Genomic DNA, 69,460 nt, shown 5'->3' on the forward strand with positions numbered 1-69,460 from the left:
CTGTAGGCAAACTGCAGGGGGTCCAGGAGGGGGTCGGTGATGGACTTCAGGTGGGATAAAACCAGGCGTTCGAAGGTCTTCATGACTACAGACGTGAGAGCCACAGGCCTGTAGTCATTAAGTCCAGTCATGCATGGTTTCTTGGGGAGTGGAACTATGATTGAGGACTTGAAACAGACTGGAACATGGCATGACTCCAGGGAGGTGTTGAAGATCCCCGTGAAGACTGGGGCCAGCTCATCAGCGCAGTGTCTCAGGGTGGCAGGAGAGACACAGTCTGGGCCCGGGGCCTTACGTGGATTCAGCCTTTTGAAATGTCTCCTCACGGCCTCCTCTTGGACCGAGAGGGCAACAGGGGGAGTGGGGAGGGCAGCAGTGAGAGGGGGGAGGTACAGACTGTTTGAATATCCAGTTGTGTGGGGGGTGGGGAGGTGTGAGTCCTTGTCTTCAAACCCTGAATAGAAGACGTTCAGGTCGTTGGCCAGCTTGAGGTCGTCAATAGAACGAGGTGCTTTGGGCTTGTAGTTGGTGATCTCTTTCAGCCCCCTCCACACAGAGGCCGAGTCGTTGGCAGAGAACCTTTGCTGCAGACGTGAACTGTACATGGATTTAGCCTTTGCCACCTCCTTGTTAAATCTGTACTTTGCACCTCTATAGCTGTCTCTGTCTCCTTCTCTGAAAGCCACCTCTTTCTGCTGACGGAGCTGCTGGAGTTTAGGTGTGAACCAGGGCTTGTCATTGTTATATCTCACCCTGGTACGCTGTGGGATGATGCTGTCTTCACAGAAATGAATATATGACATCACAGTGTCCGTGTAGTCATCTAGACTGTCTGTTGAAGCCTCAAACATATCCCAATCCGTGGTGGCCAAGCACACGCGTAGCTCCTCTACAGCTTCATTGCTCCACACTTTAGATGTCCTCACAACAGGTTTAGAGAGTTTAAGTCTCTGTCTGTACGTGGGGATCAAGTGGACCATCACGTGATCTGAGAGTCCCAAAGCTGCACGGGCCACCGCTCGGTACGCACCAGTCACTGTCGTGTAACAATTATCTAACGTGCTCCCTTCTCTGGTCGGGCATTTAACGAACTGTTTGTATTTTGGTAATTCCTGACTGAGATTCCCTTTGTTAAAATCACCGAGAATTATAACAAGAGAGTCCGGAAAGTCTCTCTCCACGCTCATAATCTGATCCGCGAGCGCGCGCCCTCGGCCTCATGCACGTCCGCGCTCGGTGGAATATACACAGAGCAAAGTATGAAAGAGTTAAACTCACGTGGAGAGTAGAACGGTCTGCAGTTTATGAGGAGATATTCCAGAGAGGGACAGCAGTTTTGGGAGATCACAGTCACATCGGAGCACCAGGCGTTGTTGATATAGAAGCAGAGTCCACCCCCTCTAGTTTCTCCACCAGAGAGTGCTCGGTCTCTGTCTGCATGGAGGAGTTGGAATCCCTCTAGTTGGAGCGTGCAGTCCGGTGTCTGTGCATTTAACCACGTCTCCGTGAAGCACAGTACACAAGATGAGGAGAAATCTCTATTCTTACACTCAAAACATGCACATTTGATGAGTCTGGTCTGCTTGAGGTTTCTTCCTCCAGCTCAAAACAACTGAGGAAGTTCTGAAAAGTTTACATAAGTGGTTTTTCTAATTTCCAAATATTTAACACTTGCATGATATTTATGTTGATGCATGAAAATACTGAGCTAATAATTTAATTACTAACTAACTCATCTTCAAATGCTTACTCCAATTAAGGGTCAAGTGGGCTGGAGCATATCCCAGGAGTCATAGGGCTTGAGGCGGGGCACACCCTGGACAGGACGTCAGTCTGTCGCAGGGCCACATATAAACAAATACGAGGTCTGTTAGAAAAGTATCCAACCTTTTTATTTTTTTCAAAAACTATATGGATTTGAATCATGTGTGCTTGCATCAGACAAGCTTGAACCTTCGTGCGCATGCGTGAGTTTTTTCACGCCTGTCGGTTGCGTCATTCGCCTGTTTGCAGGCTTTGAGTGAGCACTGGTCCACCCCCCTTGTCGGAATTTTATTGTTTAGGAATGGTGGAGTGACTGCTGCTTTGTTCCATGAAAATTTTTTCAGAAACTCTGCCAGAAAGCCAGATGGAAACCATTTGGAAGATTCAGATGGCTTTCGGTGAAGATTCTATTGGTATCACACGGATGAAGGACCATTAAAACTGGATTAAAACAACTGGACAAACAACACCTCCGTGTTGGAAGTCTCACAGGACAACTCTTACAGGGTTCTTACACAGACAGAAAAGGATGTGCTCACCAAAGGACTAAATTTCTCAGTGACCCCTAAACATATACCGACAGTAGATTACATCACTGCAGTAGAGTCAGCCATTAAACATAACAGTTTGTCAGAGTCAGAAGCTGGGGACCTCTGACTAAGAGTCACAGCAGTGCTTAACAGTGCTAAGCCTCCTCCGTCCAACATCACAGGAGAAGAACAGAAAGCTTTGGCAGCACTGCAGAAGGACCAAAGCATCCTTATCCTTCCAGCAGATAAAGGCAGATGCACAGTGGTCCTGAACACATCGGACTACGAGGCCAAGATCAACACCTTGCTCAGTGACTCCAGTACATACGAATGTCTGAAGACAGACCCCATGAGTGGCTATAAGAAGAAAATCATTAGCTACCTCCAAAACCTGGAGAAAGAGGGACTCATCAAGAAAAAAAAAACAGAAAAGCAGAAATAAAGCATCTCCATTACCAGAATGAAAAGGAGCAGAGAGAAGAACAAGTCTTATATTTTCTGCCCCTTTTCACAATACAATCTTTCAATATCCAGCGTCATTTTTCAACATTATTTAACAGATTGTATTTCTTTAAACTTGTCACATACCACTGACTTATTTCATAATTATGACCATTATTAAATAGATTACATCTCTGACAGGTTACATTTTTAAACTTAAAACATTTTATACATTATTAACAAATTACATTTTTTTTTTTTTACTTCCTTACAGCCCACTAACTTATTTTATAGTTTCATACTTACTTAATACATCTAGTTTAATACATTTTTTAAATAATTTAAGCGACCTTAATTCTTTAATTTCTTTGCTGAGATTGTTCCATAATTTTACACCATTTACTGCAATACTCCGTTCTTTTACTCTGGTTCTGTATCTTGGTTTTCTAAAGACTTCTATTCCTTTCAGTTTATAACTACTTACTCTTTTCTCAAACATATTTTGAATGTTTGTTGGTAAAGCATTTTTATTAGCTTGGTACATTGTTTGTAATATTTTCAAATCGACCAAATCACAAAATTTAAGTACCCTGTACTTAATGAACAATGGATTAGATGGATCTCTAAAACCACTGTTGCTAATCACCCTTAAAGCCCTTTTCTGCAGAATAAACAAAGGTTGTATATAAGTTGTATATGTTGATCCCCAGATTTCTACACAAGTTAAATATGGGAAAATCAATGGATTGTACAATGTTAATAAACCATAACTATTTAATGAATATTTTACTTTATGCAAAAACAGCAATGGCTTTCGCTATTTTTCCTTTTATGTAATTTATGTATGACTTCCATGTAAGATCTTCATCAATTATGACTCCTAAAAATTTCATTTCTTTTACCCTTTGTATATCCATTCCATCTATTTGTAATGACACGTTATTTTTTTTTGCTCTGTCATTAAACAATATGAAATTTGTCTTATTAATATTTAGTGACAGTCTGTTTATATCAAACCAATGCTTAACCTTTTCCAATTCTGTTTTTATCACTTGTGCTACTTCCTGTATATCTGATCCAGAGTAAAACAGCGTTGTATCATCAGCAAATAAAATGCTACCAAGCACATTAGATACATTCACAAAATCATTGATATACAAAATAAACAGTTTGGGTCCAAGTACTGATCCTTGTGGTACTCCATAAGCAATATTACACAATTCTGATTTGATATTATTTATCTGAACAAACTGTTTTCTGTTTTCTAAGTAGCTTTTTACCCACTGATGTGCAATACCTCTTATTCCATATTGTTGTAACTTGTGAAGCAATCTTGAGTGGTCAATAACATCAAAAGCTTTTTTCAAGTCAATAAAAATACTTACAAAATAATCCTTATTTTCTATTGTTGTTGATATTTTCTCTATTAATTCCATAATTGCCATAGCTGTCAAATGTTTTGTTCTGAATCCATACTGAGCATTATTTAAAATATGTTTCTCAGTGAATTTATCCAACCTTGTCACAAAAACTTTTTCCATAATTTTAGAAAACTGTGGAAGCAATGATACTGGCCTGTAATTAGAGAATTTATGTTTGTCTCCATTTTTATATAATGGGACTACCTTGGCAATTTTCATTTCATCTGGAAAAATCCCTGTTGACAGAGACAGATTGCAAATATAAGTAAATGGTTCAATAACAGTTTCTATTATACTTTTTACAGTCATCATGTCTAAATCTTCATGTTCAGTTGATCTTTTGCTTACACAGTTTTTTACAATATTTCTTATTTCATCTTTTTCCACATTGTCCAGGAAAATACTATTGACCGTATTTACAAGTGTATGTAATGTATCTTCTACTATTGGTTTATTTCCCACCAGACTTGATCCTACATTTGAAAAATAATCATTAAACCCATTTGCCACTTCTTTTATGTCATATATCTCTTTATTTTCTTTGACAAAGTAATTTGGAAAAGTTGCTTTCATTCCATCACTTTCAATCACACTTTTTATAATTCCCCATGTTGCCCTCATATTATCTTTACTCTTATTTAATTGTTCACTATGATAATCTTTTTTTTGTTTCCTAATTATTGTCAATAGTTTATTTTTTATATTTTTTGTATCTGTGTTCTGTTTCCTTTGTTTGCATTTTTAAAAAGCACCTGTATAAATAGTTTTTCTTTGCACAAGCATTTTTTATTCCCTTTGTCAGCCATGCTTTATTTACTCTTTTCTTACTAATTTCTATTAATTTACAGTTTTTATTATATGATTTCATTAATATTTTCATAAATGAGTTATATGCTACATTAACATCACTGACATAAACTTCTTCCCAATTTAGATTTTTAAGATCATATTTTAATGCCTCTAAGGCTTTTACTGACTTGTCTCTTTTAAAGTTTATAACAGTTTTTTTCTTGTACCTATTTTTATATTTAAATATTGAAAAGACTGGTAAATGATCACTAACATCTGTCATCAAGATCCCATTCCTGATAATTTCATCTGTTCTATTTGTAAATATATTGTCGATTACCGTTGCACTTTGCGATGTGATTCTGGTTGGTTTTGTTATCAAGTGGAATAACCCCAAACTATACATTGAATTCACAAAATCACTTATTCTTTGGCAACTGGAGCTCTCTATGTTAATGTTAAAGTCTCCACATATAAAAAGCGTTTTGTTTTTAAACACAAGTGTCTGGTGCTCTGTATACACAACTGATTAAAATATTTTTAGATGTTTCATGTACAAGTTCCACTGTTACAATTTCTATGATGTCATCCACAGTTGTCATTTCTTCTACAATTGTACATATCAGATCTGCCTTTATGTACAGAGCAACACCACCACCCCTTTTATCTCTTCTGTTCACAAAATACAGCTCATATCCCTCTATTTGAACATCAGCCATGAGATCATCATTAAGCCAAGATTCAGTGATTGCAACAATACTAAATCTATTTTTAAACTGATTTAAATAATCTTTTATTTGCGACATTTTACAATACAAGCTTCGACTGTTTATATGTAAGAGTGACAGGGTATCTTCTGCAATTTTTTCACTATTTAGCTGTTCTACCATATAATACTCACAACCAATCCTTTTTAAGTCAAATATACTTTCATCAATATTAGTGTCTATGTCATATATTTTATCATCTATTTCCATGTTTGATCAGATTTTTTTGTTGTTGGTCCAATTACCAACAGACGTCATATTTGATTGTCTATTCAGGTCTGTATTTCGTAAGGTCCTCCATGTTTTTGATTTGTATACCGTTTGTTCCTTCTTTTACTCTAATCCACACTCTACAATTCCAGACCCATGTAGCAACAATGTGCTTCTGTTTTTTTAAGTCTTGCTTCCCTAGCAATATCTGCATTTTTTTTTTGTTAAATGCTCATTTATATAGACACTTGTTCCTTTCAAATTCTTTGCCTGTCTTAATACTTCATTTTTATATTTTCTGCTTGTAAATCGTATAACAATGTTAGACAGTTTATTTTTTCTACCTTTAGTTGGAACAGTATAGCAGTCTGATATTGTGTCTTGATGGATGTCAACACCATTTTGATATAAAAAGTTTGTAACTTGCTGTTCCAATGATTGTTGTTCTTCAGGTGGTGCATTCTCCCCACTGGTTCCACCAGAATCCACCACCCTTGCATATGTCCGATGCCTTGTTTCTAGTCCAGATATTATAACATCATCTTTTCTAGTGAATTGTTCAAGTTCATCTACACGTTGTTCAAGTTTCTTAATGATCTTGTCCTTCTCTTTAACCAGTTTTTGGAGTTCTTTAATCTCCACCGTCAGCTTCTCTAAATTAGACATGTCTTTTAATATCTGGTTTATTGAGGTCTTTATCTCCTCTATATTTTCCTCAAGTTTCTCCGTTTTCTTGGGTGGTGCCATGTTAACTATCGTGGCTTAGTATGGCCACTGTTAATTGCAAAAAACAATTTTCACCCGTAACCTCCACCACCACAGGTCCGGTCACCGCACACCAACCCTCCCCGTTGCTAACCTCGTTCACAGGCGCCCCCAGCCTCGGTCGTCGACGCTGCTAGCCACGGATGTAGCCGCCATCAGCCAGGAATGTAGCCGTAGGCGGCCTCAGATGTTACCGCCACCAGCCTCGGTTGCCGCCGCCGCCAGCCCCGGATGTAGCCGCTGTTAGCCTCGGATGTAGCCAACGCCTCGGGCCTGGATGTATCGCCGCCACCGATGCCTCGGGCCTGGATGAACTGCCGCCACCGATGCCTTGGGCCTGGATGAACTGCCGCCACTGATGCCTCGGGCCTGGATGAACTGCCGCCACCGATGCCTTGGGCCTGGATGAACCGCCTCCACCGATGCCTCTGCCGCCAGCCCCGGATGTAGCCGCTGCTAGCCGCGGATGTAGCCGCTGTTAGCCTCGGATGTAGCCGACGCCTCGGGCCTAGATGTATCGCTGCCACCGATGCCTCGGCCTGGATGAAACACCTCCACCGATGCCTCCGCCGCCAGCCCCGGATGTAGCCGCTGCCAGCCGCGGACGTAGCCGCTGTTAGCCTCGGATGTAGCCGACGCCTCGGGCCTGGATGTATCGCCGCCACCGATGCCTCGTGCCTGGATGAACTGCCGCCACCGATATCACACACAGTCCAAACAAGTGGAGTGACAAGGAGTATGAAGGTTATATTTCCTCTAAGTAATAAATCAAGGAACAGGAGGTCGAGGACTTTACAGAACACATCAATTTGGTGGATTCCAATATCAAGTTCACACGTGAGGATGCCAGAAACAACCATTTAGCCTTCTTGGACTGTGATGTTACGATTGGAGAGAACAGGCAGCTCCAGACAGAGGTTTACAGAAAACCCACTCACACTGACCAATATCTGCTCTTTGGCTCAAACCACCCCCTTGAACACAAGCTCGGGGTGATCAGGACTCTTCAACACAGAGCCCTACAGGTGCCCACAACTGCAGAGGGAAGGGCTAAAGAACAAAAACTTGTACGGAAAGCCCTCACAGTATGTGGGTACCCACGATGGTCCCTGGACAAGGTGCAGAAGTCCCAGAAAACAAAGAGACCAGATAGACAAGAGATGGAGACACGAAGAAGAGGAGTCTCTCTCCCTTATTTAGCAGGAGTAGGGGAAAAACTACAGAGGATCTTCAGACAGCACAAAATCCCAGTTTACTTTAAACCGGTTAACACCTTGAGACAGAAATTAGTTCACCCTAAGGACAGGATCCCTAGTTACAAACAGAGCAATGTAGTGTATTATATCAGATGTCAGGAAAACTGTAATGAACACTACATAGGTGAGACTAAGCAACCTTTAAACAAGAGGCTATACCAGCACTGCAGAGAGGTCGCCAGTGGACCTCAGTCTGCAGTTCATCTCCTCCTGAAAGACACTAACCACACGTTTGAGGACAAGGAAGTTAAAGTCTTAGCCAGAGAGAAGAAATGGTTTGAGAGAGGTGTCAAGGAAGCATTCTTTGTAAAACAGTTGAAACCCAGCCTTAACCGGGGGACGGGTCTCAGACACACTTTGTCCTCTGTTTACAATGGGGTACTCAGGTCAAAGCAGTTTCAGTCTTTTGTTCATGGTAATGAGTCATTCACGTCATCAGGAGAGTCGTCAAGGGAGCCATCAGGGGAGGCTTCCATCCCATCATTAGGAGAGTGCTAACTAGAGCACAATAAGTGTTAATTAGAGCTATTGTTTAGTCACTAGCCTATAGCAGTCGGCCTCTCGGTAGGAGGGGTCTGGTCAGGTTAAAAACTCCAGCTTTGTTGGCTTCTGGTTTATTCTTCTCTACAAGAGTCAAGACAGAAGTCAGACTACCAGAGCAAGAATTTTAGCTGAGGAAGCTTCTGTGATTTGAAGCAAAACGTCCTCACGTCAAGCAACCCAGTCCAGTCGAAGATTCAAGCTTCTCTACTATCTCACAGGACAAGTTGGAACATGCCCAGCTGTTAAACAATTTCTGGGATACTCACTCGACTGAAAAGCCACAGAAAGCCGTCTGAATCTTATGAATGGTTTCCAACACGGAGGTGTTTTTTTGTTGAGCATCGGCTCCTTGCCGACGCGCGAAATCCTCCGCACGTCTTTCATTACAAAATCTCCTGTAACAGTGGAATGTGCCGCAAAAGTGCTATGTCCAGCTCTCTTGCCATTTCTGTGGTAGTCACATAATGTCCCGGATCAACACAGCGTTCAGTTTAGAAATGATCTGGTTGTTCCAGCCTGTCGATGGCCGCTCGGTGCGCCACCCGCCCTCCGCCGCTGTAGGCCATCTTTAAAAAGGTTTTAACACTCCTTAATCCGTGTGACGCCGACAGAATCTTCACCGAAATCCATCTGAATCTTTCGAATGGTTTCCAACTGGCTGTCTCTAACAGTTTCTGAAAAAATATTCATGGAGCAAAGCGGCAGCCTCTCAGCCATTTCCCTGACAATAAAAATCCGACGAGGGGGGTGGACCAGTGCTCACTCAAAGCCTGCCCACAGGCGAATGACGCAACCGACAGGTGTGAAAAAAACTCACGCATTCGCACGAAGGTTCAAGCTTGTCTGATGCAAGCGCACATGATTCAAATCCATATAGTTTTTGAAAAAAATAAAAAGGTTGCACAGTTTTCTCACAGTCCTCGTACATTCACAATTTAAAGTTTTCAATCCACCTAACCTGCATGCTTTTGGATGTTTGAGGAAGCTGGAGCACTTGGAGAAAACTCACACAAACATGGGGGAACATGAAAACTCCACATAGAAAGGACATAGGCAGGAATCGATCCCATAGCCTTCTTGCTGTGAGGCAACAATACACAACATAACAGAGGTGGGACGAAGTCACTGTCTAGTCATCAATCTGCAAGTCCCAAGTCAAGTCTCAAGTCAAGTCAGCTTGCAAACCATTGGTGGTCATTATGATTTGAGACTTCACTTCAATGGTGACTTTCTCCCACCTCTGTAGCATAATGTGGTGTCCTTTTTTACTTGTTCAATAACTGAATGGTTTATTCTTCAATGTACAAAAAAAAAAAAAAAAAAATCTAAACTGAATCAAAATAGGGCTGCAATATGTTTCTTTTCCCATTAAAATGAATCCAGTAAAATGTATCTTTGCAGATAAATTAAATCTCAAAAAGTAGTGAAAATGCCCATCTTACCCTAAGGTGGTGCCTTATTGCTTCTTGAAAGCCATTACACAGCAGACATAAACAGTCTGAGATTATTTTGTGCTTCAGTAATAGTTTTCAAAGTCATACTAATGTTACAAACTCATGTTAATGGAGCCTTTCATGTCAGCAATGACATTTTGCTGAATGGAACTGGAATTTTTTCAGGTAAAGCAATTTATTTTATTTTACTTTTTTCCCCCCAAAATTTAATTCACCACACTTATGACACCCCAAATGGTGAAATGAACTCTGTGTTAGTTGGGTTGTGGAAATGAACTCTGTTAGTAGAGTTGTGGAAATAAGTGGTTTAGGTGCTTTTGTTGGTCAATAAACATTTACTGATCCTGATTTCATGGATGATGCTGTGATCTGATATATCTATATTATATTAGCCAAGTGGCCTCTGTGTGCATGCATGCGTGCATACGTGTATTTGGCTTCAATCACAGAGAAACTGGGGAAAGCTGACATTTGCCGTTTGTATAATTATGTCTATTGGGTCAAGGATGAACACTGCAAAAACGGAAAGTTGATAGGACTAAAAGTTTTGAGAAATTATCGATATTAGCTAACATTGGTGAACAATGGACGTTGTGCTGCAGAGGACAAGTTGGGACATGCCTATCTCGGCTTTCAGTGCTTACCAGTCGAGTGAGTATAAGAGAAATTGTGGAGAGCTGGGCATGTCCCAACTTCTCCTCTAACACTCCGAAACGGAGGTGTTCCTTTGTCTCGCTTCATCAGGGAATCGGTCGTGACGCGCAAAGCCTCCGCGCAGCTTTCCATGACAAAATCTCTTGTTAAAAGTGAAATCTGCCGGAAAATGGCTGATGTCCAGCTCTTGTGATAACCAGAGAAATTGCACACGACAGTCCCGGCTCCACACAGCCATCCGTTTAGAAATGATGTGGTGGTTTCTGCCTCTCGATGGCGGCTCGGTGCGTGGCGCACCGTGCGCCATTGTGGGCCATCCTTAAAGCTGTAGTAACACTCCTTATTCTCTGTGAAGCCCGTAAAATTTTCACCGAAAGCCAGATAAATTTTGTGAATGGTTTCCAGCTGCCTCTCTCTAACAGTTTCTGAAAAAATTCTGATGGAAAAAAAGCCCAAATCATTCCGCCATTTCCTCGCAATGAAACAATGACGAGAGGTGTGGACCAGTGCTCACTCAAAGCCTGCCCACAGGCGAATGACGCAACCGACAGGCGTGGAAAAACTCACGCATGCGTACGAAGGTTCAAGCTTGGCTGACGTAAAAACATATGAATCAAATCCATATATTTTTTGCATAAAATAAAAAGGACGGATACTTTTCTCACAGACCTTGTATATATATATATATATATATATATATATATAGGAGTAAACTGACCTCTGGAAAGTTTGTGTGTTCAAGTAATCAGTTTGTGTTTTTCTTCATGTTTCTAATCCTTTAATTTAACAAGCAACCCTTAAACATTATCTATTAAAAAGCGTCTAATAAATACATTATAAAATCTGTTTTTGAGAAGATGGGACCAAACCAAAAAGTGAGATTAATCACATCAGTATTTCATTATTTTTGAAATTGCTGCTTAATGGATTCACAGGTTAACTCAGTGAGTTCTGACCCTGTGAACTGAATTTAAGTTTAATGGTGCAGGAAAGTGTGGAAAGCAAGTCCAAGGGATCTAATTGTTTTTCAGAACATTATGTTTGACTAAAAGAGACTCAGAATGTGAATCAAATGTATGTAATTTAGACTGAACAGCTTTCATAAGTGGTAGCAGCGTTTGGATGATCAGCGCTGCACCATCTCCTTTCTGGATTCGGAAATTTGCTCTCTGCGCTACAATCTGATTCCTAGTGAGTGCGCCTGCTCCAGGTACAGTAGGAAGTCGTCGGCAGCCAAACAGGCCATGTGTGTCTGCTGTCTGACAGCGGCGCTGATCCGGGCCCTATGAGTGAGATTGATAGGGCCTGTGATCAGGGACGCCGCGCTCCCTCCATCGCCGGCGAGATGGATCACATCACACCGCCGTCTCCTCCGCTTCCAGGATAAATGAACTGAGGGGGAATCTATCACTCCCCGAGAGGGAAAGAGATAGAGCGAGAGGACAGAATACCTTGCAGAAATGCTTAGAGGATACAGAGGGGAAAAAAGAAGGGAGCCAGAACAGGAAACAAAAAGAAGGTAGAGGCAGAGAGCAGTGGAGAAAAAGTGAATTGGACAGGGCGAAAGAGAAAGACGAGTGTACGAGGATGGAAAAGGAAGGTGTGGTATAGGTGAGAGCCTTGTCTCTCTCACACGTTAGGTGTTAGGGTGTGGGCTTTTTTGTGTCGGGCTGTCAGCCACCTATTTGTCACAGTGAGCAATCTGATGCTCTGCTCAATCAGTCACATAAAAGTGTGGAGGGTTCTGTGTACTGTATGCACAGACCTCAGCGCAAGACTGTGTCTATTCATGTGAAGAAAAGAAGCACCCTCACACTTCATCTTCTGCAGGGAACTGTGTTTTTGTTTCTTTTTCGGGGCACTGATTTTTGGGTTGCAGCAAAACTGAGCTTTGACTTTGTTTTCAGTCCAGGTTATCCCCATGAAAAATTTGCCATAAAACATATGAAAATGAATGCACACTAATTTGTAAATATCCCACGTATTCATCAGCTGGGTGGATGTCGTCACATGACCCCCACTCCCCTCCCAAAAAAAGGTGAAAAATGGATACTTTTTATTGTAGATATTCTAACCTTATTCCAGCCTGAAGAACCAAACCCGTAAGACACTTTGTGAATAAATTCGATTTGACCAGGGTCCAGTCCCCTTCCCATTGACAGCCATTTCCACTCAGCTAAAAACTGATTGGCCAAATCTCAAGCTGCTTATCTCTTATGGGGGGAGTTTTGTGTGACTCATTGAGAGACTCATTGAAGACCTACCAGTCTTGTATAAAGTACCTCAAAGTGATACTTGAGTGAAAGTACACGTATCTTACCATAAAATTACTTTGTTAAAGTCTCCTTTTAAAAATATTACTTAAGTAAAAGTCTTAACGTGTCTGACATTTACTGTACTTTATCAAAAGTAAATTTCTCATATAAAATATACAATTGGATAGTGAAATGGCAACACGAAAAGAAAGTCAGTGTGGTGTCTGGAGAAACCAGGAGGGGACCTCAGCCCCCATAAAAGGCTGGATCCACCTCTAGCAGAACAGCTGGTGTTGTTGACTGGATGAGTGAACAACAGGTGGATGTATATAGCTGTAAATAAAGCTGCCATTGTTTTTCCTGGAAGACCCACACACACTTTTCTGTTAAACAATTCAATTCATTCATTTCTTGTATGTTCATTTTGTGAATTGTTTTGTAATTTGTTTCTGTAGCATAGCACTTTAAGCATTTTTTTTAATGTAGATGTAAATTAATATTCAATGTTTTCAGATAGTTGACAGTTGGGCTGTACAATATGGCCAAATTATCGTATCTCAGTTCTGTCATATCAGTTGTCATGCAAATGTCACTTATATACATGCTGTCCATATTCTTGAGCCACTGGGGTGTCGTAGGGAGAGTTCCCATGGGATAAAAAATATTTAACTTACCATCCCTGGTTCTCAAGACCAGGCACCTAAGTGGCTCTACTCTCTTTTTTCCCTTTAAAGATATTTAGGTGTACCTTAGTAAACACTAGTAGAGTTCCACCTTAGATTTGGAATGTATAATAGAAGATATACCTCACTGAATTTTCATATCAATATGATATACGATATGACTATGATTTGACACAAAGTGCAGCAACAGCGAAAATTAAACATTCTTAACTGTCATCATAAGGTTAGGATACACTGCCCTCCAAAAGTATTGGAACATTTGGAATTTCACACATTTTAATTTGTTTATGCCATTTTAAATTCAAGAAATACAAAAAATAAAGAATAAACATTTCTAAACTTATCTTCCTCAAACTCAAACTGAAAGCAAATCTCTAAAACTTGATAAAACCTTTAAATAATAATCAGTTTTATTGCCAGTTTTCTTTAGACAAGTCAGGGGATGGAAACACGAACATTTCAAAGTCACTGAATATGTCTTGGACTTTATTTACATCAATTATGAAGAAATACAAACATTTCTTATACCAAAACATCAAATCTAGGCTTTCATCTCAAATGTACTTTCTGTCAAATTGTAGCTGAACTTTTAGGTCTTCTTTTTAAGAAAATTCTCCTCTACACCACTTTATCATGAAACTGGATTTTATATTTTTAATTAATTTCTATCAAGTTGTAGAGATTTGCTTTCAGTTTGACTTAAGGAATATAATTTTAGAAAAAAAAATGTATTTGAAATGGAATAAACAAATTAAAATGTGTGAAATACCAAGTGTTCCAATACTTTTGAGGGCAACTGAGAAACACTGAGGAGCAGCATCTTACATCTCATATACAGTGCAGCAGATAAGAGAATATTTACAGTGGAATCCTGCAAATGGTGACACAAGCATCAAATTTGGCACAAATAATACATAGACGTGAACTCTGAAAAAAACTGATTGGCCACTTGAATTTAGGGGTCAACTGAAGAATTACACAGGGTTCAAAATTAAAAGATGCTCCAATCATATAGAAAACTACACCACATTATTTGCCTGATCCCAAAAGATCCCAAAAAGTTATAGTTTGGACAATCTGTGACTGAATGAGGTAAGGTAATGAGGCGTTATGAGGTAAAAGCAGCAAGAATGGTGACAAAGGTCAGTTTCAGTTCTTACAGGGGTCAAAAGTTAAAGTTGCTCCATTAATTTTGCTTCAGTTGTATTTGTGCTGAATTTGATACTTGTATCACCATTTCAAGGATTGTTTCAGTTATCTGCTGCACTAATAGATGATGGGGTGTATAAGTAATCAGCCCATTTGCTATAATACCTGCAAATAATCAGTTTTATGGCCACTTTTCTTCAGACAAGTCAGAGGATTGATACATGAACATTTTCAAGTCACTGAATGTCTTGAACTTTATTTCCATCGGTTATGAAGAAATATAAACAGTATGGCACTCTATGGTAAATCCTTGTGGAGTAGACAGTTCTCAAAAACTGACTGTGCAAGAAGAAGACCGAGGAAAGCCACCAAGCCACCCAGACAACCCAGAAGAAGTTATAGGCTTCTGTGGCTGTGACTGGAGAAATTGTGCATAGTGAATGTTTTGCATTTTGTATCCCCAGTTATACAGCTTCATGATGAAGAGATATAGAGGAGGATTTTCTTTCACCAAAACATCAAAAGTAGGCTTTGAAGGAATATATCCTAAATGTGCTTAAATATGCATTAACCAATTGTGCTTTTCCCCCATTCAGAATCATTATTATTCTTTATCTTTTATTGAGCCAAGAATATACTGTCACATTTATGAGTGTGTTCTAATGTTTGGAAATGATCATTTATATATTAATAGAGCTTGTTGCTGTTGAAGAATATACAAGTATTACTCATATGCTCATAGTGATCAATATTTATCAATGCTTATTAAACATGTAATCAATAGCTAAGGTTAATTACATGATATCTATATATTCAAATACTTTTAAAATATATGTTTGTATGCATTTAAACTGTGTATTGTGTTTACCAAATTAAATGTATGTTATGTTTCTGATTATATTTGCTTTTGTTCCAAGATTTGCTTTTGTTTTATTAGTTCAGTTTCTTAGCATGCTGTTATAATTGATGATTTATTTATATAATCATTTTCAAAGTGTTATAAATGTGATGTGTCCCTGTTTCGGTGAGGCCCCGAAAGATACATTGAGAAACAGTCATATGTTGCAAACAGCATATGGAACAGGATGCCAGTACTGACCACAAACCGTCAGAGAAGGAGACTAAACTTGATACACGGGTATGATTAGACTTGTTTGTCAGAAGGTTGTACAATTTTGAAATATGCAAACATTCTTGTGGTATAACTGTGTGATGAGACTTGCTGACAGTCCTTCAGTTAGCAGTTGTTGCCCCAAAACAATTTCTTATCAGTTTAGACATAGGTGTCACTTCAGGAGAAGGAGGAAGTAAGAAGACTGCACAGCACGAGTAGGCAGGACCAATGCCATGAAGTAGAGGGATGAAGACCATTCAGATGAAGGATAACACCCAAGTTTAGCATAAAAACATTGTATTAGCATAGAGCATAAAAACAGAGCCCAGCCCACTGTTCAGGGTTCCTCTTTACTGAGAGCTTGCTGGAACACCAGACGCCTGGTTGGAAGCTCTCAGCTCCTGGGACCCTCAGAACTTCTGAGTATGATCTCACTCATTGTGTAAAACTTGCATTCTGTTAAATTCTGTTTAATAAATCTCTGAGTGGTGGTCTAGCCCTCAGAGTAATTATGTTCAAACTTAAATAACTGGTCAAAACCTTCTTTCAAATCAACGGATGTGCGAGATAAGAGAGACATTGGAGAGCGAGGTCAGTGGAGGCCCCTGACTTATCCCAAGTGCTTGTATCTCAGATGTACTTTCTGGCAAATTGTAGCTGAACTTTCAGGTCTTCTTTTTAAGAAATTCCTCCTCTTCTCTATTTTGCTTAACTTTTTTGTATGTCACATGAAATGTTTCATGGGAATACTTTGCTCAATCAACAGTCCAAATCATTACTTGGCCCTCAGCCGCTTCTCTTCTTGATCATTTGGACTGGTATAAATTAGACTTTGTCATGGCTGATTAGGAATCGGCATCTTATTGCATTTGGCCACGGCTTATTAAGCAAATGTTCTTAAGACAAGCCTTGCTTAACGGGGTGACAGCTTTGCAATTATGCCGTCTGTGAAATATGCGCTAGATAATTACCCCTAACAGAAGCCAGACAACTGGGTTAGAAAACATTCCCTTTCACTTATATAGGTCAGGTTTAGGTTGAATTTGACAGGTGTCATACAGATCAAAGTGTGCATGAACGATCACGAGGCATTCGTAGGTATTTAAGCACTTTTTTGATATCATCTGTGCATGAGCCCACATAAGCCACTGCACTCCTGAGTGCACTCTACTTTGACAGGATATCTGAAATCCCTTTCTTCTCTCTCAGAATGACAGCTTCAAAACACTCACCCAATGATTATAATTGACTGATTGGTGAGTCCTTAACTTCCTCTGCCCCCTTCAATAATCCCAACATGGCTCTCAAGTGGCCCTAGGCTGTCTTTATGAGAGCCTGCTTGCATACTTTATGACTGCCTGATGTGAAAATGGCAACGCTAGTAAGAGGGGGTAATTTATTGGAACCCAACAAAGAAATGTTGTAACAATTAATCATGGGGTGAGCGCCGAAGAATGTGGTAATTATGTTCATTAATTGGTGAGCATGAGGACAATTATGTGGCTTCAGCTTGAGTCGTCACAAGCATGGCGGGCCAAGATGTTTTTATAACACCACTTTAAAGGGCTATCTCTGTTGCACAACACAGTCTGACGGTTGCTGAGTGAACAAGGGTAAAGTAACATAGCTGATATGCTGTTCAATGGCTTCACTGTGTGCTGAAGGTCCATCACATGTTCAGTCATCAGAAGAGTGAAGGCCGCAACCACTGTTTCCCCAACTTCATTTACAGGCCACCAAACACCTATTTCTGATTTATTGTCAGGTCCTTAAGTATTTGGACAGTGACATAATTTTTGCGATGTTGCCTCTGTAGGCAATCAACTGGAGTTGAAATGACAAAATCAAGATGAATTTGTCATGTACATTTTTAGGTTTAAAACAAGGGGATGAAGAAAAATATTGCAGCAAGCACTTGGGAATTACATACATTTTCTTTTACAAACTTACAAACTAAATATAACAATATTTGTTCATCCAAATTTTCACTTTTACAGCAATTTATATACACTCAACAAAAATATAAACGCAACACTTTTGGTTTTGCTCTCATTTTGTATGAGATGAACTCAAAGATCTAAATCTTTTTCCACATACACAATATCACCATTTCTCTCAAATATTGTTCACAAACCAGTCTAAATCTGTGATAGTGAGCACTTCTCCTTTGCTGAGATAATCCATCCCACCTCACAGGTGTGCCATACCAAGATGCTGATTAGACACCATGATTTGTGCACAGGTGTGCCTTAGACTGCCCACAATAAAAGGCCACTCTGAAAGGTGCAGTTTTGTTTTATTGGGGGGGATACCAGTCAGTATCTGGTGTGACCACCATTTGCCTCATGCAGTGCAACACATCTCCTTCGCATCATCCGTGAAGAGAACACCTCTCCAACGTGTCAAACGCCAGCGAATATGAGCATTTGCCCACTCAAGTCGGTTACGACGAGGAACTGGAGTCAGGTCGAGACCCCGATGAGGATGACGAGCATGCAGATGAGCTTCCCTGAGACGGTTTCTGACAGTTTGTGCAGAAATTCTTTGGTTATGCAAACTGACTGTTTCAGCAGCTGTCCGAGTGGCTGGTCTCAGACGATCTTGGAGGTGAACATGCTGGATGTGGAGGTCCTGGGCTGGTGTGGTTACACGTGGTCTGCGGTTGTGAGGCTGGTTGGCTGTACTGCCAAATTCTCTGAAACGACTTTGGAGACGGCTTATGGTAGAGACATGAACATTCAATACACGAGCAACAGCTCTGGTTGACATTCCTGCTGTCAGCATGCCAACTGCACGCTCCCTCAAATCTTGTGACATCTGTGGCATTGTGCTGTGTGATAAAACTGCACCTTTCAGAGTGGCCTTTTATTGTGGGCAGTCTAAGGCACACCTGTGCACAAATCATGGTGTCTAATCAGCATCTTGGTATGGCACACCTGTGAGGTGGGATGGATTATCTCAGCAAAGGAGAAGTGCTCACTATCACAGATTTCGACTGGTTTGTGAACAATATTTGAGGGAAATGGTGATATTGTGTATATGGAAAAAGTTTTAGATCTTTGAGTTCATCTCATACAAAATGGGAGCAAAACCAAAAGTATTGCGTTTATATTTTTGTTGAGTATATATATATATATATATATATATATAGTGGACAGTATGGTACTGCATGGTGAATTTTTTTGAGTTGGCACTTCTAAAATAAATAAGTCATCACAAGACACCAGTAACAACTCAGATGGAATTATAAGAAGGCACATGGGTGATTCAAAACAAGATTTGATCCATTTTCTTGAATGCAAATCCTTTTCCGTTCCACTCTGCTGCTACAAAAGTTACACAATGCACCGTTTCTCCAATCAAAGCCACAGAATCCTGTAAGTCCTTTAAAGTGCTCATGCCACACAAATGGTGCAAATCCATTTGGGGTATACCCTATATAAGAACTATGCTCTGCTTCTGAGGTTAGTTGTTGCAGATACCTATTTCTAGATTCCATAAGACAAAGAGGATGAGAGTCTACAACTCCCTGGAGTGGATGTCAGTTCAATGCGGTTGTCCCACTGCAAATTGCTATTTAAATAGCAGGAAATATCAGTGTAAATGAGGGCACAAAAGGGGCTGCTTTACTGCTCCACAGTCATGTCATAAAATCAGCCATATCATAAAATCATCCAATCAGAGTGTCATCTGTTTCCCCGACAGCAGCCGATATGCAACTAAACTTGAAGATACTGAGATTTTCTTAGGAAGTGATAAGGATGGACAGGATTAGGAATGAAAAGATTAGAGGGATAGCACAGGTAGGACAGACTGGAGACAAAATCAGAGAAGAGAGTTTGAGATAACTTTGACATGTAAATAACTGAGTGTCAGACTGTGTGGGCTTTTTCCCCTGTTCACTGCCTGGAGAACAGTGCATCAGACCCTTTTCTCTCTCCACATGGAGGAGACACCATGATATTTTTTCCAAGATGAGCCCAGCCAAGCCACATGAAGAGGACTTGGCCAAAGTTAGGGATGTGTGGAGTGAGCTGCATGTGCAGCGGCTCGTACTCTCTCTCTCGTCTGTGTTGAGTTGTTGACTCCTCCCACTCGCTCCTCTAGGGATGCAAGTCCCCAATCTCCAGCATGGGAGGTTGGGACAATGATCTTGAGGTTGTTCTGATCCTCGAAACACGGCGAGTGGAGCTGATACCAAAAAGCTCTATTTTGGTCTCATCTGAGCACATGACCTTCTCCCATGCCTCCTCTGGATCATCCAGATGGTCACTGGTGAACTACGAACAGGCCCGGACATGTGCTGGCTTGAGCAGGGGGACCTTGTGTTCCCTGCAGGATTTTTAAACCATGACAGTGTACTGTGTTACTCGTGTAATCTTTGTGACTGTGGTCTCAGCTCTCTTCAGATCATTGACCAGGTCCTCCCATGTAGTTCTGGGCTTTCTTAGAATCATCCTTACCCCACGAGTTGAGATCTTGTATGGAACCCCAGACCACGGAAGACTAACATCTTGTCATCTTGTGTTTCTTCCATTTTCTAATAATTCTGCCAACAGTTGTTGCCTTCTTACCAAACTGCATGCCTATTGTTCTGTAGCCCATCCCAGCCTTGTGCAGGTCCACAAGTTTGTTCCTGGTGTTCTTAGACAGGTCCTTGGTCCTGGCCATGGCGTTGGAGTGTGATGGATTGAGTGTGTGGACAGGTGTCTTTTATACAGGTAACAAGTTCAGGTGCAAATAATACAGGTAAAGGGGGCAGAATAGGAGGGCTTCTTAAAGAAATACTGAGAGAGCCAGAATTACTGCTGGTTGGTAGGTGATCAGATACTTATTTCATGCAATAAAATGCAAATTAATTATTTAAAAATCATACAATGTGATTTTCTGTTTTTTTTATTGTTAGATTCTTTTCTCACAGTTGAACTATACCTACAATAAAAACTACAGACCTCTCCATTCTTTGGAGGTTGATTTGCCAGCAAGATAGCTTATGTAATAAACCTGCTTCGCGGTGAGGCACGCGCTTGGGCTACAGCGCTCTGGGAGCAGAATTCACGGCTCCTTCAGACATATGATGGGTTTGTGAGGGAGTTCAGAACAGTGTTCGATCACCCAAATAGAGGAGAGACCGCTTCAGCCGTGCTGCTGTCAATGAGACAGGGGCGCCGGAGCGCAGCTGCCTATGCAGTCGACTTCCGCATCGTGGCTGCGAGGTCCGGCTGGAATAGCACTGCCCTCCGCGCCGCCTTTGTAAACGGACTGTCATTGGTTCTAAAGGAGCACCTGGTGGCTAAGGACGAACCGCGGGATTTAGATGGGCTTATTGATCTCGTCATACGATTAGACAATCGGTTAGAAGAACGCCGTCGGGAACGAGACGAAGGGCGTGGCCGGTCACGCACCGTCCCTCTCCCTTCTGGTTCCGACCGCGTTCCGCCCTCCCCACGCTCCACGGCCCCTGCGCTCTGTGTGGTTACAGCTCCCCCTGCTGACGAAGCTATGGACACGAGCAGGGCCACATTTAGGGCACCAGATAGACAGAGGAGGCTGGCCCGCGGAGCGTGTTTTGTTTGTGGCTCGATAGAGCATCAGGTAAGAGACTGCCCCGAGCGGTTAAACACCAACGCCCGCCCCTAGAAACTGGGCTAGGGGTGGGCCGAGACATTCACATGGGACACACCCACATTGCCACACGACTCCCAGTTACAATCCTTTATGAGGATTTAACCCTGAAGGCCCCAGCACTGGTGGACACGGGCTCTGAAGGGAATCTGTTAGACAGCAGATGGGCCAGGGAGATAGGGCTCCCTCTGGTGGCGCTTACCTCGCCTGTGCAGGTGCGGGCACTAGATGGCTCTCTACTCCCACCAATCACACATAAGACACCACCTGTAAGTCTGGTGGTGTCAGGAAATCACCGGGAGGAGATCGAGTTTTTTGTGACTCCTGCTACCTCCCGTGTGATTTTAGGGTTCCCCTGGATGTTAAAACACAATCCCCGGATCGATTGGCCGTCTGGGGTAGTGGTTCAGTGGAGCGAGACCTGCCATCGGGTATGTTTAGGTTCCTCGGTTCCTCCCGGTTCCCAGGCTAAGGAGGAGGTCAGAGTCCCGCCCAATCTAGGGACGGTGCCGGTGGAGTACCACGACCTTGTAGATGTGTTCAGTAAGGATCTGGCGCTCACCCTTCCCCCCCCACCATCCGTATGATTGTGCCATTGATTTGGTTCCAGGCGGTGAGTTCCCGTCCAGCAGGCTGTACAACCTCTCACAACCTGAGCGCGAATCAATGGAGACCTACATCCGGGACTCTTTAGCCGCCGGGTTGATCCGGAATTCCACCTCCCCGATGGGTGCAGGTTTCTTTTTTGTGGGTAAAAAAGACGGCGGACTTCGTCCATGCATTGATTATAGGGGACTGAACGAAATCACGGTTCGTAATCGATACCTGTTGCCCCTGTTGGATTCAGTGTTCACGCCCCTGCATGGAGCCCGAATATTCACTAAGCTAGATCTTAGAAATGCGTATCACCTGGTTCGGATCCGGAAGGGAGACGAGTGGAAGACGGCATTTAACACCCCCTTAGGTCACTTTGAGTACCTGGTCATGCCGTTCGGCCTCACAAACGCCCCCGCGATGTTCCAAGCTTTGGTTAATGATGTTTTGCGGGATTTCCTGCACCGATTCGTCTTCGTATATCTAGACGATATACTCATCTTTTCTCCGGATCCTATGACTCATGTCCGGCATGTACGTCAGGTCCTGCAGCGGTTGTTGGAGAACCGGCTGTTTGTGAAGGGCGAGAAGTGTGAGTTCCACCGCACATCTTTGTCCTTCCTGGGGTTTATCATCTCCCCCAACTCCGTCGCTCCTGATCCGGCCAAGGTTGCGGCGGTGAGAGACTGGCCCCAACCCACTAGCCGTAGGAAGCTGCAACAGTTCCTCGGCTTTGCTAATTTCTACAGGAGGTTCATTAAGGGCTACAGTCAGGTAGTTAGCCCCCTGACAGCCCTGACCTCACCAAAAGTCCCCTTCACCTGGTCGGATCGTTGCGATGCCGCGTTCAAGGAGTTGAAACAGCGCTTCTCGTCTGCACCCGTTCTGGTGCAGCCCGACCCTAGTCGCCAGTTAGTGGTTGAAGTGGACGCCTCGGACTCAGGGATAGGAGCTGTGCTTTCCCAGAGCGGGAAGACCGATAAGGTCCTTCACCCGTGTGCCTATTTTTCCCGCAGGTTGACCCCGGCCGAACGGAACTATGACGTCGGCAATCGAGAACTCCTTACGGTGAAAGAGGCTCTTGAAGAGTGGAGACATCTGTTGGAGGGAACGTCGGTGCCATTCACGGTTTTCACTGACCACCGGAACCTGGAGTATATCAGGACCGCCAAGCGGCTGAACCCCAGGCAAGCCCGCTGGTCACTGTTCTTCGGCCGTTTTGACTTCCGGATCACCTACCGTCCCGGGACCAAAAACCAGAGATCAGATGCCTTGTCCCGGGTACATGAAGATGAAGTCAAAACGGAGTTGTCGGATCCACCGGAACCCATCATCCCGGAGTCCACTATCGTGGCCACCCTCACCTGGGACGTAGAGAGAACCGTCCGGGAGGCCCTGGCACGAAGCCCGGACCTCGGAACTGGGCCGAAGAACAGGCTCTACGTCCCACCAGAAGCTAGGGCTGCAGTCCTGGACTTCTGTCACGGCTCTAAGCTCTCCTGTCATCCAGGGGTGCGAAGAACCGTGGCAGTTGTCCGGCAACGCTTCTGGTGGGCGTCCCTAGAGGCCGACGTCCGGGATTATATCCAGGCCTGCACCACCTGCGCCAGGGGCAAGACTGACCATCGCAGGGCTTCGGGACTGCTCCAGCCGCTGCCCATGCCCCATCGCCCCTGGTCCCACATCGGCCTGGATTTTGTCACGGGCCTCCCGCCGTCCCAGGGCAACACCACCATCCTCACGATAGTGGACCGATTCTCCAAGGCGGCCCACTTCGTGGCCCTCTCGAAGCTCCCGACGGCCCAGGAGACAGCGGACCTCCTGGTCCACCACGTCGTCCGGCTGCATGGGATCCCAACAGACATCGTCTCCGATCGCGGTCCCCAGTTCTCCTCGCACGTCTGGAGGAGCTTCTGCCGGGAACTGGGGGCCACGGTGAGTCTCTCATCCGGGTATCATCCCCAGACCAACGGGCAAGCAGAACGGGCCAATCAGGAGATGGAGCAGGCCCTGCGTTGCATGACAGCCACGCACCCGGCGGCCTGGAGTACCCATCTGGCCTGGATCGAGTATGCCCATAACAGCCAGGTGTCGTCAGCCACCGGCCTCTCCCCTTTCGAGGTATGTCTGAGGTACCAACCTCCTTTGTTTCCGGTGGTTGAAGGAGAGGTCGGTGTGCCCTCGGTCCAGGCCCACCTACGGAAGTGCCGTCGGGTGTGGCGTGCCACCCGTTCTGCCTTGCTGAGGGCCCGGATGAGGACGAAGGCCCATGCAGACCGTCGGCGGACCCCGGCCCCTACGTACCGGCCAGGGCAGGCAGTGTGGTTGTCTACTAAGGACATACCCCTTCAAGTGGACTCCCCTAAGCTGCAGGACCGGTATATCGGTCCGTTTGAGGCTTCAGCTTCCGGCCTCACTGCGGATCCATCCCATTTTCCACGTGTCCCGGATCAAGCCCCATCACACCTCACCCCTCTGTACTCCGGGTCCGGCACCACCTCCTGCCCGGATCATCGATGGTGAGCCGGCTTGGACTGTGCGCCAGCTCTTAGACGTCCGTAGGATGGGCCGGGGCTTCCAGTATTTGGTGGACTGGGAGGGGTACGGACCTGAAGAACGCTCCTGGGTGAAGAGGAGCTTCATCCTGGACCCGGCCCTCCTGGCCGATTTCTACCGCCGCCACCCGGACAAGCCTGGTCGGGCGCCAGGAGGCGCCCGTTGAGGGGGGGGTCCTGTTGTGTGGGCCGCTGAAGAGGAGGTACTGCTGGCCCACCACCACCAGAGGGCACCCTGCCTGGAGTGCGGGCTCCAGGCACCAGAGGGCGCTGCCGCCTAACAGGAGTAGCCGGGGTGACAGCTGACACTCATCACCTATGACAGCTGTCACCACTCATCTGATCAGCATCAGTATATCAGCAAGACGTCATCTCCACCTCTTTGCTGAGATATCGCTTTACCAGGAAGGTAACGTTCTCAGCTGGCTGTGAGATTTATTCGACAGTAACCTTTTGTGACTTTTTGTGTATCGTATAACAGACTCTTTTTCCAACAAGAGGTGGAGTTGGTTTTCCTGCCGTGTGAATTGCTGGGTGCATACGCGCCCACATTGAATTGTTTTTTGTTCCTTGCCAGCAGTACCAGGTCCGACACGCGGAGGCAGTGGCCACCTGGGAGTTCGGGACTTGGCGGCTCCAGTATTCCCGGGGTCTGGTGGCGGAGGAAATTGTGTGGTTCCGGTTCTACTTTGGACAGACGTCTTCTATCTTCGAGCCTGCCCACATGACACCTTTTGTAATTTGACCTTTTGTCTATTGTTGCAATCTGTTGTGTTTGTTGTGCCCTTTCACAACAGTAAAGTGTTGTATTTGACTTCCTCCATTGTCCGTTCATTTGCGCCCCCTGTTGTGGGTCCGTGTACCTACACTTTCCCAACAATGAAGGTCACATCCAAAAATTTGGAATTGTCCAGAATCCCTCATCGCTGATGTGCAGCGGTCCAAGGAGGATGAAAAACATCCTCTAAATTTTTAGGTTCCACAAATCGACCACAAATAAAGCCGAATGCAACTTACGCGAACGTGAGTTAACAAGTTTTACCTGTAAAAAGATTTTTGGCTCAATGTGTGTGTGTGTTTGTGTGTGTGTATGTATGTGTAGGCATTTTTCCAGGTGGGCCGGTGGACGGTTCTCAGCCTTTCTTAGACACAAATACGGGGGTCTCCAAGGAAAAAAGGTTGAGAACCACTGATTTACAGGATTCCTGTGCTGGGCATAAAAATGACAACTGCATCAGTTGGAAACGAACAATGACAGTTGCTGTACTCTTTGCATTGTTTCATGTTGGGTGTAAAATAAGAGCTAAGAGACTTATTTGAAAGTCTTAAAGAGAATGACGCATAACCACAGTCATACTGCTTTGAGAACACCTGATCCTTTCAGACCTCAGAAGGAAGCAGTTGATTAGCACTTAGCAAGGAGAATGTTTGGGAACACCAGGAGCGGTGGGCATGTTTTTCCAAGTAGAACTAGAGTTGAATCAGGAAGGGCATCCTGCATAAAAAGCAGATCCGCTGTGGAGACCTTGACCAACCATGATTCTTCACTGCAGCTCTATGACCCCACCCAACATCTTTGCACCCTGAGCACTAGTTTGTGCTCAGACTTTGCAACATGTAGATGGCGATGTTGTCGGACACATCAACAGAAACAGCATTAGTGAAGGTTACAAATGATCTTCTTATGGCCTCGGACAGTGGACTCATCTCTGTGCTTGTTCTGTTAGACCTCAGTGCTGCTTTTGATACTGTTGACCATAAAATTTTATTACAGAGATTAGAGCATGCCATAGGTATTGCACTGTTTCTTTCTCTTTTTGCTCTGTATGCATCACTCTGCATTTAATCATTAGTGATCGATCTCTGCTCCCCTCCACAGCATGTCTTTTTCCTGGTTCTCTCCCTCAGCCCCAACCAGTCCCAGCAGAAGACTGCCCCTCCCTGAGCCTGGTTCTGCTGGAGGTTTCTTCCTGTTAAAAGGGAGTTTTTCCTTCCCACTGTAGCCAAGTGCTTGCTCACAGGGGGTCGTTTTGACCGTTGGGGTTTTACATAATTATTGTATGGCCTTGCCTTACAATACAAAGCACCTTGGGGCAACTGTTTGTTGTGATTTGGCGCTATATAAAAAAAAATTGATTGATTGATTGATCACAAACGCAACTGTGATTTGCATTTCACTCCGTGTGTCGTAAACTGTCTTGACAATCAATTCAGTTTATTTCATTTATATAGTGTCAAATCACAACAAAGCTGCCTCAAGGCACTTCACACACAAGTAAGTGTGACAACCAAGCCCTGTGTGACGTCAGGGCTTGGTTGTCACAGAATTTTTTGAAACTTAATGAGGGCAAGACAGAGGTTATGTTGTTTTGAAGTGCCCTCGTTGACTTGGGACCTCTTAAGGATTTTGTACGTCCCAAGGTCACCAGCCTTGGCATCACGATAGACAGCAATTTTAAATTTGATAAACAAATCAATGGTATTTTGAAATCGTGCTTGTATCATCTTCGTCTTTTATCAAAGGTAAAACTGTTTTTATCTTTCAACCTTTTTGAACAAGTTGTGCACTCTTTTATTTCAAGTCGTCTGGACTACTGTAATGCACTTTATTTCGGCATTAGCCAACGGGCTGTTTCCCATTTGCAGTTAGTCCAGAACACTGCAGCGCAACTTTTAACAGGAGCCTGGAAGTGTTATCACATAACCGCAATTCTTGCATCTTTGCACTGGCTTCCTATTCATTTTAGAATTGATTTTAAGATTTTATTGTTTGTTTTTAAAGCTTTGAATGGAATGGCCCCTCAATACATCACTGACCTCCTACAAATTTACTCTCCGGCGCATGCTCTGAGGTCTGAGGGCCATTTCCAGCTTGTGGTACCCAAGACGAGACTTAAAACCAGGGGGGACAGGGCTTTCTGTGTGGCTGGCCGCAGACTTTGGAACGCTCTGCCCCTCCATGTCCGAACAGCCCCCACAGTGGAGTGTTTTAAGTCTCGTCTGAAGACCCACTTTTATTCTCTGGTTTTTAACACTGAGTTGTGTGGTCCTCTGTTTTATTGGTTTTGTTTTTATTTTGGTAGATTTTATTGGTTTTATATTTTGTATGCTGTATGTATTTATTTATTTATCTTGCACATTTTAGTTAATTTTATTGTTAATTTTTTTATTTTTAATTTTTGACTACTGGGGTTTTATCTATCGTGATTCTGTTGTATGTGCAGCACTTTGGAACATTTTTGTTGTTAAATGTGCTATATAAATAAAGTGGATTGGATTGGATTAACCTTACCAACCCCAAGAGCAAGCACATGGGTGACAGTGGTAAGGACAAACTCCCTCTGATGATTTAAGGAAGAAACCTCAAGCAAACCAGACTCAAAGCGGAGACCCTCTGCTTGGGCCATGCTACCGAAACAACTGACAACACAAATATACAGGAAATTCCATCAGTCCATGCTGGTGAACAGGACGGGAGGCTTGCAGAAGAAGACACCCACTCCCACCTCTGAATGGAGCCGCACCTCAAACAGAGAGAGAGAAAAAAAAAACAGAATTAGGCAGTGGGAAAGATGACAAATACAGTATAATTTGTCAGCATTAAGCAACAAGAAAGACAAGAAATACTAAGGTGATCGCCGGCCACTAGCCCTAAGCTTCACTAAAAGACCCAGACTTTAGATAAAGTTGAGGCTACGACTCACTGTGTTTACTAATAAATTGAATTTAAAAGGGTAGGAAGCATAGCAGCATACTATGCCAGTATGCTAGCCATATAAAAGGGAAAATAAGTGGGTCTTAAATCTGGACTTGAAAGTCTCTATAGAATCTGACTATTTTATTGTTGCATCAAGACCATTCCACAGAACAGGGAGATGATAAGAGAAAGCTCTGTGATCCACAGACTTTTTATTTGCCCTAGGGACACAAAGTAGTCCTGCACCCTAAGTATGCAGAGCCTGGGCCGGTACGTAGGGTTTATTTAGATCAGCTAAATATAGAGGTGCTAGTCTGTGTATAATTTTTATAGGTTAGTAGCAGAACCTTAAAATCTGATCTCACAGGGACAGGAAGCCAGTGAAGAGATGCCAAAATGGGTGTAATGTGGTCAAACTTTCTGCTTCCTGTCAAAAGTCTGGCAGCAGCATTTTGAACCAATTGAAGACCCCTAATGCTGGACTACAGCAAATCAGAAAATAGGACATTGCAGTCGTCCAGTCTAGAAGAAATAAATGCATGAATCAGGGTCTCAGCATCAGCCATAGACAGGATGGGACAAATCTTTGTGATATTTCGCAGGTGGAAGAAAACAAGGTCTAATTTCTCTGAATGAATTTAAAGCTAAACTAAAAAGACTTAGAGGCAGCTTCTTTAAGCTGTCAGTGCTTTTAATTCTGTGCAGTGGACTAGTCTTTAAAAAAGTAAAATTGTTCCTGATGCACATTTTATCGTATGTGTTCTTGTGATGTTATTATTTTTCTGTTATGTCTGTAATTGTGCTTATTTTATGCTGCTGCCTGTCTTGGCCAGGTTTCCCTTTGAAAAAAGAGGTTTTTAATCTCAATGAGACCTCCTGGTTAAATAAAAAATAAATAAAAAAGGTCTCCAGTCTTGTTCCCATGACAATGACACCGGCTTCTTATCAGCTGTAATACCAGCAAGAGAAATGCAAGATGGCTTTCAGTCAGAATGGGAAACGCAAGGTCAGCTCCAAACATGAATCTCCTGCTTCTGCTCGGCTGATGCAAACTGAAACTTAAATCCCAACTCACAAATCCTTGTAGATACAAAGCCTGAAAATACCATTGAGCTAATTAAGCTGATTGGCTCTGTCTGTTGCGAAAGAAGGCTCGTCTGCCAATCAAAGGTGGATGTTTCTGCTGTAACAAAGTCTGGCAACAGCTTTTCTTTCTCACTTGAAGCCCAGGGAAGAATCAACCTGACAGTGGAGCGTGTGATTGGACAGAAGTGCGCTACATGTCGCCGTCAATCATTCGGGAAAACTTGTGTATTTCTGACCCTTTCGGCGATGCAGCGCACCTCTGAAGCTACCAAGCGTGATACTTAGGATAAAGATGGCGAGTATAACGATACAAACCTGCAGAAGACACCCGATCCTCCACGTTGTGAAGACATAGTGCACACAGTTGGCTCCTGACATAATCGCTCCTCTAAAGCCGGTTGGACAAAAAAACATCTTCACGTATCTTTTCTCTCGAGGAGGGTGAGGCAAGACAAATAGCGTGGGCTTTTTTTTTTTTTTTTATCACCAAAGCACTAGAATCAGACAAGCCACACAGGTCTTATTTTAGTCGTTGCCTTTTGTGGCTGCCAGCGTTCTCCAGCTCCCTCTCTCCATTTTTCCTTTCACTTCTTTGTGTTTCTTCCTTGGGCACAGTCCTCTCTCTTCCTCTTTCATTCCCTCTCCCTCAATTGCAAACCTATTTGGAGCATGTTTGTTTTCACGCTTTCTTCGCTCATTCTCAATCTCTCCCTCCCTCTGACTTTCTGCTCCCTCCTCCCTCCACAGTGTGTGTGTGTGTGAATGTGAGGCATGTATAACCTCAGGTAAGCTCAGGAAACAGTCTGACTAGCCGGTGTGTCTGTGGGAGGCTCTGGCTCATCTCTGCCTGCATCCCCGTAGCCTTAATCTGTGACAGACCATTTCATAATCACAGCCAAAGGGGAGTTCTCTCTCTCTCTCGCTCCTCCTCCTCTTCTCCTTCTTGCTCCATTCCTTATGTCCTTCTTCTCCTCTTGTCTTCTCTCCCAAAGTGCAATAATTCACCACCATGCACCCTCCCACAGGCGGATTAACAAACGGCATCTTCGTCCTACATAATCGCAGTACAATGGAGCCCATACGTGCAGCCACCACAGGGCGTGATTCATCTGCGCCCCTCCCCCACGCCAAATGATGCAGGACAAAATGGACCAGCTCTCCACCCGGAGCACAGATGAGCCCAGCAAGGGTCCCGTTTCCCTCAACTACCTTCAGCAGGGTGAATTCTCTCATGCTCAGCGTGCATTTGGACTCACGGAAAGTCTCCGTGGTGGCGCCGGACACGCGCTACAAATGAGGATGCTTCCTGCAAAAAAAAAAAAATAAAAAATCTCAAGCCTTCCCAACATGCATAGGCCTTCTTTGCTGTGGAAAGTCATTGAGCACATGTGCACGCTCCAAATCATTCTGTGAGCCCAGTCAATTAACATTGTAAAAGAACAAACAAGCATCTTATGATTCATTTTCATTGTCGGAATAATAGCTGAGCCGATTAGGAGCATTGTTGCAGTCGGAGAGGCAAAACATCATTATGCTCCTCAGTCTGTTTGAGCAATTAAATCAGTTGGGAGAATCGTCTTGTGCGTTTGCTGGTTCTGTCAAAAAAAGTGAAAAAAAATGTTGTTGTGCGCCACGGATATGTGTAATATTACATTTGTGTATTAACTTTAAAGGGCTTAAGTGTGAGGCTGTGCACAACTGCTCCGGTAACGGAATGTCAAATAGGATCTGTCGCTCCATTCCAATGCATTTCATATAATACTATAATGAAAGGCGGGGATTTATACCGTATTAGTAACAAGCTCCATGAGATTTACAGCCATAAAACCATTCTATATCCTTCAACTTGTCCTGCTAACATTTTGCTGGTGCTTAATTTAATTTTCTTGAAAAGTGCCAAGCAACTACTGTTCTTTGGTGTCACATGAAGAAAATAATTTGCACACATTTTGCACCTAAACTATAGGAATCCAAGAAGCGACTGTAGGCTTTCCTCAAAGAAACACAGCAAATCTCGTTTTTAGGTTCGCTTTCAAAGCAGCCACTTGGAATAGCGAATAAGACAAACGTGTTTTAATTCTTCCAGCTCTACCTAAACCAGCAGTTTGTGTCTGTGATGTACAAACAGTGTAGATACACACAAAACATGAATATGGACATATGATATTTTTGGCATCACAAAAAAAAGTTTGGTAGAATATTACAGAACATGTAACAGAAGCATAGTTTTGTCAAGTTACCTCCAACTTTAGAAAGACCTGGAATTAGCAGGTACAGTTGTTTTAAAGAAAACATTACGCAATGCACTCAACCCCCATGACCTGTGTGCACGCTCACCACACAAGAGTCCATTGCTGAAGAAAAAGCATGTTGAAGCTTGTTTAAAGTTTGCTGCACAACATTTAGACAAGCCTGTGAGATAGTGGGAGAATACAGTCTGGTCGGCTAAATCTGAAATTGAACTCTTTGGATGCCATAATACAAACCATATTTGGAAGTCAAATGGCACTGCACATCACCCCAAAAACACCACCCCAAACAGTAAAGTTTGAAGATGGGAGCATCACGGTGTGGAGCTGTTTTTCAGCATACAGCACTAGCAAATATCATATAATTGAAGGAAGGATTAATGGAAAAATGTATCAAGACATTCTTAATAAAAATCTGCTGCCATCTACCAGGATGATGAAAATTAAATGACAGTGGACATTTCAGCAACACAGTGATCCCAAACATGCAGCCAAGGAAACTCTTAACTGGTTTCAGAGAATGAAAAGAAGCTGTTAGAATGGTTCAGACAATCATCTGACTTGAATCTAATAGAAAATCTATGGAAATAATAAATAATTGGACTGCATTTATATAGCTCTTTTCCATCTGCATCAGACGCTCAAAGCGCTTTACACATCAATGCCTCACATTCACCCCGATGTCAGGCTGCTGTCATGCAAGGCGCCCACTACACACTGGGAGCAAATAGGGGATTAAGGACCTTGCCCAAGGGCCCTTAGTGATTTTCCAGTCAGGCTGGGATTTGAACTGAGGATCCTCTGGTCTCAAGCCCAACGCTTAACCACTAGAGCATCACCTCCCCTGAAAACATAAAAAAAAAAACAAAAAAACAAAAACAAAATAAAACGAAGAAGTCACATTACATAAATATTCACAGCCCCTACCATGAAGCTCAAACCCGAGCTCAGGTGCCTCCCGTCGCCAACAATCATCCCTGGGATGTCCCCACAGCTCAACCTGGAGTTCACCTGGGGCAAACCCAGCCGACTGGGCACAACCCCGAAAGACACACACCCACCTACACACAAGGTCCCACAGTCGACAGTGCACACCAGAGCACAAACCAAGCATGAAGCCAAAGGAATTGTCCGTAGACCTCCGAGACAGGACCGTCATGAGGAACAAATCTGGGGAAGGGCACAGAAACACCTCCGCTGGCCTGAAAGTCCCAGTGAGCACAATAGCCCCCACCATCCGCAAATGGAAGAAGCCCAGATCGACCAGGACTCCGCCCAGAGTCCTGGTCGATCCCTATGGAAAGAAATAAAGATCAGAGTTCACAGAAGAGGTCCATGGAACCTTCAAGAATCAAAGATTGTTTGTGTGGAACAATGGGCTAAAATCACACCTGAGCAACACATGTGGCTAGTTTCTCCATACAGGAGACATCTTAAAGCTGTTACTACTAACAAAAGCTTTTGTACAAAGTATTAAATAAATTTCAGTTAATATGTTCAATATGGTTCCTCTGTGTCATCGCGCTTTATTACGCACAACTTAATTTCCGTAATTGTAAATTGGATTTATTAACAGATCTGTAAGGATGATCAGAAATGTGCATGCAGAGGTTGGGGAAAGATGAGGTCTGAGGTCTGAACCACACTTTCAGGAAGCCATATGAGTGGAAAACCTGCAGACAGGAAATGGTTACCACAGATGAGATCTTCACAGGCCCACATAAACAAGGTGGGAAACCCAGCAGAGGTACTTCTCTTCACCAAAATGCAGGCCGGTAAATTAGCTTAACAATCAACCATAACTGTCTTCACTGCAATTAGACTTTAAGAAAATTTACTGTAACTCACTTAGTGGATGTCAACCCAAAGGTCAGAATGAAGGAATCCATACAAAGTCATATAACATCTAAAAAGGACTGAGCAGATCTTGAGGTAACAACACAGGGTCAAAGGTCAAGGGAAGAGACAGACAGAGACTAGGATACACAAGCCAAAGTTTCAAAAGCAATGGGGTCAGAATCAAAATGGATCAGAGATCAACCACAAGGGAACAAATACAGTCCAGCACAGACCTTCAGTGGGGCTCTGACTGTTCAGACAGCAGCAGCTGTGCAGGAAAACAGTTGCACTGAGTAAGGGAGGCAGTAACACAACAATTGGCCTATGTTTTCAGTAACTTTTCTTTCTTTCGTGCTGAAGTAAAGGACCATGTCACTGGTCTGCATTTTGTAACAGAAATGGTCTGAGTTTTCAAAAGGAAAATGACAAGTCAAATCAATGGCATGTAACAGGAAAATTTCTGATAACGATTGAGAATCCAAGAACGTACCTTCGTATAATCTGTCAGACATAGTGATCCTTGACTTTCCTTCCCCTTTTCCCCTTATAGATTTCTTGTGTTGTTTCTCTTTTCTTTTCTTCCTTTGATTCCCAAAAGTAAAAATAGCATCTGCTTTGTTGGTGTCTGTCAGGCACACCTGGTTTCTGGGGAATTCCCTCTTGCAACTTAATGGAAACAAAATCATGTGACCCCTGGCTCATTTTCACGTGACAACAATGAGGGGTTGAAACAGTCTGGGTTTAAATCTGCTACTTAAAAAGCAAAATCGGCCAAAGGTATGTGGAACTATATGCTATAACTTTGGTAAATGATCCTGTCAGTATGATCTGTTCTGTTTGTCAACAAATTTGAGGGATTTGTTGTTCAGGATTGGTCAAAATGGCCTGAACTGTCTGACATTTTGCAATCTAATTATGTGGACTGGCAATGGGAGTGAATAAGCAACCTGCATGCAAATTTTGAGCTGCCTAGAGTGTGTAAGAACTGAGATAACTACGGTTGCAAAAACTTAGGTTTATTTGCCTTAGTGCCTCAGAGCCAGGTTATGGGTTAGGGTTTGCTTCAAACCCAACCCTTCTTTTGTGGAGTTTGCATGTTTTCCCCATGTTAACATGGGTTCTCTCTGGGTGCTCCAGTTTCCTCCCACTTCCAAAGCTATGCAGATTGTGTAACCTGCTAACTCACAATTAACAACAGGTTGGGTGTTTGTGAATATATCTGTCTATACAGTATGTGTTGGCCCTGCCACAGACTAGTGGTCTGTCCATTGTGCACCCCCTCATGTCTCCCAATGACAGCTGGCATAGGATCCAGTCCCCCCGTGACCCTTAATTAGAATAAGTGGGTTCAGAAATTGAATGAATTAATGAATAAAGTCATATGACCCTCCTATTTATCACAAGACCTTTGACCTTAAGAATTAAGTTGTAGAATGTCTGAGATATATTCCAAGATCATGTTTGCATGTGTTAATGAATTTGGAGGAAGGATTTTAGAGATGTGTGGATGCATTGGTTGTCTATCAGGGTGGTGGCCATAAAGGACCCAAGGTCATGGTTGCAGTGAAGCGTGGCACCAGCGCACACTCCCAGACTTGACTAGGCATGCATATTTGTTTTCTTTGTGCAGTGACTCTTCCTCTCAAATCTACAGTTGCACTTATTTGGTGCTTTTTGTACAACATTATGTTAGAAAACAAAAAAAACAAACCCTGCTTGAATTATATTATAATTTTTGCATAGTATAACAGCATCACATGGAAATGTATCAAATCAAAGCAACAGATTTCCTTCAGAATCTGCTTACACAATATATAAAACGGAAATGCATTCAGACAAGTACAGGCTCCACCGCATCCCTTATCCCTTTCTATTTTGCCACCTCAGCACCAGCACACACAACAGTAATCACTCACAAGTTAGGACAGAATGAGTGACACAGGGCGGATCGCAGCAAGAACAAACACAGACCTGCATAAAATAATCTCCTGGATTATGCCCCTTCCTGGGTTTATGGTCAGATCCAGACTTTATTCATCATTTGGCAAGCTTTATGAACCGAGCATGCACAAGCCTTCCACAGGTGTGATCCTTTTCTCAAATGTAGGCTTAAACACACACAGGACATCATTAAATCCTGCCTGCTTTGTGGACTCCACATACACTTTCACCTCCTCCTGCCCCGCAACTCCAGAAAAGGTCGATAATTCACACGTGCTGCAGACACTGAAGTCCACAGCCAGGTTAAGACAGTAGAAGGATTCATAGTCACACAAACCAATTCAAGTTGAAGCACACATGTTTTCATGTGTATTTGTGCTATGTAGAAGCTAGAGGTGGGCGATACCGGGAATTTTGATACCAAGTAAATAGAAGCCCGGTATCGCCAATATTGATACCTATACCGAGACCAATACTTTTCATATTTAAGCTTCATAGATTCAAAGGTTCCGAAAGACCTAGGATAGAATTTTGCCAAACGTATGTGACAACAAAATACTTTATTAACACAATCAACATTTTTGTTTAAAAAAATATCACTCAACACCACTTAAAACAAAATCTCCTGAGGTAGAGGGCTGACAAACCACAATACAAGGGTGTGCTGCTCCGTGTCTGCGTGCGCAGCAGTCAGTGCATGCGGGAGAGAAAAAAGCTTGAGTATTGATCTTTTTACATGAGGATTGTTTAATATCAATACCAGCGTTGGTATCGATATTATCGATATTAGGATTGATCCGCCCACCTCTAGGAGAAGCATTTTTACAATCTGGATGCAACGTGCATGTTTTCAGAGCAGAGGAGACATGTTCAGATGAAGGGAGGAGGACATGTCATCACTTCTTTATTATTATACAAAAGATCTCAACAGTAAAAGACTGACATTAAAAATGAAATAATTAACAGGAAATAAAAGGGTTGCATTTTTCTAAAAATTGTTGATGTCTAAGTTTGAAAAACATTCTGGACTCACACGCCATTCTAACTCATTATCAAAACTTAATTTATTACCACCCTTACCACAAAAATTTCACCTACCTATTTTATAAACACTACCCAGTCTAGAGCCCATGGATCCCAAGCGCAATGCACTAGTTTTAATATATTGTACATGTAGACATTTCTTTTCTTTCTCAGTTCCCACTCACTTGTGGATGTAGTTTAACACTTGCAGAGAGTTGAATTAACACTGTGTGATTTAACACAAGGGCGTGACACCAATGTGGTGTAAATTTTGAAATTAACACCAGAATCTTAACACTTTACACTGACATCCCTCAACACTGGAAATTTAACACAAATTTGCTGTGTAGATGATGAAGAAAGTTAAAATTCTAACTAATGTGACGTCCTTTTTCAGTTGGTTGTGGCATTGCTGAGCGGTTATTACTCCTAAGTCTCTTTCCACAAAGCTTACAGGTACTTGTGGGAATTGCCTGGATACCAAATAGTAATTAATACACATACATAAATCATTTGATAGGAACAAACCTATCACACAGACAAACACATTCACAGCGTGCGGCTGTGATGTGTTTGTCTGTCTCGTATGTGTGGCTGCAGCCCTCCTGTAAACTTTAATTGGAGTAAGCAGCTCAAGATAAGTGAGTGATGTCGGCATTGAAGATAGTCAGGTATCATGAAGTAGCACATTGATTCCAAATGTCGGGGTCATTATGTGCAAATAATTAAGGCCAGCCTTTGTCTTCACATAAACAATGATTTTCCCGGTTCTGTGATGAACAGGGAATCCATCGTTCACTCATTAATTTGCACTTCAGTGTCCTGTGGTGCTGTGCTGTAAAAACTGTTCTGAAAGTTGAAAAATGGAAGAAGAAAAGAACAATTCTTGTTGTCATTTTGTCTTGTCTGTATGTGGGTATCAGGCAGCCTTGCTGTCAAACCCTCCAAAAGCTTCTTTCACATGTGAGCTGGTTACATTTATGGAAGACGATCAATCTGGCAACAGCAGAGATTTGACATTCACACTAGACTTTGTGTACATAGATAACCCCATTCTCTAGTTCATGTCAACATCTCTCCTCTGCTCCCTGCAATGTGCACCAGCAGACTAACTCTCATCCTACCATGTAGAGTCTGACTGGATGCCAGACATATTCTCTTCTATGTTACTAAAATATTATATGACATGCCAGGCTAATATTTTATGATACAACCACCCCCCCCCCCCACGCCCATATATATTATATATATATATATATATATTATATATATATATATATATATATATATATATATATAATATATATATATATATATATATATATATATATATATATATATATATCAATCATATCATATCATATCATATATCATATACAGTGGGGAAAATAAGTATTTGACCCCCCCTGTCAGTTTTGCAGGTTTTCCCACCTACAGAGAATGGAGAGGTCTGTAATTTTTATCGTAGGTACACTTCAACTGTGAGAGATAAAATTCCAAAAAAAAAAAAATCACACTAAATCACATTATATGATTTTTTTTTAAATTAATTGCATTTATTGCATAAAATAAGTATTTGACCCCCTAGAAAAACAGAGCTTAATAATTGGTACAGAAACATTTGTCTGCCCATTACAGAGGTCAGATGTTTCCTGTATGTCTTGACCAAGTTTTCACCACTGCAACCGGGATTTTGGTCCACTCCTCCATACAGATCTTCTCCAAATCTGTCAGTTTGAGTTTCAGCGCCTTCAAGGATTTTCTATTGAGTTCAGGTCTGGAGACTGGCCAGGCCACTCCAGGACCTTGAAATGCTTCTTACGGAGCTCCTCCTTAGTTGCCCTGGCTGTGTGTTTGGGGTTATTGTCATGCTGGAAGACCCAGCCATGACCCATCTTCAATGCTTTTACTGAAGGAAGGAGGTTGTTTGCCAAAATCTCACAATGCATGACCCCAGCCATCCTCTCTTCACTACAGTGCAGTCGTCCTGTCCCCTTTGCAGAAGAGCACCCCAGTATGATGTTTCCATCCCCATGCTTCACGATTGGGATGGTTTTCTTGAGGTTGTTCTCATCCTCTAAACATGGTAAGTGGAGTTGATTCCAAAAAGCTCTATTTTGATCTCATCTGACCACATGACCCTCCTCTGGATCATCCAGATGGTCACTGGTGGACTTCAAATGGGCCTGCACATGTGCTGGCTTGAGCAGGGGGACCTTGCTGCCCTGCAGGATTTTAAACCATGACAGCATTATGTGTTACTAATGTAATCTTCGTGACTTTCAGGTCATTGACCAGGTAAATGGTAAATGGACTGCATTTATATATCTGAATCAGACGCTCAAAGCGCTTTACAATTATGCGTCACATTCACCCCCATGTCAGGGTGCTGCCATACAAGGCGCTCACTACACACCAGGAGCAATAGGGGATTAAAGGCCTTGCCCAAGGGCCCTTAGTGATTTTCCAGTCAGGCGGGGATTTGAACCCATGATCTTCTGGATTCAAGCCCAACACCTTAACCACTAGACCATCGCCTCCCCAAAGGTCCTCCTGTGTAATTCTGAGCTTTCTCAGAATCATCCTTACCCCACAAAGTGAGATCTTGCATGGAATCCCAGACCGAGGGAGCTTGACAGTCATCTTGTGTTTCTTCCACTTTCTAATAAATAATCATAACAGTTGTTGTCTTATCACCAAGCTGTTTGCCTGTTGTCCTGTAGTCCATCCCAGCCTTATGCAGGTCTACAGTTTTGTCCCTGGTGTCCTTAGACAGCTCTTTGGTTTTGGCTATGGTGGACAGGTTGGAGTGTGATTGATTGAGTGTGTGAACAGGTGTCTTTTATACAGGTAACAAGTTCAAACAGGTGCAATTAATACAGGTAAAGAGTGCAGAATGCTGGTTGGTAGGGGGTCAAATACTTATTTTATGCAATAAAATGAAAATTAATTATTTAAAAATCATACAATGTGATTTTCTGGATTTTTTTTAGATTCTGTCTCTCACAGTTGAATTGTACCTATGATAAAAATTACAGACCTCTCCATTCTTTGTAGGTGGGAAAACCTGCAAAACTGACAGGGGGTCAAATACTTATTTTCCCCAATGTGTGTATATATATATATATATATATATATATATATATATGAGATACAATCTAAAAATAAACACCCTGGGGTTTGATGGGCCCCACATAGTGAGATTATGGTTTAAAACTGTATGGGAGGTTGAAGACTATGGGCTGTAATTAAGAAAAAGAATGAAAGAGATGAGATCACTTGCTCTCCAGAACCATAATGCACAGAATGGAAACAGCAACAACAACAAAAAAAAATAAAGGTTGGAAAGCATACATGAATAAATTGACAGTGATCAAGAAGAACAGTGGGATGGATGCAGCGTTGCTATCAAATGAATGAAGGAATGACAGACTTTAAGACCACTTACTCTGAATGTCTCTGAAAAAGAAATACTTACTCTACATGTTCTGTCACTTTCATTGATGTTACTTTATCCAGCCTGCTTATTCCAGATAAGGATCACATTATGGGGGGGGGAGCTTATTCCAGCGGTCAGAGGCTGGGACATCTTGAACAGGTTTCCATTCTGTCATAGGGCCAACACATATAGAGAAACACATTCACACTCTCACAAACACTTATGGTCAAATTTGCTACATGTCTTTGAAAGTGGGAGGAAGCCAGAGCACCTGGAGGGAACCTAGGTAAACATGGGAAGAATATGCTAACTCCGCACAGAAAGGGCCAGATCTGATTGAACCTAGGACCTTCTCGCTGTGCAGCAGTGCTAACCACTAAGCTACCAATGACACACATCAGCCATGTAAAGCATTCTGTATTTGTTATTTACCCTAACCCTAACCCCTTTCACAACGGGCCACTGTAGAGTTGCGTAATGCTGCAAACCGACTACGCTGAGCTCATGTAGCCCTACGCTTAGTTTATGCAACCCTATGTGGCAATACGCTGAGGGATGCAAATGGGGCCAGCAAAATGGATGCAAAAAATTAAACATGTTTAATTGAAACATGTTTAATTTTTTTCACAGACTTTCGGCGCAGAGCACAGATGCAGGGTTCCATGCAAGTCTACACAACACTGCGCTACTGTACACCATGCCACTGCAATTGTACACAACACTATGCCAGGGCAAAAAATCCTTTTCGTTTTTTTATCAGTACATACCTGCATTGCTAGATTTTATTCATCCAGCTGGACTTTGCTGGCAGTGAAGCTTCAAAACCACAGAAGAAGAGGTGGGTTCACTAACTCCTCATGGACCGATCGCCGGCTGCAGCTCCGTGATGCTTTCACCTCCTCAGGTTCTCTCATGACTGTGGCACATTAAATAAAGTCCATTAACTCCTGCTCACGGACCGATCGCCAGCAAGAGGACATGTCCACGTACTCCTCAAGGACGTATTGCATGCCCAATCACTGGCTGCAGCTTTCTTCTACCTCCTCAAGTTCTCTCACAATTGTGGCACAATAAATAAAGTCCATTAACTCCTGCTCATGGGCTGATCGCCAGAGAGAAGACATGTCCACGTCCAGTATAACTCCTCACGACGGATCGCCAGAGAGGACATGTCCACATCCAGTCCTCATGGACGGATCGTGCGTGATGGCCGGCTGCAGCTCCGCAGTGCTTTCACCTCCTCAAGTTCTGTCACGATTGTGGCACAGTTAATAAAGTCCATTAACTCCTGGAAATAATGTATTCTGACTTTTTCCAGTGTATCAAATCCATCTGTGTGTCCAGGCAGTCTGTAAAAACAGTGTCATTGAGCCAAGCTTCTCTCCCCTGTGCGCAAGGTTTTTTCCCCCCTGTGCACAACTTACCCCACCATTCCTGTGTACTAGATATGCAGCACAAGGCAACTCTATGCAGGCCCGGTGTGAAAAGGGCTTTTAATTGTAAGTATGCACAGGTACGGATCAATTTTTACAAATCAGTCACTCTATCTGTTATTCTCACATATTACTGGACTTGAATATCGCAAAAAATACAGCCCGAGTATGAAAGAGATATAGCCTCTCTACCACCATGATTTGACTCTCCGTTTTAGCCACAAGTGTCCTGGTCAGCCCTATATGTCAGTGAAATTTGCTCACTGTGTCAGCAAGCGCAGTCCTGCAGTAGTGAATCGAAACATTAGCAGTGTTCTGCTGTTGTCTCACTTCTGGTTTTGTTGTCTCTCACCCTTTCTCTTTCCCTCCCTCGCTCCATGTCACAAGCCTGATTTATGGCTCTGTTTAAGCCAAGGCCACACGTCTCTCCCGATGCTGCTATTTGTTTCAGCCCAGGTTCATTTTCCACTCTACCCCCTCTGAAAGCAAGCGGGAACCAACAAAAATTAACCCTTGGCTTTTTTTTTGTGCACCACAAAGTGTGTTTTAGTGGCTCTTCCCACGCTGCAGCCGCTTTGAGGAACTTGCCACAGCCCAGCCGCTGTTCCACGGGAGTGCCGTAAAGGCCCAACCCTCCGCCGTTGCTGTTAGCAGTGCATTGAAGATGTAGAAAAATGACATGCCACAAGGATGCCATTAATAATGCTCAGAGGCAAGGTTTTCCTGATGTGAGGAAAAATGGCGGACGTCACAAGGCCCTTTTATCAACGTAATTTCATAAGAGGATTTCATGTCTGAGCAGGAAAAGTGGCTATTTTTCCTCTTCTTTTATCTTGTAAACAGCCATTACTTGGAGACTATACAGGCCTGCTCTGGCAGTAAGTGGATATGAATTTTAAGACCACCCATCCTTTTATATCAGACCTTCTCACAAACGCTTTGACATAATCGTGGTATCAGACAGGCAAAGTTTTTTTTCCGCTGCATTTGTATTCCACCTGCACCATAACTCATCGCATTTTCTTCATGAGACTTTTTCCCTTCCCGTCGGTGATACTGAAAATTAGTCCTATAGATTTTTCCAGCAAACTAAAGCAATTGTTTGACTAAATCAAAGAGACAGTTGGAGCCACAATTACTATTGTGAGTGCGATTGTGCTGCCATTGATTCTAAACATTCAAAGCACTGAGAGGAATGGAGTTGACGTGTCTTTGTATGTTGTTGGTTTTTCTGTTTCCATGCACGATTGTACATATTAGCACAGCTTCTTCCGCCTTCTTTCGGCACCTTTGTGGCAGGCTGGCAAGGAGCAGGCTGTTGTTTACCCTGGTAAGCTGCCCATTGTTTCTGGTGGGAATTCCCTTTGGGAGAGAGCGCCACGGGAACAACACTCGGCACGGTGCAAGAAGTTTACCACCATGCTGCCAGCGCAGCATTGGCGGGGCTTTCTGTACATCCACTGGGATCTGGTGCCAGGGGTAAGATAGCCATCCCCTGGGACCAGAGATGGGGAGACAGCAACAACAAAAGGGGAAACAGGGAGAGGCTGGCAACAAAAGAGGGAGAGGGAGACAGACAACAGATGAAAGCAGAAGACGCGTCGGGAGATGAGAATTTGAAGGACAAAAAGGTAAGAGTGGCAGAATTGGAAGCAAATGGTGAAGCTGGGAAATAACTCAGAAATGACATGAGGGAATCTGCACACCTTCTCTCTACTCAGAAAAAAGACAAAAATAGAAAAGAGAAACAAAGAATCCTCCTTTGAAGTCTGCAAATAATATAGAATTTTATCAAGTGTTTCACATCGCAAATCCAGTCACCATCATAAAGTAAAATAGCACGTACGCTACGCATATTATAAAAGAAAAGATGTGAATTTTGCAGTGTCTGGTTTTCTGTTCATTTCTGTATATTTTATTTGTCCTTACAGGTGCCCATGTTGAAATCTGCCCACCCAGAACAGATTACAGTTATAACTGCACACTATATATATATATATATATATTATATATATATATATTATATATATATATTATAATAATTATTATTATTATTATTTTTTCTACCCTTTTAAATTCATTCTATTAGTAAAGAGAGAATGCCGCAGCCTCAGAATGCCTCAGACCTCATATATATATATATATATATATATATATAGATGACTGCCTGAAGAGAACATGTAAATTTCCACAGTCATTGATGATATGGGGCTGCATGTCAGGTAAAGGCACTGGGGATGGCTGTCATTACATCATCAAAAAATGCACAAGTTTACGTTGATATTTTGGACACTTTTCTTATCCCATCAATTGAAAGGATGTTTGGGGATGATGAAATTTTTTCAAGATGATAATGCATCTTGCCATAGAGCAAAACTGCAAAAACATTCCTTGCAAAAAGACACATAGGGTCAATGTCATGGCATAGGGTCAATGTCAATGAGCAGATCTGATTTGATGCAGGTGTTAATTTGGGGGATGAAAATTTACAGGGTGATTCCATAATTTTTTCCTCAGAATTGAGTGATTCCATATTTTTTTCCTCTGCTTGGTCTAAAAAGTAACCATTACTGACTGCCACAATCTTTTTTTCTTGATTTCTTATAGTGTTTCTTAAAGCCAGAAAGTTGCCATTTGAAATGACTTTAGTTTTGTGTCATGTCTGTGATCTGCTTTTTTTCTACAAAATTAAACAACTGAATGAACATCCTCTGAGGCCGGTGATTCCATAATTTTTGCCAGGGGTTGTATATATATATATATATATATATATATATATATATATATATGAAGTCTATTAGAAAAGTATCCGACCTTATTATTTTTTCAAAAACCATATGGATTTGAATCACGTGTGATTGCGTCAGCCAAGCTTGAACCTTCGAGTTTTTTCATGCCTGTCGGTTGCGTCATTCGCCTGTGAGCAGGCTTTGTGTGAGCACTGGTCCACCCCTCTCGTTGTTTTTTTCATTGTTTAGCAGTGGCTCAGAGACTGCCGCTTTGCTTAATCAAAATTTTTTCAGAAACTGTGAGGGACATCAAAGTGGACACCATTCGAGAATTCAGATGGTTTTTGGTGAAAATTTTATGGGCTTCAAAGAGTGTTACTGTCACTTTAAGGATGACCCAGAGCGACTGGTGGTGCGCCGTGCTCCAAAGCCGCCATCGAGAGGCTGAGCGACCATTTCATTTCTAAACGGATGGCTTTATGGATCCGTGACCATCGTGTGCAATTTCTCTGGTTATCACAAGAGCTGAACATCAACCATTTTCCGGCAGATTTCACGTTTAAGAAGAGATTTTGTCATGGAAAGCCGAGCGGAGGCTTCGCGCATCACGATGGATTCGCTACTGGAGTGAGACAAAACCACCTCCGTTTTTGTCTCACAGGACAGCTTTGAGATGGTGTTCAGACAGCTGGCGGTTTTTTTTCCATCGAGTGATTATCCAGGAAATTGTGGATGTGCCTGGACATGCCAGAACATGTCCTGTGAGGCTTCATCATGGCGTTGCTTTGTGCCATGCGGCACCGCTGCGATGTGCGAAGCCTCCGCTCCTCTTTCCATGACAAAAACTCCTGTAACAGTGGAATGTGCCATTCATTTCCAAACTGGATGCTGTGAATGCACAGGAATTGTGAAAAGACGTGGACATCAGCACTTTTTGGCACATTGAGACAGATGTGCGGAGGAATTCCGCGCGTCGCGGTGGTGCCGCATGGCACAAAGCAATGCCGTGATGAAGCCTCACAGGACATGTTCTGGCATGTCCACGCACATCCACAATTTCTCAGATAATCACTCGATGGAAAAACCACCGCCATGGTGTCCACTTTGATGTCTCTCACAGTTTCTGAAAAAATTTTGATCAAGCAAAGCTGCAGTCTCTGAGCCATTCCTAAACAATGAAAAAAACGACAAGAGGGGTGGACCACTCCTCACTCAAAGCCTGCTCAAAGGCGAATGACGCAACCGACAGGTGTGAAAAACTCACGCATGTGCACGAAGGTTCAAGCTTGGCTGACGCAATCACACGTGATTCAAATCCATATGGTTTTTGAAAAAAATAATAAGGTCGGATACTTTTCTAATAGACCTCGTATATATATATATATATATATATATATATATATATATATATATATATATATATAGGTTCTGCTACTAGTCTATAAAACTGTTCATGGACTGGCACCTCCCTACCTAGCTGACCTAATTAAGCCCTACGTACCAGCCCAGGCTTTGCGCTCTCAGGGTGCAGGACTACTTTGTGTCCCTAGGATGAATAAGAAGTCTGCGGGTCACAGAGCTTTCTCTTATCATGCCCCTGTTTTGTGGAATGATCTCCCTGTGTCAATTAAACAGTCAGATTCTGTGGAGACTTTCAAGTCCAGACTTAAGACACACTTATTTCCCTTTCGTATGGCTACCATACTGGCATAGTATAGTTCTACGCTTTTTACTCTTTTAATTCATTTAATTAGGAAACGGAATGTGCCGTGGCCTCAACTTTACCTAAATTCTGGGTCTTTTAGTGACGTTTAGGGCTAGTGGCTGGTGATCACCTTAGTATTTCCTGTTTTTCTGTTTAATGCTGACAAATTATTCTGTATTTCTTGTCTTTCTGATGCCTGATTCTGTTTTTTTTCTCTCTGTTTAAGGTGCAGCTCCATCCAGAGATGGGTATGGTAATTGTGCTGGAGACCCTCCTCTCCTGTGCACCAATAGCATTTCCTGTATATTTGTTTTGTGAATTGTTCTGTAATTTATGTCTGTAGCATGGCCCAAGCAGAGGGTCACCCCTTTGTGTCTGGTCTGCTTGAGGTTTCTTCCCAGAGGGAGTTTTTCCTTACCACTGCTGCTCTGGGGGTTAGTAAGGTTAGACCTTACTTGTGTGAAGTGCCTTGAGGCAACTCTGTTGTGATTTGGTGTTATATGAATGAAATAAATTGAATTGAAATTGAAACCTCAGCCTTTTGGGTGGTAGTCCAGTTCTCACACCACAGACACACTATTGATGCAGGTGTTTATCTCAAGTCAAGCAGTTGAGAATAGACAGCTCTCACTAGATAGGACACCAGTCCAAGTAAGGTTAAGCCATGTGAGGGGGCTGTGTGACGGGGCTGCACAGACTCCAAAATCATAGTCTTGTCTCAGTGTGGCTTAAAGATGGGGCTTAAAGATGCACATGCAGAATTCACATGCACTAAATTTGCATATGCAGCGAGAATATGAATGTAAATGAGAACAGAAAAGCTCAGAGCACAAAGGGAGTGTTGCTTTATCCTCCTCATGGGATGCTACTAAACCACTATATCTTTACATGGAAAACAGTTGTTTAAAATGTTTAAAATGTCATTTAGGACACCATTGGAGAGAAAATAAACTTGTATAAAATCTTCCACTCCCTGTGCAAACCCTCATGATCTAATCCCCCTGTTCCTATGTGCAACAGTCGGTTCTGATTTTAGGCCTGGCTATGCCTGGGGCTGGAATCAAAGGCGTGCCACATCTCAGGTGTGCAGGTACAGGAAGTGGGGTGCTGACAGTACGCATTAGCCTGCTGGGAAGATGTGACATGACAGCAACGAGGCTTGCAGGGACCAGCAGGCAGGTTGGGTGCTTTGGGTCTAATGGAGAACCATTTTGCTCAAGATGCAGCAGAGAGGAAAAAAAGAAAGTGCCCAGAACAGCATTGAGTCACATCTCATGTTGAACATGAGGACCAACTGGTCACTTGCCATCACTCCCTGTAACTTAAAAATTTATAATGACTACACTGACTCAAATGTAGTTTTAAGAATTCCTGATAGACACCTCTGTACACAAACTATTATGCAGTGGCATATTAAAAATTGTAGGGGAAATAAAAGCCAAAACAAATACCACAAAAGCAACTATAAACTGTTATCAGGTTTCACATTTTTAATTCACCTTCACCTGAGATCCCTCTTAGTTTTTCAAGGTCCACACTTAATGGCTGAGCGTAGTTTGGGAACATTCCGCGACTTTGGAAGAGGTTGAAATGTCATTGGTTAAGATAATGGAAGAGAGGCACGTAAAGTTCAGTGGAAGAGAGAGCCTAATGCCTTTTTAAGGTGAGCCATTTCAGCACGCAACCGCATTTGTATACGTCTGCGTATTTACCCGCAAAGGGAGGGAGGTGACCTTTCCGATGTGAAGATGGTGTCTGCATGGAAACGCCGCCTCCTGCATCCTAATGGCTGCAAAGGGCCACCGTGCCTCCGCGGCACATCCTGATATTTGCCTAAATGCGTGGGTGAAAGTTCTTTAAAGGAAGAAAAAGAGAATTTACAGTTGACACAAATAGGGCTGTTCATGTACTGGAAACTGTTGAGGAGGTGAAGAAGCGGTAATTAGTGATAAGGTACATCAGTGCTCAGTTCCAGCAGAAATAACCAACCTAACAAAGGTACATTTTCTCTTTGATTTTGAGTTTAAGCTGTAAACTTTTGGCTTGTACGTCAACAGAGTGAGATTGACACGATGTCATTAGTAATGCTGCTCCGAGTGAGGGTTAAGGCAGAGGTCTAGCAGTCAACATGGCTTTCTGCCTCCTGCTGCTCTGCGGATCATTAGGAAAATGAACGATTGGAGGACTCTGTGTGTGTGTGTGTGTCCTATGCCACTGGGCTGTGGGCAGACTGATTGCTCCGCTCTGTCTCCTACTTACCTGCCGGCCCCTGACTTACCTTCGGAATACTAACTCCCTCATGTTTCCGATTCCCTCCTCCCTTCTGACACACTCGCATGTGAGGAGGAATCTTAAATGCATTAATTTGTCCAGATTCATCTCTGCAAAACTTCTGAATGTATCAAATCTTGACAGCTGATTCTAGGCCAGTAAAACTATTCCTTGGGGCGTTCATGTACCATTTGAGGAGAAAAAAAAATCCCTTTTGCTTGCAAAGCCCCCCACCAACAGACACTGTGTTTTATACCCAGTTGTGTACTAGGAGACATGGGGCACACAGGCATTTTAAAATCCCCAAAAGGTGGGAAAAATTACAGGATCAAGGATTGATGTCTGTGGAACAAATCTGAGTAAAGGGATGGAGATTTTTCATTTCTGCCAGAGATTTTTTTTTTTTTGCATCTAAGCTCTCCCCATTAACAAACATGGGGAGACAATGTTTGTGGGTGGACACACTGTGTGGGTTGTATGTCATCCCGCACATGCTGAAACAGAATAAATAGAGGATGGAATTGAAGTTAAGGAGGTATCGTACTGTTTCTTTACTTCATATTAAATTACTAACTTATTTTGTTCATTTATTATGGTAAGAAACAAACACAAGCATTTATTTAAATAAAATCCTAACTATAGACAATAATTAAACTCCAGAAAAGAACAATTCGAGTAATAAGTAAAGTAGTTTACCATAACTCTACTAACCCTGTATTCATATGGTCCTGCACCTTAAAGGTTTTAGATACTGAGTATTTAAAAACACTGTAAACAATCTTTAAGTTTGGAATAAAAGCCTTCCTGCTTTTCTTAAAAAAAAAAAAAAAAATCTTTGATTCATAGAACCAGTGTGAAAGGCAGATGTGTTTCAGTGCTGGGAGTTAAATTGTGGTTAGTACTGTTGCCCCACAGCAAGAAGGTCATGGATCGATTCCCACCTGTGGCCTTTCTGTGTGGAGTTTGCATGTTCTCCGCATGTTTGCATGGGTTCCTTCCGGGTGCTCCGGCTTCCTCTCACATCCAAAGGTTTTTGTGATTATGTGAAACTGTCTCACTCTCTAAGTTTCAAAATGATTACAATGTACACACTCAACACATCTTGAACCACTTATCTGGGATTGGGACCCCAAACTTCCCCTTTCCCATGCCACATTTACCACCTCTGACTAGGGGATCCTCCTCCCAGCTGGACAAGCCTGGAACACCTCCCTAAAGAGGTGCCCAGGAGGCATCCTTGCCAGGTGCTCAAACCACCTCAGCTGGCTCCTTTCAACATGAAGGAGCAGTGGCTCTACTCTGAGCAACAGTGGGATACTGGGCTGAAGGCAGGATCCCATGCCTGAAATTGTTGCAGCAGATTTTTTGTTTTTTTCCAAGCTTTATAAAACTTTGTTAAACTTTGTAAAAACCTTGTAACTGTTACAATGGCCTAAGCAGTGGGTCACCCCTTTGAGTCTGGCTCAGGAAACAGTCTGACTAGCCGGTGTGTCTGTGGGAGGCTCTGGCTCATCTCTGCCTGCATCCCCGTAGCCTTAATCTGTGACAGACCATTTCATAATCACAGCCAAAGGGGAGTTCTCTCTCTCTCTCTCGCTCCTCCTCCTCTTCTCCTTCTTGCTCCATTCCTTATGTCCTTCTTCTCCTCTTGTCTTCTCTCCCAAAGTGCAATAATTCACCACCATGCACCCTCCCACAGGCGGATTAACAAACGGCATCTTCGTCCTACATAATCGCAGTACAATGGAGCCCATACGTGCAGCCACCACAGGGCGTGATTCATCTGCGCCCCTCCCCCACGCCAAATGATGCAGGACAAAATGGACCAGCTCTCCACCCGGAGCACAGATGAGCCCAGCAAGGGTCCCGTTTCCCTCAACTACCTTCAGCAGGGTGAATTCTCTCATGCTCAGCGTGCATTTGGACTCACGGAAAGTCTCCGTGGTGGCGCCGGACACGCGCTACAAATGAGGATGCTTCCTGCAAAAAAAAAAAAAAAAAAATCTCAAGCCTTCCCAACATGCATAAGCCTTCTTTGCTGTGGAAAGTCATTGAGCACATGTGCACGCTCCAAATCATTCTGTGAGCCCAGTCAATTAACATTGTAAAAGAACAAACAAGCATCTTATGATTCATTTTCATTGTCGGAATAATAGCTGAGCCGATTAGGAGCATTGTTGCAGTCGGAGAGGCAAAACATCATTATGCTCCTCAGTCTGTTTGAGCAATTAAATCAGTTGGGAGAATCGTCTTGTGCGTTTGCTGGTTCTGTCAAAAAAAAGTGAAAAAAAATGTTGTTGTGCGCCACGGATATGTGTAATATTACATTTGTGTATTAGCTTTAAAGGGCTTAAGTGTGAGGCTGTGCACAACTGCTCCGGTAACGGAATGTCAAATAGGATCTGTCGCTCCATTCCAATGCATTTCATATAATACTATAATGAAAGGCGGGGATTTATACCGTATTAGTAACAAGCTCCATGAGATTTACAGCCATAAAACCATTCTATATCCTTCAACTTGTCCTGCTAACATTTTGCTGGTGCTTAATTTAATTTTCTTGAAAAGTGCCAAGCAACTACTGTTCTTTGGTGTCACATGAAGAAAATAATTTGCACACATTTTGCACCTAAACTATAGGAATCCAAGAAGCGACTGTAGGCTTTCCTCAAAGAAACACAGCAAATCTCGTTTTTAGGTTCGCTTTCAAAGCAGCCACTTGGAATAGCGAATAAGACAAACGTGTTTTAATTCTTCCAGCTCTACCTAAACCAGCAGTTTGTGTCTGTGATGTACAAACAGTGTAGATACACACAAAACATGAATATGGACATATGATATTTTTGGCATCACAAAAAAAAGTTTGGTAGAATATTACAGAACATGTAACAGAAGCATAGTTTTGTCAAGTTACCTCCAACTTTAGAAAGACCTGGAATTAGCAGGTACAGTTGTTTTAAAGAAAACATTACGCAATGCACTCAACCCCCATGACCTGTGTGCACGCTCACCACACAAGAGTCCATTGCTGAAGAAAAAGCATGTTGAAGCTTGTTTAAAGTTTGCTGCAACATTTAGACAAGCCTGTGAGATAGTGGGAGAATACAGTCTGGTCGGCTAAATCTGAAATTGAACTCTTTGGATGCCATAATACAAACCATATTTGGAAGTCAAATGGCACTGCACATCACCCCAAAAACACCACCCCAAACAGTAAAGTTTGAAGATGGGAGCATCACGGTGTGGAGCTGTTTTTCAGCATACAGCACTAGCAAATATCATATAATTGAAGGAAGGATTAATGGAAAAATGTATCAAGACATTCTTAATAAAAATCTGCTGCCATCTACCAGGATGATGAAAATTAAATGACAGTGGACATTTCAGCAACACAGTGATCCCAAACATGCAGCCAAGGAAACTCTTAACTGGTTTCAGAGAATGAAAAGAAGCTGTTAGAATGGTTCAGACAATCATCTGACTTGAATCTAATAGAAAATCTATGGAAAATAAATAATTGGACTGCATTTATATAGCTCTTTTCCATCTGCATCAGACGCTCAAAGCGCTTTACACATCAATGCCTCACATTCACCCCGATGTCAGGCTGCTGTCATGCAAGGCGCCCACTACACACTGGGAGCAAATAGGGGATTAAGGACCTTGCCCAAGGGCCCTTAGTGATTTTCCAGTCAGGCTGGGATTTGAACTGAGGATCCTCTGGTCTCAAGCCCAACGCTTAACCACTAGAAGCATCACCTCCCCTGAAAACATAAAAAAAAAACAAAAAAACAAAAACAAAATAAAACGAAGAAGTCACATTACATAAATATTCACAGCCCCTACCATGAAGCTCAAACCCGAGCTCAGGTGCCTCCCGTCGCCAACAATCATCCCTGGGATGTCCCACAGCTCAACCTGGAGTTCACCTGGGGCAAACCCAGCCGACTGGGCACAACCCCGAAAGACACACACCCACCTACACACAAGGTCCCACAGTCGACAGTGCACACCAGAGCACAAACCAAGCATGAAGCCAAAGGAATTGTCCGTAGACCTCCGAGACAGGACCGTCATGAGGAACAAATCTGGGGAAGGGCACAGAAACACCTCCGCTGGCCTGAAAGTCCCAGTGAGCACAATAGCCCCCACCATCCGCAAATGGAAGAAGCCCAGATCGACCAGGACTCCGCCCAGAGTCCTGGTCGATCCCTATGTAAAGAAATAAAGATCAGAGTTCACAGAAGAGGTCCATGGAACCTTCAAGAATCAAGATTGTTTGTGTGGAACAATGGGCTAAAATCACACCTGAGCAACACATGTGGCTAGTTTCTCCATACAGGAGACATCTTAAAGCTGTTACTACTAACAAAGCTTTTGTACAAAGTATTAAATAAATTCAGTTAATATGTTCAATATGGTTCCTCTGTGTCATCGCGCTTTATTACGCACACTTAATTTCCGTAATTGTAAATTGGATTTATTAACAGATCTGTAAGGATGATCAGAAATGTGCATGCAGAGGTTGGGGAGAAGATGAGGTCTGAGGTCTGAACCACACTTTCAGGAAGCCATATGAGTGGAAAACCTGCAGACAGGAAATGGTTACCACAGATGAGATCTTCACAGGCCCACATAAACAAGGTGGGAAACCCAGCAGAGGTACTTCTCTTCACCCAAAATGCAGGCCGGTAAATTAGCTTAACAATCAACCATAACTGTCTTCACTGCAATTAGACTTTAAGAAAATTTACTGTAACTCACTTAGTGGATGTCAACCCAAAGGTCAGAATGAAGGAATCCATACAAAGTCATATAACATCTAAAAAGGACTGAGCAGATCTTGAGGTAACAACACAGGGTCAAAGGTCAGGGAAGAGACAGACAGAGACTAGGATACACAAGCCAAAGTTTCAAAAGCAATGGGGTCAGAATCAAAATGGATCAGAGATCAACCACAAGGGAACAAATACAGTCCAGCACAGACCTTCAGTGGGGCTCTGACTGTTCAGACAGCAGCAGCTGGCAGGAAAACAGTTGCACTGAGTAAGGGAGGCAGTAACACAACAATTGGCCTATGTTTTCAGTAACTTTTCTTTCTTTCGTGCTGAAGTAAAGGACCATGTCACTGGTCTGCATTTTGTAACAGAAATGGTCTGAGTTTTCAAAAGGAAAATGACAAGTCAAATCAATGGCATGTAACAGGAAAATTTCTGATAACGATTGAGAATCCAAGAACGTACCTTCGTATAATCTGTCAGACATAGTGATCCTTGACTTTCCTTCCCTTTTCCCCTTATAGATTTCTTGTGTTGTTTCTCTTTCTTTTCTTCCTTTGATTCCCAAAAGTAAAAATAGCATCTGCTTTGTTGGTGTCTGTCAGGCACACCTGGTTTCTGGGGAATTCCCTCTTGCAACTTAATGGAAACAAAATCATGTGACCCCTGGCTCATTTTACGTGACAACAATGAGGGGTTGAAACAGTCTGGGTTTAAATCTGCTACTTAAAAAGCAAAATCGGCCAAAGGTATGTGGAACTATATGCTATAACTTTGGTAAATGATCCTGTCAGTATGATCTGTTCTGTTTGTCAACAAATTTGAGGGATTTGTTGTTCAGGATTGGTCAAATGGCCTGAACTGTCTGACATTTTGCAATCTAATTATGTGGACTGGCAATGGGAGTGAATAAGCAACCTGCATGCAAATTTTGAGCTGCCTAGAGTGTGTAAGAACTGAGATAACTACGGTTGCAAAAACTTAGGTTTATTTGCCTTAGTGCCTCAGAGCCAGGTTATGGGTTAGGGTTTGCTTCAAACCCAACCCTTCTTTTGTGGAGTTTGCATGTTTTCCCCCATGTTAACATGGGTTCTCTCTGGGTGCTCCAGTTTCCTCCCACTTCCAAAGCTATGCAGATTGTGTAACCTGCTAACTCACAATTAACAACAGGTTGGGTGTTTGTGAATATATCTGTCTATACAGTATGTGTTGGCCCTGCCACAGACTAGTGGTCTGTCCATTGTGCACCCCCTCATGTCTCCCAATGACAGCTGGCATAGGATCCAGTCCCCCCGTGACCCTTAATTAGAATAAGTGGGTTCAGAAATTGAATGAATTAATGAATAAGTCATATGACCCTCCTATTTATCACAAGACCTTTGACCTTAAGAATTAAGTTGTAGAATGTCTGAGATATATTCCAAGATCATGTTTGCATGTGTTAATGAATTTGGAGGAAGGATTTTAGAGATGTGTGGATGCATTGGTTGTCTATCAGGGTGGTGGCCATAAAGGACCCAAGGTCATGGTTGCAGTGAAGCGTGGCACCAGCGCACACTCCAGACTTGACTAGGCATGCATATTTGTTTTCTTTGTGCAGTGACTCTTCCTCTCAAATCTACAGTTGCACTTATTTGGTGCTTTTTGTACAACATTATGTTAGAAAACAAAAAAACAAACCCTGCTTGAATTATATTATAATTTTTGCATAGTATAACAGCATCACATGGAAATGTATCAAATCAAAGCAACAGATTTCCTTCAGAATCTGCTTACACAATATATAAAACGGAAATGCATTCAGACAAGTACAGGCTCCACCGCATCCCTTATCCCTTTCTATTTTGCCACCGTCAGCACCAGCACACACAACAGTAATCACTCACAAGTTAGGACAGAATGAGTGACACAGGGCGGATCGCAGCAAGAACAAACACAGACCTGCATAAAATAATCTCCTGGATTATGCCCCTTCCTGGGTTTATGGTCAGATCCAGACTTTATTCATCATTTGGCAAGCTTTATGAACCGAGCATGCACAAGCCTTCCACAGTGTGATCCTTTTCTCAAATGTAGGCTTAAACACACACAGGACATCATTAAAATCCTGCCTGCTTTGTGGACTCCACATACACTTTCACCTCCTCCTGCCCCGCAACTCCAGAAAAGGTCGATAATTCACACGTGCTGCAGACACTGAAGTCCACAGCCAGGTTAAGACAGTAGAAGGATTCATAGTCACACAAACCAATTCAAGTTGAAGCACACATGTTTTCATGTGTATTTGTGCTATGTAGAAGCTAGAGGTGGGCGATACCGGGAATTTTGATACCAAGTAAATAGAAGCCCGGTATCGCCAATATTGATACCTATACCGAGACCAATACTTTTTCATATTTAAGCTTCATAGATTCAAAGGTTCCGAAAGACCTAGGATAGAATTTTGCCAAACGTATGTGACAACAAAATACTTTATTAACACAATCAACATTTTTGTTTAAAAAAATATCACTCAACACCACTTAAAACAAAATCTCCTGAGGTAGAGGGCTGACAAACCACAATACAAGGGTGTGCTGCTCCGTGTCTGCGTGCGCAGCAGTCAGTGCATGCGGGAGAGAAAAAAGCTTGAGTATTGATCTTTTACATGAGGATTGTTTAATATCAATACCAGCGTTGGTATCGATATTATCGATATTAGGATTGATCCGCCCACCTCTAGGAGAAGCATTTTTACAATCTGGATGCAACGTGCATGTTTTCAGAGCAGAGGAGGACATGTTCAGATGAAGGGAGGAGGACATGTCATCACTTCTTTATTATTATACAAAAGATCTCAACAGTAAAAGACTGACATTAAAAATGAAATAATTAACAGGAAATAAAAGGGTTGCATTTTTCTAAAAATTGTTGATGTCTAAGGTTTGAAAAACATTCTGGACTCACACGCCATTCTAACTCATTATCAAAACTTAATTTATTACCACCCTTACCACAAAAATTTCACCTACCTATTTTATAAACACTACCCAGTCTAGAGCCCATGGATCCCCAAGCGCAATGCACTAGTTTTAATATATTGTACATGTAGACATTTCTTTTCTTTCTCAGTTCCCACTCACTTGTGGATGTAGTTTAACACTTGCAGAGAGTTGAATTAACACTGTGTGATTTAACACAAGGGCGTGACACCAATGTGGTGTAAATTTTGAAATTAACACCAGAATCTTAACACTTTACACTGACATCCCTCAACACTGGAAATTTAACACAAATTTGCTGTGTAGATGATGAAGAAAGTTAAAATTCTAACTAATGTGACGTCCTTTTTCAGTTGGTTGTGGCATTGCTGAGCGGTTATTACTCCTAAGTCTCTTTCCACAAAGCTTACAGGTACTTGTGGGAATTGCCTGGATACCAAATAGTAATTAATACACATACATAAATCATTTGATAGGAACAAACCTATCACACAGACAAACACATTCACAGCGTGCGGCTGTGAATGTGTTTGTCTGTCTCGTATGTGTGGCTGCAGCCCTCCTGTAAACTTTAATTGGAGTAAGCAGCTCAAGATAAGTGAGTGATGTCGGCATTGAAGATAGTCAGGTATCATGAAGTAGCACATTGATTCCAAATGTCGGGGTCATTATGTGCAAATAAATTAAGGCCAGCCTTTGTCTTCACATAAACAATGATTTTCCCGGTTCTGTGATGAACAGGGAATCCATCGTTCACTCATTAATTTGCACTTCAGTGTCCTGTGGTGCTGTGCTGTAAAACTGTTCTGAAAGTTGAAAAATGGAAGAAGAAAAGAACAATTCTTGTTGTCATTTTGTCTTGTCTGTATGTGGGTATCAGGCAGCCTTGCTGTCAAACCCTCCAAAAAGCTTCTTTCACATGTGGAGCTGGTTACATTTATGGAAGACGATCAATCTGGCAACAGCAGAGATTTGACATTCACACTAGACTTTTTGTTACATAGATAAACCCCTTCTCTAGTTCATGTCAACATCTCTCCTCTGCTCCCTGCAATGTGCACCAGCAGACTAACTCTCATCCTACCATGTAGAGTCTGACTGGATGCCAGACATATTCTCTTCTATGTTACTAAAATATTATATGACATGCCAGGCTAATATTTTATGATACAACCCCCCCCCCCCCCACGCCCATATATATATATATATATATATATATATATATATATATATATATATATATATATATATATATATATATATATATATATATATATATATATATATATATATATATATATATCAATCATATCATATCATATCATATATCATATACAGTGGGGAAAATAAGTATTTGACCCCCCTGTCAGTTTTGCAGGTTTTCCCACCTACAGAGAATGGAGAGGTCTGTAATTTTTATCGTAGGTACACTTCAACTGTGAGAGATAAAATTCTAAAAAAAAAAAAATCCACTAAATCACATTATATGATTTTTTTTTAAATTAATTTGCATTTTATTGCATAAAATAAGTATTTGACCCCCTAGAAAAACAGAGCTTAATAATTGGTACAGAAACATTTGTCTGCCATTACAGAGGTCAGATGTTTCCTGTAGTTCTTGACCAAGTTTTCACACACTGCAACCGGGATTTTGGTCCACTCCTCCATACAGATCTTCTCCAAATCTGTCAGGTTTGGAGTTTCAGCTCCCTTCAAAGATTTTCTATTGAGTTCAGGTCTGGAGACTGGCCAGGCCACTCCAGGACCTTGAAATGCTTCTTACGGAGCTCCTCCTTAGTTGCCCTGGCTGTGTGTTTGGGGTTATTGTCATGCTGGAAGACCCAGCCATGACCCATCTTCAATGCTTTTACTGAAGGAAGGAGGTTGTTTGCCAAAATCTCACAATGCATGACCCCAGCCATCCTCTCTTCACTACAGTGCAGTCGTCCTGTCCCCTTTGCAGAAGAGCACCCCCAGTATGATGTTTCCATCCCCATGCTTCACGATTGGGATGGTTTTCTTGAGGTTGTTCTCATCCTCTAAACATGGTAAGTGGAGTTGATTCCAAAAAGCTCTATTTTGATCTCATCTGACCACATGACCCTCCTCTGGATCATCCAGATGGTCACTGGTGGACTTCAAATGGGCCTGCACATGTGCTGGCTTGAGCAGGGGGACCTTGCTGCCCTGCAGGATTTTAAACCATGACAGCATTATGTGTTACTAATGTAATCTTCGTGACTTTCAGGTCATTGACCAGGTAAATGGTAAATGGACTGCATTTATATATCTGAATCAGACGCTCAAAGCGCTTTACAATTATGCGTCACATTCACCCCCATGTCAGGGTGCTGCCATACAAGGCGCTCACTACACACCAGGAGCAATAGGGGATTAAAGGCCTTGCCCAAGGGCCCTTAGTGATTTTCCAGTCAGGCGGGGATTTGAACCCATGATCTTCTGGATTCAAGCCCAACACCTTAACCACTAGACCATCGCCTCCCCCAAAGGTCCTCCTGTGTAATTCTGAGCTTTCTCAGAATCATCCTTACCCCACAAAGTGAGATCTTGCATGGAATCCCAGACCGAGGGAGCTTGACAGTCATCTTGTGTTTCTTCCACTTTCTAATAAATAATCATAACAGTTGTTGTCTTATCACCAAGCTGTTTGCCTGTTGTCCTGTAGTCCATCCCAGCCTTATGCAGGTCTACAGTTTTGTCCCTGGTGTCCTTAGACAGCTCTTTGGTTTTGGCTATGGTGGACAGGTTGGAGTGTGATTGATTGAGTGTGTGAACAGGTGTCTTTTATACAGGTAACAAGTTCAAACAGGTGCAATTAATACAGGTAAAGAGTGCAGAATGCTGGTTGGTAGGGGGTCAAATACTTATTTTATGCAATAAAATGAAAATTAATTATTTAAAAATCATACAATGTGATTTTCTGGATTTTTTTTTAGATTCTGTCTCTCACAGTTGAATTGTACCTATGATAAAAATTACAGACCTCTCCATTCTTTGTAGGTGGGAAAACCTGCAAAACTGACAGGGGGTCAAATACTTATTTTCCCCAATGTGTGTATATATATATATATATATATATATATATATATATATGAGATACAATCTAAAAATAAACACCCTGGGGTTTGATGGGCCCCACATAGTGAGATTATGGTTTAAAACTGTATGGGAGGTTGAAGACTATGGGCTGTAATTAAGAAAAAGAATGAAAGAGATGAGATCACTTGCTCTCCAGAACCATAATGCACAGAATGGAAACAGCAACAACAACAAAAAAAAAATAAAGGTTGGAAAGCATACATGAATAAATTGACAGTGATCAAGAAGAACAGTGGGATGGATGCAGCGTTGCTATCAAATGAATGAAGGAATGACAGACTTTAAGACCACTTACTCTGAATGTCTCTGAAAAAGAAATACTTACTCTACATGTTCTGTCACTTTCATTGATGTTACTTTATCCAGCCTGCTTATTCCAGATAAGGATCACATTATGGGGGGGGGGAGCTTATTCCAGCGGTCAGAGGCTGGGACATCTTGAACAGGTTTCCATTCTGTCATAGGGCCAACACATATAGAGAAACACATTCACACTCTCACAAACACTTATGGTCAAATTTGCTACATGTCTTTGAAAGTGGGAGGAAGCCAGAGCACCTGGAGGGAACCTAGGTAAACATGGGAAGAATATGCTAACTCCGCACAGAAAGGGCCAGATCTGATTGAACCTAGGACCTTCTCGCTGTGCAGCAGTGCTAACCACTAAGCTACCAATGACACACATCAGCCATGTAAAGCATTCTGTATTTGTTATTTACCCTAACCCTAACCCCTTTCACAACGGGCCACTGTAGAGTTGCGTAATGCTGCAAACCGACTACGCTGAGCTCATGTAGCCCTACGCTTAGTTTATGCAACCCTATGTGGCAATACGCTGAGGGATGCAAATGGGGCCAGCAAAATGGATGCAAAAAATTAAACATGTTTCAATTAAACATGTTTAATTTTTTCACAGACTTTCGGCGCAGAGCACAGATGCAGGGTTCCATGCAAGTCTACACAACACTGCGCTACTGTACACCATGCCACTGCAATTGTACACAACACTATGCCAGGGCAAAAAATCCTTTTCGTTTTTTTATCAGTACATACCTGCATTGCTAGATTTTATTCATCCAGCTGGACTTTGCTGGCAGTGAAGCTTCAAAACCACAGAAGAAGAGGTGGGTTCACTAACTCCTCATGGACCGATCGCCGGCTGCAGCTCCGTGATGCTTTCACCTCCTCAGGTTCTCTCATGACTGTGGCACATTAAATAAAGTCCATTAACTCCTGCTCACGGACCGATCGCCAGCAAGAGGACATGTCCACGTACTCCTCAAGGACGTATTGCATGCCCAATCACTGGCTGCAGCTTTCTTCTACCTCCTCAAGTTCTCTCACAATTGTGGCACAATAAATAAAGTCCATTAACTCCTGCTCATGGGCTGATCGCCAGAGAGAAGACATGTCCACGTCCAGTATAACTCCTCACGACGGATCGCCAGAGAGAGGACATGTCCACATCCAGTCCTCATGGACGGATCGTGCGTGATGGCCGGCTGCAGCTCCGCAGTGCTTTCACCTCCTCAAGTTCTGTCACGATTGTGGCACAGTTAATAAAGTCCATTAACTCCTGGAAATAATGTATTCTGACTTTTTCCAGTGTATCAAATCCATCTGTGTGTCCAGGCAGTCTGTAAAAACAGTGTCATTGAGCCAAGCTTCTCTCCCCTGTGCGCAAGGTTTTTTCCCCCCTGTGCACAACTTACCCCACCATTCCTGTGTACTAGATATGCAGCACAAGGCAACTCTATGCAGGCCCGGTGTGAAAAGGGCTTTAATTGTAAGTATGCACAGGTACGGATCAATTTTTACAAATCAGTCACTCTATCTGTTATTCTCACATATTACTGGACTTGAATATCGCAAAAAATACAGCCCGAGTATGAAAGAGATATAGCCTCTCTACCACCATGATTTGACTCTCCGTTTTAGCCACAAGTGTCCTGGTCAGCCCTAATATGTCAGTGAAATTTGCTCACTGTGTCAGCAAGCGCAGTCCTGCAGGTAGTTGAATCGAAACATTAGCAGTGTTCTGCTGTTGTCTCACTTCTGGTTTTGTTGTCTCTCACCCTTTCTCTTTCCCTCCCTTGCTCCATGTCACAAGCCTGATTTATGGCTCTGTTTAAGCCAAGGCCACACGTCTCTCCCGATGCTGCTATTTGTTTCAGCCCAGGTTCATTTTCCACTCTACCCCCTCTGAAAGCAAGCGGGAACCAACAAAAATTAACCCTTGGCTTTTTTTTTGTGCACCACAAAGTGTGTTTTAGTGGCTCTTCCCACGCTGCAGCCGCTTTGAGGAACTTGCCACAGCCCAGCCGCTGTTCCACGGGAGTGCCGTAAAGGCCCAACCCTCCGCCGTTGCTGTTAGCAGTGCATTGAAGATGTAGAAAAATGACATGCCACAAGGATGCCATTAATAATGCTCAGAGGCAAGGTTTTCCTGATGTGAGGAAAAATGGCGGACGTCACAAGGCCCTTTTATCAACGTAATTTCATAAGAGGATTTCATGTCTGAGCAGGAAAAAGTGGCTATTTTTCCTCTTCTTTTATCTTGTAAACAGCCATTACTTGGAGAGCTATACAGGCCTGCTCTGGCAGTAAGTGGATATGAATTTTAAGACCACCCATCCTTTTATATCAGACCTTCTCACAAACGCTTTGACATAATCGTGGTATCAGACAGGCAAAGTTTTTTTTCCGCTGCATTTGTATTCCACCTGCACCATAACTCATCGCATTTTCTTCATGAGACTTTTTCCCTTCCCGTCGGTGATACTGAAAATTAGTTCCTATAGATTTTTCCAGCAAACTAAAGCAATTGTTTGACTAAATCAAAGAGACAGTTGGAGCCACAATTACATATTGTGAGTGCGATTGTGCTGCCATTGATTCTAAACATTCAAAGCACTGAGAGGAATGGAGTTGACGTGTCTTTGTATGTTGTTGGTTTTTCTGTTTCCATGCACGATTGTACTATATTAGCACAGCTTCTTCCGCCTTCTTTCGGCACCTTTGTGGCAGGCTGGCAAGGAGCAGGCTGTTGTTTACCCTGGTAAGCTGCCCATTGTTTCTGGTGGGAATTCCCTTTGGGAGAGAGCGCCACGGGAACAACACTCGGCACGGTGCAAGAAGTTTACCACCATGCTGCCAGCGCAGCATTGGCGGGGCTTTCCGTACATCCACTGGGATCTGGTGCCAGGGGTAAGATAGCCATCCCCTGGGACCAGAGAGATGGGGGAGACAGCAACAACAAAAGGGGAAACAGGGAGAGGCTGGCAACAAAAGAGGGAGAGGGAGACAGACAACAGATGAAAGCAGAAGACGCGTCGGGAGATGAGAATTTGAAGGACAAAAAGGTAAGAGTGGCAGAATTGGAAGCAAATGGTGAAGCTGGGAAAATAACTCAGAAATGACATGAGGGAATCTGCACACCTTCTCTCTACTCAGAAAAAAGACAAAAATAGAAAAAGAGAAAACAAAGAATCCTCCTTTGAAGTCTGCAAATAATATAGAATTTTATCAAGTGTTTTCACATCGCAAATCCAGTCACCATCATAAAGTAAAATAGCACGTACGCTACGCAATATTATAAAAGAAAAGATGTGAATTTTGCAGTGTCTGGTTTTCTGTTCATTTCTGTATATTTTATTTGTCCTTACAGGTGCCCATGTTGAAATCTGCCCACCCAGAACATAGATTACAGTTATAACTGACACACTATATATATATATATATATATATATATATATATATATATATATATATATATATATATTATAATAATTATTATTATTATTATTTTTTCTACCCTTTTAAATTCATTCTATTAGTAAAGAGAGAATGCCGCAGCCTCAGAATGCCTCAGACCTCATATATATATATATATATATATATATATATAGATGACTGCCTGAAGAGAACATGTAAATTTCCACAGTCATTGATGATATGGGGCTGCATGTCAGGTAAAGGCACTGGGGAGATGGCTGTCATTACATCATCAATAAATGCACAAGTTTACGTTGATATTTTGGACACTTTTCTTATCCCATCAATTGAAAGGATGTTTGGGGATGATGAAATAATTTTTCAAGATGATAATGCATCTTGCCATAGAGCAAAAACTGCAAAAACATTCCTTGCAAAAAGACACATAGGGTCAATGTCATGGCATAGGGTCAATGTCAATGAGCAGATCTGATTTGATGCAGGTGTTAATTTGGGGGATGAAAATTTACAGGGTGATTCCATAATTTTTTCCTCAGAATTGAGTGATTCCATATTTTTTTCCTCTGCTTGGTCTAAAAAAGTAACCATTACTGACTGCCACAATCTTTTTTTCTTGATTTCTTATAGTGTTTCTTAAAGCCAGAAAGTTGCCATTTGAAATGACTTTAGTTTTGTGTCATGTCTGTGATCTGCTTTTTTTCTACAAAATTAAACAACTGAATGAACATCCTCTGAGGCCGGTGATTCCATAATTTTTGCCAGGGGTTGTATATATATATATATATATATATATATATATATATATATATATATGAAGTCTATTAGAAAAGTATCCGACCTTATTATTTTTTTCAAAAACCATATGGATTTGAATCACGTGTGATTGCGTCAGCCAAGCTTGAACCTTCGAGTTTTTTCATGCCTGTCGGTTGCGTCATTCGCCTGTGAGCAGGCTTTGTGTGAGCACTGGTCCACCCCTCTCGTTGTTTTTTTCATTGTTTAGCAGTGGCTCAGAGACTGCCGCTTTGCTTAATCAAAATTTTTTCAGAAACTGTGAGGGACATCAAAGTGGACACCATTCGAGAAATTCAGATGGTTTTTGGTGAAAATTTTATGGGCTTCAAAGAGTGTTACTGTCACTTTAAGGATGACCCAGAGCGACTGGTGGTGCGCCGTGCTCCAAAGCCGCCATCGAGAGGCTGAGCGACCATTTCATTTCTAAACGGATGGCTTTATGGATCCATGACCATCGTGTGCAATTTCTCTGGTTATCACAAGAGCTGGACATCAACCATTTTCCGGCAGATTTCACGTTTAAGAAGAGATTTTGTCATGGAAAGCCGAGCGGAGGCTTCGCGCATCACGATGGATTCGCTACTGGAGTGAGACAAAACCACCTCCGTTTTTGTCTCACAGGACAGCTTTGAGATGGTGTTCAGACAGCTGGCGGTTTTTTTTCCATCGAGTGATTATCCAGGAAATTGTGGATGTGCCTGGACATGCCAGAACATGTCCTGTGAGGCTTCATCATGGCGTTGCTTTGTGCCATGCGGCACCGCTGCGATGTGCGAAGCCTCCGCTCCTCTTTCCATGACAAAAACTCCTGTAACAGTGGAATGTGCCATTCATTTCCAAACTGGATGCTGTGAATGCACAGGAATTGTGAAAAGACGTGGACATCAGCACTTTTTTGGCACATTGAGACAGATGTGCGGAGGAATTCCGCGCGTCGCGGTGGTGCCGCATGGCACAAAGCAATGCCGTGATGAAGCCTCACAGGACATGTTCTGGCATGTCCACGCACATCCACAATTTCTCAGATAATCACTCGATGGAAAAACCACCGCCATGGTGTCCACTTTGATGTCTCTCACAGTTTCTGAAAAAATTTTGATCAAGCAAAGCTGCAGTCTCTGAGCCATTCCTAAACAATGAAAAAAACGACAAGAGGGGTGGACCACTCCTCACTCAAAGCCTGCTCAAAGGCGAATGACGCAACCGACAGGTGTGAAAAAACTCACGCATGTGCACGAAGGTTCAAGCTTGGCTGACGCAATCACACGTGATTCAAATCCATATGGTTTTTGAAAAAAATAATAAGGTCGGATACTTTTCTAATAGACCTCGTATATATATATATATATATATATATATATATATATATATATATATATATATATAGGTTCTGCTACTAGTCTATAAAACTGTTCATGGACTGGCACCTCCCTACCTAGCTGACCTAATTAAGCCCTACGTACCAGCCCAGGCTTTGCGCTCTCAGGGTGCAGGACTACTTTGTGTCCCTAGGATGAATAAGAAGTCTGCGGGTCACAGAGCTTTCTCTTATCATGCCCCTGTTTTGTGGAATGATCTCCCTGTGTCAATTAAACAGTCAGATTCTGTGGAGACTTTCAAGTCCAGACTTAAGACACACTTATTTTCCCTTTCGTATGGCTACCATACTGGCATAGTATAGTTCTACGCTTTTTACTCTTTTAATTCATTTAATTAGGAAACGGAATGTGCCGTGGCCTCAACTTTACCTAAATTCTGGGTCTTTTAGTGACGTTTAGGGCTAGTGGCTGGTGATCACCTTAGTATTTCCTGTTTTTCTTGTTTAATGCTGACAAATTATTCTGTATTTCTTGTCTTTCTGATGCCTGATTCTGTTTTTTTTCTCTCTCTGTTTAAGGTGCAGCTCCATCCAGAGATGGGTATGGTAATTGTGCTGGAGACCCTCCTCTCCTGTGCACCAATAGCATTTCCTGTATATTTGTTTTGTGAATTGTTCTGTAATTTATGTCTGTAGCATGGCCCAAGCAGAGGGTCACCCCTTTGTGTCTGGTCTGCTTGAGGTTTCTTCCTCAGAGGGAGTTTTTCCTTACCACTGCTGCTCTGGGGGTTAGTAAGGTTAGACCTTACTTGTGTGAAGTGCCTTGAGGCAACTCTGTTGTGATTTGGTGTTATATGAATGAAAATAAATTGAATTGAAATTGAAACCTCAGCCTTTTGGGTGGTAGTCCAGTTCTCACACCACAGACACACTATTGATGCAGGTGTTTATCTCAAGTCAAGCAGTTGAGAATAGACAGCTCTCACTAGATAGGACACCAGTCCAAGTAAGGTTAAGCCATGTGAGGGGGCTGTGTGTGACGGGGCTGCACAGACTCCAAAATCATAGTCTTGTCTCAGTGTGGCTTAAAGATGGGGCTTAAAGATGCACATGCAGAATTCACATGCACTAAATTTGCATATGCAGCGAGAATATGAATGTAAATGAGAACAGAAAAGCTCAGAGCACAAAGGGAGTGTTGCTTTATCCTCCTCATGGGATGCTACTAAACCACTATATCTTTACATGGAAAACAGTTGTTTAAAATGTTTAAAATGTCATTTAGGACACCATTGGAGAGAAAATAAACTTGTATAAAATCTTCCACTCCCTGTGCAAACCCTCATGATCTAATCCCCCTGTTCCTATGTGCAACAGTCGGTTCTGATTTTAGGCCTGGCTATGCCTGGGGCTGGAATCAAAGGCGTGCCACATCTCAGGTGTGCAGGTACAGGAAGTGGGGTGCTGACAGTACGCATTAGCCTGCTGGGAAGATGTGACATGACAGCAACGAGGCTTGCAGGGACCAGCAGGCAGGTTGGGTGCTTTGGGTCTAATGGAGAACCTATTTTGCTCAAGATGCAGCAGAGAGGAAAAAAAAGAAAGTGCCCAGAACAGCATTGAGTCACATCTCATGTTGAACATGAGGACCAACTGGTCACTTGCCATCACTCCCTGTAACTTAAAAATTTATAATGACTACACTGACTCAAATGTAGTTTTAAGAATTCCTGATAGACACCTCTGTACACAAACTATTATGCAGTGGCATATTAAAAATTGTAGGGGAAATAAAAGCCAAAACAAATACCACAAAAAGCAACTATAAACTGTTATCAGGTTTCACATTTTTAATTCACCTTCACCTGAGATCCCTCTTAGTTTTTCAAGGTCCACACTTAATGGCTGAGCGTAGTTTGGGAACATTCCGCGACTTTGGAAGAGGTTGAAATGTCATTGGTTAAGATAATGGAAGAGAGGCACGTAAAGTTCAGTGGAAGAGAGAGCCTAATGCCTTTTTAAGGTGAGCCATTTCAGCACGCAACCGCATTTGTATACGTCTGCGTATTTACCCGCAAAGGGAGGGAGGTGACCTTTCCGATGTGAAGATGGTGTCTGCATGGAAACGCCGCCTCCTGCATCCTAATGGCTGCAAAGGGCCACCGTGCCTCCGCGGCACATCCTGATATTTGCCTAAATGCGTGGGTGAAAGTTCTTTAAAGGAAGAAAAAAGAGAATTTACAGTTGACACAAATAGGGCTGTTCATGTACTGGAAACTGTTGAGGAGGTGAAGAAGCGGTAATTAGTGATAAGGTACATCAGTGCTCAGTTCCAGCAGAAATAACCAACCTAACAAAGGTACATTTTCTCTTTGATTTTGAGTTTAAGCTGTAAACTTTTGGCTTGTACGTCAACAGAGTGAGATTGACACGATGTCATTAGTAATGCTGCTCCGAGTGAGGGTTAAGGCAGAGGTCTAGCAGTCAACATGGCTTTCTGCCTCCTGCTGCTCTGCGGATCATTAGGAAAATGAACGATTGGAGGACTCTGTGTGTGTGTGTGTGTGTCCTATGCCACTGGGCTGTGGGCAGACTGATTGCTCCGCTCTGTCTCCTACTTACCTGCCGGCCCACTGACTTACCTTCGGAATACTAACTCCCTCATGTTTCCGATTCCCTCCTCCCTTCTGACACACTCGCATGTGAGGAGGAATCTTAAATGCATTAATTTGTCCAGATTCATCTCTGCAAAACTTCTGAATGTATCAAATCTTGACAGCTGATTCTAGGCCAGTAAAACTATTCCTTGGGGCGTTCATGTACCATTTGAGGAGAAAAAAAAATCCCTTTTGCTTGCAAAGCCCCCCACCAACAGACACTGTGTTTTATACCCAGTTGTGTACTAGGAGACATGGGGCACACAGGCATTTTAAAATCCCCAAAAGGTGGGAAAAATTACAGGATCAAGGATTGATGTCTGTGGAACAAATCTGAGTAAAGGGATGGAGATTTTTCATTTCTGCCAGAGATTTTTTTTTTTTTTTTTTTGCATCTAAGCTCTCCCCATTAACAAACATGGGGAGACAATGTTTGTGGGTGGACACACTGTGTGGGTTGTATGTCATCCCGCACATGCTGAAACAGAATAAATAGAGGATGGAATTGAAGTTAAGGAGGTATCGTACTGTTTCTTTACTTCATATTAAATTACTAACTTATTTTGTTCATTTATTATGGTAAGAAACAAAACACAAGCATTTATTTAAATAAAATCCTAACTATAGACAATATAATTAAACTCCAGAAAAGAACAATTCGAGTAATAAGTAAAGTAGTTTACCATAACTCTACTAACCCTGTATTCATATGGTCCTGCACCTTAAAGGTTTTAGATACTGAGTATTTAAAAACACTGTAAACAATCTTTTAAGTTTGGAATAAAAGCCTTCCTGCTTTTCTTAAAAAAAATAAAAAAAAATCTTTGATTCATAGAACCAGTGTGAAAGGCAGATGTGTTTCAGTGCTGGGAGTTAAATTGTGGTTAGTACTGTTGCCCCACAGCAAGAAGGTCATCGGATCGATTCCCACCTGTGGCCTTTCTGTGTGGAGTTTGCATGTTCTCCGCATGTTTGCATGGGTTCCTTCCGGGTGCTCCGGCTTCCTCTCACATCCAAAGGTTTTTGTGATTATGTGAAACTGTCTCACTCTCTAAGTTTCAAAATGATTACAATGTACACACTCAACACTCATCTTGAACCACTTATCTGGGATTGGGACCCCAAACTTCCCCTTTCCCATGCCACATTTACCACCTCTGACTAGGGGATCCTCCTCCCAGCTGGACAAGCCTGGAACACCTCCCTAAAGAGGTGCCCAGGAGGCATCCTTGCCAGGTGCTCAAACCACCTCAGCTGGCTCCTTTCAACATGAAGGAGCAGTGGCTCTACTCTGAGCAACAGTGGGATACTGGGCTGAAGGCAGGATCCCATGCCTGAAATTGTTGCAGCAGATTTTTTGTTTTTTTCCAAGCTTTATAAAACTTTGTTAAACTTTGTAAAAACCTTGTAACTGTTACAATGGCCTAAGCAGTGGGTCACCCCTTTGAGTCTGGTCTGCTTGAGGTTTCTTCCTCAATATCATCAGAGGGAGTTTTTCCTCACCACTGTTGCCTGTGTGCTTGCTCTAAGGATTGGTAAGGTGAGACCTTACTGGTGTGAAGTGCCTTGAGGCAACTTTGTTGTGATTTAGCGCTATATGAATGTAATAAATTGAATTGAGCTCCTCACAAATGACTGAACTTCTCACCTTATCTCTAAGGGAGGCCCCAGCCACCCTCCTGAGGAAACCCATTTCAGCTGCTTGTACCCGCGATCTAGTTCTTTCAATGATCACCTAGCTCTTAGGTGAGAGCAGGAACAAAGACCGACTGGTAGATTGAGAGCTTCGCCTTTCAGTTCCCTTTTCATCACAATGGTACGGTGAAACTAATGCAATAAATACTGTCCCTGCTGTGCCAGTCTCACTGTCTATTGTCCCCTCACTCGTGAACAATACCTCGAGGTACTTGAACTCTTTCACTTGGGCCAAGACCTCACTCTCTACCCAGAGTAGGCAGTCCATCGGTTTTCTGCTGAACACCATGACCTCAGATTTAGAGGTGCTGTAAAATAATCTAAGATAATATAAATATAATATATACTTTAAACAAGGTCTTCAACTGCATTGCTAATTTTCTGTGTTATTTTATTAATT

The 69,460-nt window shown here is 42.6% G+C and overlaps 1 long non-coding RNA gene across 1 annotated transcript; it reads left to right on the forward strand.

Moving 5' to 3' along the window:
• Positions 1-41,087: 41,087 nt before the first annotated feature.
• Positions 41,088-59,157, forward strand: LOC117513279. The gene is made up of 3 exons (XR_004561535.1): positions 41,088-41,231; positions 47,330-47,333; positions 59,147-59,157. It is a non-coding gene; the product is annotated as an uncharacterized LOC117513279 (long non-coding RNA).
• Positions 59,158-69,460: the final 10,303 nt, after the last annotated feature.

The sequence above is a fragment of the Thalassophryne amazonica genome, chromosome 7 (genome assembly GCF_902500255.1).
Source record: "Thalassophryne amazonica chromosome 7, fThaAma1.1, whole genome shotgun sequence".
Lineage (NCBI taxonomy): Eukaryota > Metazoa > Chordata > Actinopteri > Batrachoidiformes > Batrachoididae > Thalassophryne > Thalassophryne amazonica.